The sequence below is a fragment of the Cannabis sativa genome, chromosome 6, assembly GCF_029168945.1.
Source record: "Cannabis sativa cultivar Pink pepper isolate KNU-18-1 chromosome 6, ASM2916894v1, whole genome shotgun sequence".
Lineage (NCBI taxonomy): Eukaryota > Viridiplantae > Streptophyta > Magnoliopsida > Rosales > Cannabaceae > Cannabis > Cannabis sativa.
This window is the reverse complement of record NC_083606.1, coordinates 70,376,971-70,444,414: the sequence shown is the minus strand read 5'-3', so window position 1 is coordinate 70,444,414 and position 67,444 is coordinate 70,376,971. Positions and strand designations below refer to the sequence as shown.

The 67,444-nt window shown below is 33.5% G+C and overlaps 4 protein-coding genes, 1 long non-coding RNA gene and 1 other non-coding gene across 6 annotated transcripts; 4 read left to right on the top strand and 2 right to left on the bottom strand.

Annotated features, from left to right (window-relative positions):
- Nucleotides 1–248: 248 nt before the first annotated feature.
- On the top strand, nt 249–3,938 carry LOC133039388 (uncharacterized). The gene is made up of 8 exons (XM_061118275.1): nt 249–1,962; nt 2,054–2,173; nt 2,285–2,495; nt 2,624–2,725; nt 2,837–2,926; nt 3,023–3,113; nt 3,189–3,572; nt 3,657–3,938. Exons 1-8 carry the CDS (start codon nt 249–251, stop codon nt 3,936–3,938), a joined length of 2,994 nt encoding a protein of 997 aa, XP_060974258.1.
- Nucleotides 3,939–7,278: 3,340 nt separating this feature from the next.
- On the top strand, nt 7,279–9,464 carry LOC115694750 (uncharacterized). Its single transcript, XR_009688659.1, has 2 exons — nt 7,279–8,356; nt 8,460–9,464. It is a non-coding gene; the product is annotated as an uncharacterized LOC115694750 (long non-coding RNA).
- Nucleotides 9,465–18,478: 9,014 nt separating this feature from the next.
- Nucleotides 18,479–20,287, top strand: LOC133039387 (uncharacterized). Its single transcript, XM_061118274.1, has one exon. It carries the CDS (start codon nt 18,479–18,481, stop codon nt 20,285–20,287), a length of 1,809 nt encoding a protein of 602 aa, XP_060974257.1.
- Nucleotides 20,288–23,984: 3,697 nt separating this feature from the next.
- LOC133038909 (probable jasmonic acid carboxyl methyltransferase 1) lies at nt 23,985–25,225 on the bottom strand. Its single transcript, XM_061117556.1, has 2 exons — nt 24,755–25,225; nt 23,985–24,344 (listed from the first exon to the last, which is right to left on the bottom strand). The coding sequence occupies exons 1-2, from the start codon at nt 24,827–24,829 to the stop codon at nt 23,985–23,987; spliced, it is 435 nt and encodes a 144-aa protein (XP_060973539.1). The 5' UTR covers nt 24,830–25,225.
- Nucleotides 25,226–28,418: 3,193 nt separating this feature from the next.
- Nucleotides 28,419–32,080, top strand: LOC115695490 (uncharacterized). The gene is made up of 6 exons (XM_061118273.1): nt 28,419–28,760; nt 28,982–29,306; nt 29,421–30,108; nt 30,327–30,483; nt 30,545–30,817; nt 31,094–32,080. Exons 1-6 carry the CDS (start codon nt 28,419–28,421, stop codon nt 32,078–32,080), a joined length of 2,772 nt encoding a protein of 923 aa, XP_060974256.1.
- A 6,035-nt stretch (nt 32,081–38,115) lies between these two features.
- On the bottom strand, nt 38,116–38,222 carry LOC115696026 (small nucleolar RNA R71). The gene has a single exon (XR_004007627.2). It is a non-coding gene; the product is annotated as a small nucleolar RNA R71 (small nucleolar RNA).
- Between the last annotated feature and the right edge of the window lie 29,222 nt (nt 38,223–67,444).

The window sequence follows — 67,444 nt, the reverse complement described above, 5'->3', positions numbered from 1 at the left end:
ATTTTTTATTTAAATGTGTCTAATTCATAAAATATTATTAATGTTGAAAAGAATATCTCAATGCTTTGGTATACTTATAAATATATACCATAGCTTTGTTATATTTCATAACACTTAACAAATCATGCAAATTTGTAATACTTTATTTGTCGCCTAAATTGTAGATGGCGACAATCGATAAGTCTTGGACCAAAATCAAAAATCGTGGTTGCCATGAATTTTGGAATGGTCTACAAGCCTTTTTAGCAATGGCATCAGAACATAAGGATTGTGATGGAAGAATTCGATGTCCTTGTGTGAGATGTATAAATAGTAGGTTTGAAAAAATAGATAGGGTTAGAGCACACGTATTTGATCGAGGTTTCATGGAAGGATATGAGAAGTGGATTTATCACGGCGAGCCTGAGGATGTTGTCGATGATGTAGCAGTTGTCGATGTTGAATTAGAGGATGAAATGATTCATATTCTAGAAGACTTCTTTCCCCCAACAACAGAGGATGTACAAGGAGAAGATGAACAACCAACCACAAACCCTCATTTTGATGACTTATTTGAGGAAATTGAAGCTGAATTGTATCCCGGTTGTGATTGGATTTCGTCTCTCAACTTTTTAGCAAAGCTATTGCATTTAAAAGTTAGAGGAAAAATTCCTAATAACATCTTTGAAGAATTGTTGAAGCTTTTAAAGTTTGCATTTCCGAAGGAAAATAATATTCCAGCAACTTACTACGAGGCAAAAAAGAGATTGAAGAAATTAGGCTTGGGTTATGACTCTATCCATGTCTATTTGTATAATTGTTGCCTATTTTATAAGGAGAATGCATCCAAGGAGGCTTGTCCAGTTTGCGGAACTAGTCGTTGGGTTACTTCCGAGAACGGCAAAGCAAAAAAAGTTCCTTGCAAAGTCATGCGATACTTTCCGTTGACACATCGACTTAAAAGATTATATAGTTCGAGGATTACAGCGAAGAGCATGATATGGCATCATACTGGAAAATCAAAAGATGATGTGGTGTTGCGACACCCGGTCGATGGTTTAGCTTGGAAAGACTTTGATGTAAAACATCCCGAGTTTGCAAGGGACCCAAGAAATGTTCGACTTGGGTTAGCTGCTGATGGATTTAATCCATTTGGCAACATGAGTCTTCCATACAGCATGTGGCCAGTGGTGTTGGCTAACTATAATCTACCACCTTGGTTATGTATCAAAGATAACTATTTTTTGCTATCTACACTAATTCCTGGTGCAAAATCTCCTGGCAAAGACATGGATATATTTTTAAGACCTTTGGTGGATGAATTAAAGGAGTTGTGGAATAATGGGGTACCAACGAGAGATAGTTCGACCAACTCGATGTTCACCATGTGTGCTGCACTTTTGTGGACAGTGAATGATTTTCCTGCTCGTAGTAGCTTGTCTAGGTGGAGTGGTCAAGGTTATAAAGCTTGCCCTACTTGTAATGAAGACACGACGTCCATTCGAGTGATCGGGAAGACATCATATGTTGGTCATAGAAGGTTCTTTCCAAGTAACCATGCAATGAGAAGGGATACTCGATTTGATGGTAAAGTTGAAAGAAGACCTCCTCCAAGACGATTTACTTGTGAAGAGATATTATCACAAGTTAATAATCTCGAACCCCAAATTCTCGGACATCATGAAAATTTTGGGGGTGTGAAACGTAGAAGATTTGCAGAAACTTGTAATTGGAGGAAAAAAAGTATTTTCTACGAGTTGGAGTATTGGAGCACGAATATTTTAAAACACAACATTGATGTCATGCATGTTGAGAAGAATGTGTGTGATAGTCTCCTAGGAACCATCTTGGATAATGATAAATCAAAGGACACAACCAATGCGCGACATGATTTAAAGAAGATGGGTATTAGGGAATCGTTGTGGATTTATGAAGATGGGAATGGCAGGCTAATGAAACCGCAGGCTCCTTATGTTTTGACTCGTGAGAAAAGACAACTTTTTTGTCAGTTTGTTAAAGGAATAAAGTTTCCCAATGGCTTCTGTTCAAATTTAAAGAGCAAATTTTTCTCCAGATGAGTCTAACATTATTGGGTTAAAATCCCACGATTGTCATGTCATTATGCAGCGAGTACTAGCGGTTGGTGTCCGTAAATTTCTACCTCGTGACACTGCAACAACTATTACTCAGCTGTGTAATTTTTTTCGACAGTTATGCTCTAGAACTCTAAATGTAAAAGATATGGAGGATGCTCAAAATAATTTAATTCTGTTATTGTGCAAGATGGAATTGATTTTTCCTCCAGCTTTTTTTGACATAATGATACATTTGGTATTGCATTTGCCTAAAGAAGCGATATTGGGTGGCCCGGTCTTTATGAGATGGATGTATCCTTTTGAAAGGTACATGAAAAAATTGAAGAATTATGTGGGAAACAAGGCACGTCCTGAAGGGTCAATTGCAGAAGGTTATGTTGCTGATGAGGCAGTAACCTTTTGTTCAATATACTTTAAAGGGTGTGAAACAAGATTTAATCGGCTTGATCGGCTTTTTTTGACATAATGATACATTTGGTATTGCATTTGCCTGAAGAAGCGATATTGGGTGGCCCGGTCTTTATGAGATGGATGTATCCTTTTGAAAGGTACATGAAAAAATTGAAGAATTATGTGGGAAACAAGGCACGTCCTGAAGGGTCAATTGCAGAAGGTTATGTTGCTGATGAGGCAGTAACCTTTTGTTCAATGTACTTTAAAGGGTGTGAAACAAGATTTAATCGGCTTGATCGAAATGAAGATGTGCCTTCTGTGTGTCGCTATCTCTCAATTTTTAATTCTCAATCTCGTCCTTAAACTAGCGGAATTATCAAGCCTCTTGATCATATCGGTCGTGAAAAAGCTGAGTGGTACATTCTTCAAAATTCTCCTGAAATCCAAGCTTACTTAGAGTAAGTTTGTTATATTTTTATAAATTATTTTATTAAATTTTTAGTTTTTATTCTCTATCTCCCTCTATCGTACCTTGACATTATCATACTTCACAGTGAACATTTGGCCAAGATCAGGCATGAATATCCTAATGGTAATCACGATGTCTTGCATAGGCAAACTTTCCGTCCGTGGTTTCATAAGAAGGTATAATGACAAAATTGTAAAGTTTTAATTCAACCATTTATATTCCTCTCATATTAATACATTTTATGTATTTAGATATATGAGTTGCAGAAGCTTGGAACTTTACAAAATGGTGATGAGTTACTTGCTCTAGCTTCTGGGTCCGATTACTTAGCAACATTTTACGAAGGTTGTGTAGTGAATGGTGTTCGGTTTATTGCGTCGAAGCGAGACCAAAAGCGGAAGACACAAAATAGTGGTGTATTCTTATTCTTTGGGCCCGAAGGGTTTAATTACTACGGCACACTTGAAGATGTAATCACTATATCTTATACTGGTGCATATACAGTGACATTGTTTGAATGTAAATGGTATAACACTAATCCATTAAGAAAGAAGACAATCACTGAAAATAATATAACCAGTATAAATACTCGTGGATATTGGTATCAAGATGAACCGTACATCCTTGCTAACCAGGTGAAGCAAGTTTTCTATCTTGAAGATCCACTCAGAGGTCGCGATTGGAAGGTTGTTGAAGATATTAGCCATCGACAAATTTAGGACATTAATGACAATGAAGATGAGACTGATGTTGATGTTGTTAGTGATTCTAACTCTTCCAATTTTGTGTTGACAGTTGATCTTGGAGAGTTGATTATGCAATCGAATGAACCTCCAGTAATTGTTGAATCGTCCGATCAGTTAGTGGATTCTGAGATAGAGAATAATGAACTTGATGAAAATTATGTGGCTGAAGAAGTAGATGATTTACTAGTTGAACATGTGGAGGATGAAAATGTAAACTTGGTGAATGATGGAAATGATAGTGATTCGTCAGTGTAACTTTTATTTTGTAAACATTTGTTACTAAAACTTTTTACAATTAAATGAATTTTTAATTTCTTTCGCATTAACATTTGTGTAAACTTTCAATTATGTGTTTCACATTTTGTGAATTCTTACATTTTTTTCCGTCTTCAAAGTAAAGTAAAATGTCAGCTACGTTAGCGACATACCATGGTGGAGATGGTGATGGCAGGGATCCCCCTGATCCTTCTAGGGTACCGTCGTCCTGCGAATCAAGTTTTCATATTTTTTCAGATCTAACATTGTTCTGAATACAAATAGTGAATGTATGATTTACTAATAATAATAATTTTCTCTCGAATAAATATAGTTCCACCTCCGGTCAGAAAGGGTCAAGGGTTGCAGCAAACGCTAACCTCGAAAAAAAAGGAGAGAAGCTGGTAAGCCCTTACCGGTGGAGGTAGATCTTGAAACTGGCAAAGTTGTTGGCACTGAAGCAAGCAATTATGTTCGATTTCTTGGCCAACAAGTAAGCATGTTGTACCCGGGTGGTCATCTAAATTTTTCTGATGTACCCCAACAATATAAGGATCAAGTGCTCAATCGAATAAGAGTGAGTGATTTTTAATTATTAATGGTTGTAATAATTTTATGTCCTCATTGGTAAATTAATATAATTTTAAATTATTTTATTACACAGTACTATTTTGATATCGATGGGAATCCCCACCGAGACCTACTTATGGGGACTTTATATTCGGTGATGGCGGAGCGGTATAGTGAGCGAAAGACACTCAGACACAAGCATTTTAAACAACATTACAAAAAACCAGAAGATTGGGAGACAATTCTCAAATTCCCCCCTGACTACTTGAATACCGAGACTTGGAAACCGGTTTGCGAATTGTTCGTTAGCGAGGCATTTTTGAATCGTTCAACTAAAAATAAATCAAATCGGCAACTAATGAAATATCCAACAACGCAAGGCACAAAATCGTTGGCTTCCATACGCCACTGAATGGTATGTATTAATTCTTTAATTGTTAATAATGTTTTTCTCTTATAATAAACTAATTTAATTATTTATGTTCGTATAGGGGGGGTCCTCCTGGAGAGCATGTAGTTGAAGCATTGAAGGAGATCCATGTGAAAAAGCCGTCTGGCACTTTCGTTAATGAATTAGCTGCAAAAGATTATGTAAGTGAATAAAATGATTTATTATTAAAATTTATATTTTATATTAATTATATATTCTAATAATTTTGATTTAAATAGGAGGAACTGATCAAGGAGCTTGATAGGAAAAGACTTGAACGGCAATCCCAGAGCGATACTGGTACTGAATCTGAATCTGATACTGGTTATCAGTTTGACGTTTTGGAAACAGTTCTAGGCCAAAGATCTGACAATCAAAGAGGCGTGGGTAAAAGGCTCAAGGGCAAAGGAAAGAAACCAATCCCTCAAACTCAATCGACGGTGCCTCCCGCACCAACTACTGAAATGATGAGCACTGTGGCAGAAATATTCTCAGCTATGCGTGCCACTTGGGGGGATAATTTGACGCCCGAACAACGTGCTCATATATTTAACCCACACTTTGACAATTTCATTCAAACGTATAGTCAGTCGCAGTCGCCTGGTGGTTCGTCTTCTCAGAGTTATGCCGCTCCTCCGGAACAGCAACAACAACCTCCTCAACCACAACAGCCGTCTTCGCAACAACAATTCCAAAGTTTGTCACAGCAACAATTTGAAAATTTTTTCCAGCAGCAACCCCAATCTTTTCCTCAGCAGTTTCCTCAGCAGCAACAAAAGTCTGCTCCCCCATTGGGAAATCAGTTCTTATACCGAACACCATCAGAGTCTCCTCCGCTCGGCTCAAACTTTGCTGATTTTGGATTATTTGGAAGTTCATCGCAGGAGAACCAATTTTATTCAACTCCCATTTTCAACCAAGGTGAGCACGGTAATTTAACGCTGGGTTTATCATCAGACCAAGCATATGTGCCTTCTCCGCCACGGGCTTCGGGGACTCGTAACGAAAACAATCCGGATCAAGACTTTATAATTAGAGACCTGAATGAAGATGTTAAAGAATAATTTATTTATGTTTTGTAATAATTTAGTTTAATTTTGAGACAATATTTTATTAGGATTAATATGTTAAAGTTAATTACCTTCGAGACAATTTTAAATTATCAATAAATTTTATTAAATTGTTATAATTATATTAATTAGATTTTATTTATTAAATATTTATATAAATAATTATTTATTTATATATAGGATTAATATATAAATAAATTTTTATAAATATTTATTAATTTTTTTTTTATTCTGACGGGTATTAGCGGCGGAGCAGTAGCGGCGGGACCCCGCCGCTAATGCCCTTTGTCAGTCTCGAAACACGAAACCGGGGTCCCGCCGCTATTGCTCCGCCGCTATTAATAGTATTAGCGGCGGACCCCTTTTTTGGCCGCTAATACTATTAATAGCGGCCAAGCAATAGCGGCGGACCAATAGCGGCCGAGGTCCGCTGCTAATGCCCTTTAGCGGCCAGAATGGACAGCAATAGCGGCGGAGAGGTCCGCCGCTAATGGTGTTGATCATCCCTCTCCCCTTTTTAATTTAGTTTTTCTATTTTCATTTGTTTCATTCATGTGGATTTGGAATCATGCATGGTCTATTTTGGGCTACAAGTGCATAAAACTTTTGACTTATTTTTTTAGGATTAATTACATGAAGTACTATTTTTTGTAAATTTTTTACATTTTTATGTTTAAAGATTATTTTTTACATTTTTACGATTTTTTATTGAGACTCAAAAATAACAAGAAAACTACATGAAAGTAATAGGAAAATTGCATCCAAACAACATCATAACAACAATAAAAAATAACATACAGATAACAAAAAATTAACAACTAATTAACAAGAGTATAACATATAAAAACCGTAAATAAAATCATGTAAATCGTAAAAATATTTAAAATTTCGTACAACTGTATTGTAATAATTTTTTTTGTTATTATTATGTATTTGTAAAATAATCCTTATTTTTATAGTAAAATTATCTTATATACCACTTTTCATTTTTTTTTTTATTTTTATGATTTTTTTTTCATTTTTATGTTTTGGATTGCTCCGTTAGTTGCAATATGGATTGTTGTGTGGGTTGCGATGTGGATTGTGGTTTGAATTGGGTTGCAATTTAAGTTGCTCTGTTGGTTGCTCCGTGGTTTGCACCATATATTCCGTAAAAATACAAAAAAAAAATATATATATACTTTAAAGTGTATAAAAAATAATTTTTTTTTTATATTTACTATTTTATTATTTTATTTTTAAAAAATAAAGTATCTATGTATCATACCCTTCTAACCCATTATAGATATATTGACAATGATAGCTAGTAGTTTTGCATTTTAATTAATAATTGTGATTATGAAATTATGCTTATAATCGTTAGTGTACTTTAGATGAACTGTTCATCAATCGCTAGAAAATGAAGAATTTTATCAAGTATAGAATAAAGAGATAACTCTAGAAGAAAAAGTCATCTCTGCCTTGAAGTCAAAGGATCTGGAAGTGAAGTTTACAGGGTTTTTGTTTATTTTTCTAGGTCTTTATTTTATTTTCTGTTTGTGTTAATTTTTGATATTTTTTTACTCTGTTTTCATAAATTTCTAAAAATAATGTACAATGTATAATTTATAACTTTCCGTATAATTAAAGATATTTACAAAATATTAGATTTTTTTGTGATATATTTTAAAATATCTTTCTTAATATATGGAAGTATTATACGTACGTAGTAGACCAATTTCTCATAATATATATTCTAATTTTTTGAACGATTTCGTATAAATATCTCTTTTCCTAATAATCCTATATAACCTAATTATAAATAACAGTAATTAACAGTAATGGCTGGAAAAAAAGAATAACAAATTTTTGTGTGACGAAGTTTCAATATTTCATATCCCTTTTCAACATTGATGAGATGAGAAAAGGGTTAGGAAATTTTGAAACTTGGTAACAAAAATTAATTGGAGACCTCTACAACCGGACTTCGGAAAAGGCGAACTCGTACTCAAGCTCAAAGCAACAAGGTACGTACTCTGTTTATTTGATGACAAGGTCAGGCCTGGTTTGAAAGCTCAATCTTAAAGTTCTCGATTTGGATGGCAAACAAGGCCATCGGGAGTACTGGCTGGTAATTAATAATAAAATCATGCACCAAAATATTCAATTCAATTGTTTATTTTATGTGATTCAAAATTGCTTATATATATATATATATATATATAGATGTTTTGTTTTTATTTTCTTGGGCAATTAAAGCACCCTCATCTTGTAAACTTGATCGGTTATTGTTGCGAAGATGAACATATATAGGCTTATTGTCTATGAATTCATGCCTCGGAGAAGCTTAGAGAACCATATTTTCAAAGGTGAAATATCTTTTCCCTTTTTCTCTTTCGTATTTTTATTTACCTTTTTTTTTATATATAATTTTCTAACACATATATACGTACCTATTATTTATATTTATAGGTTATTCTGGAACCTTACCGTGGTTAACGAGAATAAAAATTGCAATTGGCTCATCAGTGTTTGAGCCACAACCCCAAATCTCGACCCACAATGAGTAGTGTGGTCAAATCGTTGGAGCCACTTTTGGGCTTGACTCGTGACATTTCAGTACCTTTTGTTTATGTTGTTCGTTCCCACTGAATTAGGAAGAGAGGAAAAAGTTGATCATGATGATGAAGATGTGGTACTTATGAGTAGTAGAAGTAATAATAATAATGGAGATAATAATACATAGTTACCAAAGAGAGGAAAAGAGCAGAGTCGACGTCGTTATTGTTACAAGTGTTCTGTTTTTATCTTTCCCAAAGTCTGTTATTGGTTACTTATCAGATATTTTCTGTTTCTTGTTTTGTTAGTTTTCTCCTGGTTTTTAGGTTGTAAAACTTTGTTATATAAATATCAGAACACTTGATCAGTTTTAATTGATCAACCATTTCATTTCATTACAGTCCTGTTAGTGTTTCCTAAACTAACTGTTCAAGAACATTTTCAAAGCTGATGACTATTGCCCAAGCTTGAAACTGGAAGAGAGTGATTTTGTGATGCCAAGAAGAATTTCCTATTATGGAGATTAATTGCCAATGACCCACTTCTCATCAAGGCCAAAATTCATGAATGGAGTGATGGTGAGGAATTTCAGAAGGTTCTCCTCAAACTTATTAACACTATTTCTACTGGTGATCATGAGATCGAGTCTGTTTTCACTGCACCTCCCTCTAACTCAAAATATTAGACCAGTACCATTTGGATTAGTGTTATAATTAGAATATTTATACCATGATTATTGAATTGATCATCCCTCTTCCCTTTTCAATTTAGTTTTTCTATTCATATGTATTTGGAGTCATGCATGGTTTATTTTGGTCTACAACTGCATAAAACTTTTGACTTATTTTTTTAGGATTAATTATAAAGCACTATTTTTTGTAAACTTTTTACATTTTTATATTTAAAGATTATTTTTTACATATTTACGAAATTTTATTGAGACACAAAAATAACAAGAAAATTACATATAAGTAATAGGAAAATTGCATCCAAACAACATCATAACAACAATAAAAAATCACATACAGACAACAAAAATTAACAACTAATTAATGAGAGTATAACATATAAAAACCGTAAATAAAATCATATAAATCGTAAAAATATTTAAAATTTCGTACAACCGTATTTTAATAATTTTTTTGTTATTTTTATGTATTTGTGAAATAATCCTTATTTTTATAGTAAAATTATCTTATATACCACTTTTCATTTTTTTTTTTATTTTTATGATTTTTTTTTAATTTTTTTTTCATTTTTATGTTTTGAATTGCTCCGTTGGTTGCAATATGGATTGTTGTGTGGGTTGCGATCATGTGGATTGTGGTTTGAATTGGGTTGCAATTTAAGTTGCTCTGTTGGTTGCTCCGTGGTTTGCACTATATATTTCGTAAAAATACAAAAAAAAAAATATATACTTTAAAGTGTATAAATAAAAAAAAAAAACTTTTTTATATTTACTATTTTGCACATGGCCATTAACCGTGCAAGAGCGAGACATGCATTCTCAAGTGAGCATTAGCAAGGGTGTGTGTGTTATCACCGATTTGTATTAAAGGAATAGTGGTTCAATGCTACGGCAACCAAAATATCATCAAACTTTGTGGTAATTACACTAAGATAAAATTCAAGTCGAAAGACATTTTATCTAATGCACCTAAGCAAGACTTCTTAAAAGTGTGTATTTAGTCAATCAAAGTGGGGGAATGTTATATTTTGATATAATATTTTGATTGATTAAATAAATGTTACAAGTGTGTCACACATTTTAATCTAGTGGGGGATTGTTATATTATTTTTAATATAATAATATGTAGATTAAAATGTGGTAATATATAATATTATGTGAATAATTTATAGTAAGTGTATGGTCAGGGCCGGCCCTGAAACAAAGTGGGCCATAGGAGAAAAAAAAAATTTGGGCCCTTATGTTAGAAAAAATGTGGTATTTTTCAAAATCGGTAAAAAAAATGTATAATTTTAAAAGAAGAAAAAAAAAATTTGGGCCCCTGGGCTGGGTGGGCCCTAGGCACAGGCCTAGCCCGCCTATGCCCAGGGCCGGGCCTGTGTATGGTAAATAAATGTGTAACCTATAATTTAACTTACATTTTTGTAACCTACATAGTAACTTGGAGAGGAGTTACAATTTGTTGTCATTTGTAACTCTTGTGTTGATCACGCATTATTAGTGTAATAAAAGGGTTGTTACACAATTTGGTTTAAGGATTTCAAAATTATGATGATATAGTTGTTACAAAATGTAATACTCATTTATGGGAGAGAAATGAGGTGGTATTTTGAATCCTAAGAGTGATCATCTAAACACTATATAAAGGAGTCTAATGTGCTCATTGAGATGAAGTTTTCTATCAAAAAAAATATATATACTTTAAAGTGTATAAATAAATAATTTTTTTTATATTTACTATTTTATTATTTTATTTTTAAAAAATAAAGTATCTATGTATCATACCCTTCTAACCCATTATAGATATATTGACAATTATAGCTAGTAGTTTTGCATTTTAATTAATAATTGTGATTATGAAATTATGATTATAATCGTTGGTGTACTTTAGATGAACTGTTCATCAGTCGCTAGAAAATGAAGAATTTTATCAAGTATAGAATAAAGAGATAACTCTAGAAGAAGAAGTCATCTCTGCCTTGAAGTCAAAGAATCTGGAAGTGAAGTCATCTCTATTTATAATTAAGTTTACAGGGTTTTTGTTTATTTTTCTAGGTCTTTATTTTATTTTCTGTTTGTGTTAATTTTTGATATTTTTTTACTCTATTTTCATAAATTTCTAAAAATAATGTACAATGTATAATTTATAACTTTCCGTATAATTAAAGATATTTACAAAATATTAGATTTTTTTGTGATATATTTTAAAATATCTTTTTTAATATATGGAAGTATTATACGTAGTAGACCAATTTCTCATAATATATATTCTAATTTTTTGAATGATTTCGTATAAATATCTCTTTTCCTAATAATCCTATATAACCTAATTATAAATAACAGTAATTAACAGTAATGGCTGGAATAACACATTTTTGTGTGACGAAGTTTCAATATTTCATATCCTTTTTCAACATTGATGAGATGAGAAAAGGGATATGAAATATTGAAACTTGGTAACAAAAATGAATTGGAGACCTCTACAACCGGACTTCGGAAAAGGCGAACTCGTACTCAAGCTCAAAGCAACAAGGTACGTACTCTGTTTATTTGATGACAAGGTCAGGCCTGGTTTGAAAGCTCAATCTTAAAGTTCTCGATTTGGATGGCAAACAAGGCCATCGGGAGTGGCTGGTAATTAATAATAAAATCATGCACCAAAATATTCAATTCAATTGTTTATTTTATGTGATTCAAAATTGCTTATATATATATATATATATATATAGATGTTTTGTTTTTATTTTCTTGGGCAATTAAAGCACCCTCATCTTGTAAACTTGATCGGTTATTGTTGCGAAGATGAACATATATAGGCTTATTGTCTATGAATTCATGCCTCGGAGAAGCTTAGAGAACCATATTTTCAAAGGTGAAATATCTTTTCCCTTTTTCTCTTTCGTATTTTTATTTACCTTTTTTTTTATATATAATTTTCTAACACATATATACGTACCTATTATTTATATTTATAGGTTATTCTGGAACCTTACCGTGGTTAACGAGAATAAAAATTGCAATTGGCTCATCAGTGTTTGAGCCACAACCCCAAATCTCGACCCACAATGAGTAGTGTGGTCAAATCGTTGGAGCCACTTTCGGGATTGACTCGTGACCTTTCAGTACCTTTTGTTTATGTTGTTCCCACTGAATTAGGAAGAGAGGAAAAAGTTGATCATGATGATGAAGATGTGGTACTTATGAGTAGTAGAAGTAATAATAATAATGGAGATAATAATACATAGTTACCAAAGAGAGGAAAAGAGCAGAGTCGACGTCGTTATTGTTACAAGTGTTCTGTTTTTATCTTTCCCAAAGTCTGTTATTGGTTCTAATGCTTCATCTCAAGGTGTTGTTGATCAGTACTGTGTCTTAACTTTTACACTCCTTTTATTATTGCTCCTTTTATGTTGGTGATGAAGCTGATGACTATTGCCCAAGCTTGAAGCTGGAAGAGAGTGATTTTGTGATGCCAAGAAAGAATTTCCCATTATGGAGATTAATTGCCAATGACCCATTTCTCATCAAGGCCAAAATTCATGAATGGAGTGATGGTGAGGAATTTCAGAAGGTTCTGCTCAAACTTATTAACACTATTACTAGTGGTGATGAGATCGAATCTGTTTTCACTGCAACTGGCTTTAAGTCAATATACCAAGCAATATGATTAAATTTATGTTTAGGCGGAAGACTATGTGATAATATTAGCTAGACCAATACCATGCAGGTGTATTAGCTCGTGTTATAATTAGAATATCTATAAGATTATTATTGAATTGACCATGGGAACTAATAATAATTAATGTCATTTCCCACAGGCCAAACACTATGCCACATTGATCACCAAATATTAGACCAGTACAACTTGGATTAGTGTTATAATTAGAATATTTATACCATGATTATTGGATTTGGAGTCATGCATGGTCTATTTTGGGCTACAAGTGCATAAAACTTTTGACTTATTTTTTTAAGATTAATTACATAAAGTATTATTTTTTGTAAATTTTTTACATTTTTATGTTTAAAGATTATTTTTTACATTTTTACGATTTTTTATTGAGACTCAAAAATAACAAGAAAACTACATGAAAGTAATAGGAAAATTGCATCCAAACAACATCATAACAACAATAAAAAATAACATACAGATAACAAAAAATTAACAACTAATTAACAAGAGTACCATATAAAAACCGTAAATAAAATCATATAAATCGTAAAAATATTTAAAATTTCGTACAACCGTATTTTAATAATTTTTTTTGTTATTATTATGTATTTGTGAAATAATCCTTATTTTTATAGTAAAATTATCTTATAAATCACTTTTCATTTTTTTTTATTTTTATGATTTCTTTTTTCATTTTTAGGTTTTGGATTGCTCCGTTAGTTGCAATATGGTTTGTTGTGTGGGTTGCGATGTGGATTGTGGTTTGAATTGGGTTGCAATTTAAGTTACTCTGGTTGTTGCTCCGTGGTTTGCACCATATATTCCGTAAAAATACAAAAAAAAAATATATATATACTTTAAAGTCTATAAATAAATAAATTTTTTTCTTTTTTTATATTTACTATTTTATTATTTTATTTTTAAAAAATAAAGTATCTATGTATCATACCCTTCTAACCCATTATAGATATATTGACAATCATAGCTAGTAGTTTTGCACTTTAATTAATAATTGTGATTATGAAATTATGTTTATAATTGTTAGTGTACTTTAGATGAACTGTTCATCAGTCACTAGAAAATGAAGAATTTTATCAAGTATGGAATAAAGAGATAACTCTAAAAGAAGAAGTCATCTCTGCCTTGAAGTCAAAGGATCTGGAAGTAAAGTCATCTCTAGAAGATAGCTAGCTGTTTTTACAACTTCTCCCCAAAAAAGTCTCTCAATTGTGAAGCATGCTTCTGATCATCTCTATGAGTGTCCTATTCATCCTCTCTGCCAATACATTAATTTGTTGTGAATTCTTGAAAACTATCTTATACCTATTTATGCCTCCTTTCCTACAAAACTCACTCAAATAATTAGAACAAAACTCAAGACCATTATTAGTCTTGAGTTTATTCATAGTTTTACTAGTTTGATTCTCAACTAGTTTTCTCCAAGTAACAAAAGTATTAAAAGCATGATGAGATGAGATGAGAACTTATATAAAACTAATATTTACGTGGCTCGCCACGTAACTCTCATCTAGTATATATATATATATATATATATAAACCCTTTTCAACATTGATGAGATGAGAAGTGTTACGAAATTCTGAAACTTGGTGACCAAAATTGGAGACCTCTACAACCCAACTTCCGAAAAGGCCAACTCGTACTCAAGCTCAAAGTCAAGTCCGAACTCCACAACAACAAGGTACGTACTTTTGATTTGAATATAGAAGCCATACTCTGTGTTTTGTTACTAGATCTGTTTCAATATTAATGGTTTAAATGGGAATAATTAATTAATTGATCTCATCTAATTTATTATGCTTTCTTTTCTAGTGGTTGGTTGGGAATTATCACTTCAAAGAATCATGTTGAGGTTGCAATAATATACAGAGATGGAGTCGATCTGTCTGTCATGCATTCACTGGAAGAAATTATATATCCAGCCACTTGTCAAATTATTACTGCTACTATTTTCTTTATTCTTAGCTTGTTTAATTCTACGCCCTTCACTTCCTTATTCCTTCTAATCTTTCCACCACACATACTTATCTGATATGATATATATTCCTTTTACAGTCCTGATCTCAATCTCTTTTAGGTTCTAATGCTTCATCTCAAGGTGTTGTTGATCAGTACTGTGTCTTAACTTTTACACTCCTTTTATTATTGCTCCTTTCATGTTGGTGATGAAGCTGATGACTATTGCCCAAGCTTGAAGCTGGAAGAGAGTGATTTTGTGATGCCAAGAAAGAATTTCCTATTATGGAGATTAATTGCCAATGACCCACTTCTCATCAAGGCCAAAATTCATGAATGGAGTGATGGTGAGGAATTTCAGAAGGTTCTCCTCAAACTTATTAACACTATTTCTACTGGTGATCATGAGATCGAGTCTGTTTTCACTGCACCTCCCTCTAACTCAAAATATTAGACCAGTACCATTTGGATTAGTGTTATAATTAGAATATTTATACCATGATTATTGAATTGATCATCCCTCTTCCCTTTTCAATTTAGTTTTTCTATTCATATGTATTTGGAGTCATGCATGGTTTATTTTGGTCTACAACTGCATAAAACTTTTGACTTATTTTTTTAGGATTAATTATAAAGCACTATTTTTTGTAAACTTTTTACATTTTTATATTTAAAGATTATTTTTTACATATTTACGAAATTTTATTGAGACACAAAAATAACAAGAAAATTACATATAAGTAATAGGAAAATTGCATCCAAACAACATCATAACAACAATAAAAAATCACATACAGACAACAAAAATTAACAACTAATTAATGAGAGTATAACATATAAAAACCGTAAATAAAATCATATAAATCGTAAAAATATTTAAAATTTCGTACAACCGTATTTTAATAATTTTTTTGTTATTTTTATGTATTTGTGAAATAATCCTTATTTTTATAGTAAAATTATCTTATATACCACTTTTCATTTTTTTTTTATTTTTATGATTTTTTTTAATTTTTTTTTTCATTTTTATGTTTTGAATTGCTCCGTTGGTTGCAATATGGATTGTTGTGTGGGTTGCGATCATGTGGATTGTGGTTTGAATTGGGTTGCAATTTAAGTTGCTCTGTTGGTTGCTCCGTGGTTTGCACTATATATTTCGTAAAAATACAAAAAAAAAATATATACTTTAAAGTGTATAAATAAAAAAAAAAACTTTTTTATATTTACTATTTTGCACATGGCCATTAACCGTGCAAGAGCGAGACATGCATTCTCAAGTGAGCATTAGCAAGTGTGTGTGTTATCACCGATTTGTATTAAAGGAATAGTGGTTCAATGCTACGGCAACCAAAATATCATCAAACTTTGTGGTAATTACACTAAGATAAAATTCAAGTCGAAAGACATTTTATCTAATGCACCTAAGCAAGACTTCTTAAAAGTGTGTATTTAGTCAATCAAAGTGGGGGAATGTTATATTTTGATATAATATTTTGATTGATTAAATAAATGTTACAAGTGTGTCACACATTTTAATCTAGTGGGGGATTGTTATATTATTTTTAATATAATAATATGTAGATTAAAATGTGGTAATATATAATATTATGTGAATAATTTATAGTAAGTGTATGGTAAATAAATGTGTAACCTATAATTTAACTTACATTTTTGTAACCTACATAGTAACTTGGAGAGGAGTTACAATTTGTTGTCATTTGTAACTCTTGTGTTGATCACGCATTATTAGTGTAATAAAAGGGTTGTTACACAATTTGGTTTAAGGATTTCAAAATTATGATGATATAGTTGTTACAAAATGTAATACTTATTTATGGGAGAGAAATGAGGTGGTATTTTGAATCCTAAGAGTGATCATCTAAACACTATATAAAGGAGTCTAATGTGCTCATTGAGATGAAGTTTTCTATCAAAAAAGCACATTGCTAGAAAACCCTAAGGCTTGATAATTCCTAAAGCTATTTCCTAGAGAGTTCCCTTAGTACAAATAGGACCCTGAATTGATTTTTTGTCAAAATAAAGTTTAATTATAATCCAATCTAAAAGTGCTATGACAAAACTGTTTACATTTTTTGTATCTGTTCGTATTAAGCATTGTCTTCAAGTTGGTTGTATTAAAAAAAAAAGTTGTCAAAAATTAAGCTCAGGGTCCTATTTTTACTATTTTAGAAAATACAGGGTCCATTTTGTCATTTAACAAAACACAGGGTCTAATTGATAACTTTTGCAAAACAGAGGGTCCAAAATGGTATTTACCCTTATATATATAATAAATGTTATTTTTGTTTATATATGTATAGATTTAATATATATAATTTTGGTGAGTGTATATACTAATTAAATATATTTTGTAAAGTTTATATACATATTTTATTGTGGTATTTTTTTTATTTTTAATTTATTTTGTGGAATTGAAAGTATTTATTTTTGTTATTTTGTTGTTATATTATAATTTTTATTTGATTTAATTAATTTTATCGGGTATGTTAAATATGTAATATTATCATAATAAAATGAGGATAGTTAAAAATTATTTGGTTTAATTTTAGGTGTTTAGTTTTGTAATTCTTTATTTTTTAAATAAAGAAAAATGAAAAATAATTGAAAAAATTAAAAACGTATAATATAACATAAAAATTTGAATATTTAAAATTAAAAAGTTAAATAAAAAGATTTTTTTTAATTTTAATAAAAATTGTAATTAAATTATTAAACTTTTATGTAAGTTTTTAAGAAAAAACATCTTAATGGAATTTTATGTTTTTATAATTTTATTATTATAAAAAATTGAGAATAATAATAGAATTAAAAAATTATAATTTAATATAAATTTATTTTATAAAGATAAACTTTTAATTTTATAAACTAAATAAAAAAATTAGTTTAAATTTTAATAAATTATATTAATTTTAAATAATATATTTTGTTTGAAATAAAAATTCATAATGAAGAATTTATTTATTTTGTAATTTAAATATAATTGGCAATTAAATGAATAATTTTTTTTAAAGTTTATTACAATTAAATTGTTAATATTATTCTTTTACTTAAAGTTGAAATAACATGTGTGTAATTTAAAAAACTTTCATAGTATTATAAATTATTAAACTTTTAATATTACATTTGTGGTTTATATTGTAGATGGGAAAAATAGATAAGTATATTAACTTTTAATAAGTTGTTTAAAAAGATAAATATTTAAATCTAGAAACTAAGTTTAAGAATTTTTTTTATATAAATTAATAAATAACATAAAAATTAAAATGTTATTAAAGAGTAATTTGTTCATTTTTTAAATTTAAGTTTCAATTATAATTCAATAAATAAATTTTTTATTTAAATGTGTCTAATTCATAAAATATTATTAATGTTGAAAAGAATATCTCAATGCTTTGGTATACTTATAAATATATACCATAGCTTTGTTATATTTCATAACACTTAACAAATCATGCAAATTTGTAATACTTTATTTGTCGCCTAAATTGTAGATGGCGACAATCGATAAGTCTTGGACCAAAATCAAAAATCGTGGTTGCCATGAATTTTGGAATGGTCTACAAGCCTTTTTAGCAATGGCATCAGAACATAAGGATTGTGATGGAAGAATTCGATGTCCTTGTGTGAGATGTATAAATAGTAGGTTTGAAAAAATAGATAGGGTTAGAGCACACGTATTTGATCGAGGTTTCATGGAAGGATATGAGAAGTGGATTTATCACGGCGAGCCTGAGGATGTTGTCGATGATGTAGCAGTTGTCGATGTTGAATTAGAGGATGAAATGATTCCTATTCTAGAAGACTTCTTTCCCCCAACAACAGAGGATGTACAAGGAGAAGATGAACAACCAACCACAAACCCTCATTTTGATGACTTATTTGAGGAAATTGAAGCTGAATTGTATCCCGGTTGTGATTGGATTTCGTCTCTCAACTTTTTAGCAAAGCTATTGCATTTAAAAGTTAGAGGAAAAATTCCTAATAACATCTTTGAAGAATTGTTGAAGCTTTTAAAGTTTGCATTTCCGAAGGAAAATAATATTCCAGCAACTTACTACGAGGCAAAAAAGAGATTGAAGAAATTAGGCTTGGGTTATGACTCTATCCATGTCTATTTGTATAATTGTTGCCTATTTTATAAGGAGAATGCATCCAAGGAGGCTTGTCCAGTTTGCGGAACTAGTCGTTGGGTTACTTCCGAGAACGGCAAAGCAAAAAAAGTTCCTTGCAAAGTCATGCGATACTTTCCGTTGACACATCGACTTAAAAGATTATATAGTTCGAGGATTACAGCGAAGAGCATGATATGGCATCATACTGGAAAATCAAAAGATGATGTGGTGTTGCGACACCCGGTCGATGGTTTAGCTTGGAAAGACTTTGATGTAAAACATCCCGAGTTTGCAAGGGACCCAAGAAATGTTCGACTTGGGTTAGCTGCTGATGGATTTAATCCATTTGGCAACATGAGTCTTCCATACAGCATGTGGCCAGTGGTGTTGGCTAACTATAATCTACCACCTTGGTTATGTATCAAAGATAACTATTTTTTGCTATCTACACTAATTCCTGGTGCAAAATCTCCTGGCAAAGACATGGATATATTTTTAAGACCTTTGGTGGATGAATTAAAGGAGTTGTGGAATAATGGGGTACCAACGAGAGATAGTTCGACCAACTCGATGTTCACCATGCGTGCTGCACTTTTGTGGACAGTGAATGATTTTCCTGCTCGTAGTAGCTTGTCTAGGTGGAGTGGTCAAGGTTATAAAGCTTGCCCTACTTGTAATGAAGACACGACGTCCATTCGAGTGATCGGGAAGACATCATATGTTGGTCATAGAAGGTTCTTGCCAAGTAACCATGCAATGAGAAGGGATACTCGATTTGATGGTAAAGTTGAAAGAAGACCTCCTCCAAGACGATTTACTTGTGAAGAGATATTATCACAAGTTAATAATCTCGAACCCCAAATTCTCGGACATCATGAAAATTTTGGGGGAGTGAAACGTAGAAGAGTTGCAGAAACTTGTAATTGGAGGAAAAAAAGTATTTTCTACGAGTTGGAGTATTGGAGCACGAATATTTTAAAACACAACATTGATGTCATGCATGTTGAGAAGAATGTGTGTGATAGTCTCCTAGGAACCATCTTGGATAATGATAAATCAAAGGACACAACCAATGTGCGACATGATTTAAAGAAGATGGGTATTAGGGAATCGTTGTGGATTTATGAAGATGGGAATGGCAGGCTAATGAAACCGCATGCTCCTTATGTTTTGACTCGTGAGAAAAGACAACTTTTTTGTCAGTTTGTTAAAGGAATAAAGTTTCCCGATGGCTTCTGTTCAAATTTAAAGAGCAAATTTTTCTCCAGATGAGTCTAACATTATTGGGTTAAAATCCCACGATTGTCATGTCATTATGCAGCGAGTACTAGCGGTTGGTGTCCGTAAATTTCTACCTCGTGACACTGCAACAACTATTACTCAGCTGTGTAATTTTTTTCGACAGTTATGCTCTAGAACTCTAAATGTAAAAGATATGGAGGATGCTCAAAATAATTTAATTCTGTTATTGTGCAAGATGGAATTGATTTTTCCTCCAGCTTTTTTTGACATAATGATACATTTGGTATTGCATTTGCCTGAAGAAGCGATATTGGGTGGCCCGTTCTTTATGAGATGGATGTATCCTTTTGAAAGGTACATGAAAAAATTGAAGAATTATGTGGGAAACAAGGCACGTCCTGAAGGGTCAATTGCAGAAGGTTATGTTGCTGATGAGGCAGTAACCTTTTGTTCAATGTACTTTAAAGGGTGTGAAACAAGATTTAATCGGCTTGATCGAAATGAAGATGTGCCTTCTGTGTGTCGCTATCTCTCAGTTTTTAATTCTCAATCTCGTCCTTTAACTAGCGGAATTATCAAGCCTCTTGATCATATCGGTCGTGAAAAAGCTGAGTGGTACATTCTTCAAAATTCTCCTGAAATCCAAGCTTACTTAGAGTAAGTTTGTTACATTTTTATAAATTATTTTATTAAATTTTTAGTTTTTATTCTCTATCTCCCTCTATCGTACCTTGACATTATCATACTTCACAGTGAACATTTGGCCAAGATCAGGCATGAATATCCTAATGGTAATCACGATGTCTTGCATAGGCAAACTTTCCGTCTGTGGTTTCATAAGAAGGTATAATGACAAAATTGTAAAGTTTTAATTCAACCATTTATATTCCTCTCATTTTAATACATTTTATGTATTTAGATATATGAGTTGCAGAAGCTTGGAACTTTACAAAATGGTGATGAGTTACTCGCTCTAGCTTCTGGGTCCGGATCAAGACTTTATAATTAGAGACCTGAATGAAGATGTTAAAGAATAATTTATTTATGTTTTGTAATAATTTAGTTTAATTTTGAGACAATATTTTATTAGGATTAATATGTTAAAGTTAATTACCTTCGAGACAATTTTAAATTATCAATAAATTTTATTAAATTGTTATAATTATATTAATTAGATTTTATTTATTAAATATTTATATAAATAATTATTTATTTATATATAGGATTAATATATAAATAAATTTTTATAAATATTTATTAATTTTGTTTTTATTCTGACGGGTATTAGCGGCGGAGCAGTAGCGGCGGGACCCCGCCGCTAATGCCCTTTGTCAGTCTCGAAACACGAAACCGGGGTCCCGCCGCTATTGCTACGCCGCTATTAATAGTATTAGCGGCGGACCCCTTTTTTGGCCGCTAATACTATTAATAGCGGCCAAGCAATAGCGGCGGACCAATAGCGGCCGAGGTCCGCTGCTAATGCCCTTTAGCGGCCAGAATGGACAGCAATAGCGGCAGAGGGGTCCGCCGCTAATGGTGTTGATCATCCCTCTCCCCTTTTTAATTTAGTTTTTCTATTTTCATTTGTTTCATTCATGTGGATTTGGAATCATGCATGGTCTATTTTGGGCTACAAGTGCATAAAACTTTTGACTTATTTTTTTAGGATTAATTACATGAAGTAGTATTTTTTTGTAAATTTTTTACATTTTTATGTTTAAAGATTATTTTTTACATTTTTACGATTTTTTATTGAGACTCAAAAATAACAAGAAAACTACATGAAAGTAATAGGAAAATTGCATCCAAACAACATCATAACAACAATAAAAAATAACATACAGATAACAAAAAATTAACAACTAATTAACAAGAGTATAACATATAAAAACCGTAAATAAAATCATGTAAATCGTAAAAATATTTAAAATTTCGTACAACTGTATTGTAATAATTTTTTTTGTTATTATTATGTATTTGTAAAATAATCCTTATTTTTATAGTAAAATTATCTTATATACCACTTTTCATTTTTTTTTTATTTTTATGATTTTTTTTTCATTTTTATGTTTTGGATTGCTCCGTTAGTTGCAATATGGATTGTTGTGTGGGTTGCGATGTGGATTGTGGTTTGAATTGGGTTGCAATTTAAGTTGCTCTGTTGGTTGCTCCGTGGTTTGCACCATATATTCCGTAAAAATACAAAAAAAAATATATATATACTTTAAAGTGTATAAATAAATAATTTTTTTTTTATATTTACTATTTTATTATTTTATTTTTAAAAAATAAAGTATCTATGTATCATACCCTTCTAACCCATTATAGATATATTGACAATTATAGCTAGTAGTTTTGCATTTTAATTAATAATATTGATTATGAAATTATGCTTATAATCGTTGGTGTACTTTAGATGAACTGTTCATCAATCGCTAGAAAATGAAGAATTTTATCAAGTATAGAATAAAGAGATAACTCTAGAAGAAAAAGTCATCTCTGCCTTGAAGTCAAAGGATCTCGAAGTGAAGTTTACAGGGTTTTTGTTTATTTTTCTAGGTCTTTATTTTATTTTCTGTTTGTGTTAATTTTTGATATTTTTTTACTCTATTTTCATAAATTTCTAAAAATAATGTACAATGTATAATTTATAACTTTCCGTATAATTAAAGATATTTACAAAATATTAGATTTTTTTGTGATATATTTTAAAATATCTTTTTTAATATATGGAAGTATTATACGTAGTAGACCAATTCCTCTGAATATATATTCTAATTTTTTGAAAAATGGTTATGATTTCGTATATAAATATCTCTTTTCCTAATATTGCGACCCCTTACATATAACCTATTTCTAATTATTATTGAGGAGAGGTTAGTAATAAGCCTTTTCAACATTTAAAAACGTACGGATCTAGGATCTAGTAAAGCATTGTTATTTTTGTGACGAAGTTTTAGAATTTCATAACCCTTTTCATCATTGATGAGATGAGAAAAGGGTTACGAAATTCTGAAACTTGGTGACAAAAATTAATTGGAGACCTCTACAACCCGACTTCCGAAAAGGCCAACTCGTACTCAAGCTCAAAGTCAAGTCCGAACTCCACAACAACAAGGTACGTACTTTTGATTTGAATATAGAAGCCATACTCTGTGTTTTGTTACTAGATCTGTTTCAATATTAATGGTTTAAATGGGAATAATTAATTAATTGATCTCATCTAATTTATTATGCTTTCTTTTCTAGTGGTTGGTTGGGAATTATCACTTCAAAGAATCATGTTGAGGTTGCAATAATATACAGAGATGGAGTCGATCTGTCTGTCATGCATTCACTGGAAGAAATTATATATCCAGCCACTTGTCAAATTATTACTGCTACTATTTTCTTTATTCTTAGCTTGTTTAATTCTACGCCCTTCACTTCCTTATTCCTTCACATACTTATCTTCCTTTTCCAGACACCACAATATATATTATGTTAAAAATCCAACAACAACAACACCCATTTGGATGTCATTGCACCTGCCTCTAACTCAAAATACCAAATACTACCATTAATGTCATTTCCCACAGGCCAAACACTAGGCGACATTGATCACCAAATATTAGACCAGTACCACTTGGATTAGTGTTATAATTAGAATATTTATACCATGATTACTGAATTGATCATCCCTCTTCCCTTTTTAATTTAGTTTTTCTATTTTCATAATTTGTTTCTTTCATGTTGGAGTCATGCATGGTCTATTTTGGGCTACAAGTGTAGCTGTGATGAAGCACGGTCCAAACTTGTCACCTTTTTCTTTCTTAAGCTTTTCATAAAAGCTCGATAAAGATTGGAAGACTGCATTGAAATCATTCCCAGGAAGATCGTTAAGGAAAACTTGAAAAGTTTGTGAGTTGATGTTAAAGGATTGGGAAGAGGCTTCAATGATGTCAAAAATGTTGGAGACCGCAGTGAGTGTGTTGGGGCCTGAGGAACAACCCAAGTCTGCTATTCGCAAACACTTTGGCAACATTTTATTACAATAAATTGTAATACTTTCATCTAGTATTGGCCTTGTAATTGATATCACCGCTCTCTATTGTTATATAAAAAAAATAGTTATTTTAGTTTAAAAAAAAAACAACACAATAAGAAATAAAAAACAAAAAGAAAAGAAAAAAAAACAGTAATACTCAAAATGTTAGCTTAATCGAGCAAATATGTTAATAATTTGTAGGGTCTAAATAAAAAAAATACTTTAAAAAAATATATTTATTTTAATAATTTTTAAAAATATCATTTATCTTTATAGTAAGGACTCAAAAATTTTTTATTTTTGCTTATGGTCCATTAAATTCAACTCAAAGTTGTGGTTTTTTAAACCCTATAATTTGTACCCATAGCTTTAGCAAAAAGTACATAGTAATTATTTTTCTGTTATATATACATACAGATATCATATATATAAATATATGAAAAACAATGCACATGATATAATAACATTACTTGAAGAAAGGAGTTTTTTGCATAGCTACTTTTGCCGACACCACCATTCATGTGGAGGACTTGTTCTACTTCCATTTTTACTAATGTTATTATAGATTTTGCTCAATATATTGATTATTGAGAATCTTAAATTAAAATGATTATATACCATATAAGTGTTGGAGAGCTCACATTTATATAGTGCAACTTCACAGGGGTATATTTGACTTTTTCATTTGTATCTCTACTTTTTTTTTTTTTTATAGAAGTCTAAATAAATAAAATATACATATGGATTCCTTACATATATTTGTTATAAAATCGATCGTGTGTGAAGTGAAGAAGGTCAAAGTTTTGGGCTGATAATAAATAATAATTAATAAATTATTATTTATTTTATGTCAATTTAAACATATTTTCCTGATATTTCTTTTGTTTTTTTTTTTGCTTTCAGTACTTAGGTAATGGTAATATTAATTTACAAGCTCTATGTATATAAGAGCATACGTCATTACGTGATCTCAATTATTCAATAATATATACTATATAATATATATTGAAAAATAGAGATGTGTACTTACTAACTATAGATAGTATCATACAATCACTTTTAATTATTTTTGGAATCTGATTACCTATTAAGAATTGGCTCAAAACTAAACAAATGTTTTTTTTTTTTATTTTTATTTTTCATGTGTTATATGCTAATATATATATATATATATATACACGAATGTGAACAGTGTTTTTAATAATTGTAATGGTGATTCATATATATGACTTAAAAAAAATCAATATACGGAATTGTGGTAGCTAGTCCACTCAACAACAATTAAGAAAAATCAATTGAGACGTTTAAGGAAAACATGTCTACATTCGGCTGGGGTTTATACTGAAAAATATATGGGCATGTAAGCCGGTAGAGAGAGAGAGAAAACATGTGGTTTTTTGACGCAAATCCGAGAGGTACGATACGACGTAACACGTAAAAATATGTGCATAAGCCTAGCATAGTACAAAAAAATATAAATTTAGGCACGATACGAAAAATATGTATTTAAGTATGACATGACACATGATAAGCTCGAAGACAGACACAAAAACTACACCAATATAAAAAACACGAATTAAATATAATTTTTTGTATTTAAATTAATTATTTATTTAGTCAAAAAAATATAAATCTATTTTTTTAAGGATAACTAAATTATTTTTTAATATATATTGTGTGGTCATTTAATATAATTTTTTTAAAGAAAAAATAATACTAATGTACTAATTAAGATTAACATACTAAATTATTTATATCCTATTTAAATTTAAACATCTATTGCAAAAGAGAAAAATACACTTGTATAAAAAATTACTCGTATTTCATCCTGTATTCAGACCCTCACAACACCTAATAGTTTGTTCTACCTAATTTGATTGTTCAACTTTTCTCTCTTGAGTTATCCTCACAATTTAAATAAAGTATTAATTTATAATAGAGTGTTGATTTAATCCAATCCAATCAATATTTTTTTACTACTAAAAAAATAGTGTATATTTTCAACTTTTTACAATAAAAAAATTAAAATTCGAAGACAAAAGTAGGAGAAAAAGAAAGAAAATAATTGTGAATCTATGTCTTTCGTTTTCGAAATAACTAAAGACATAAGCCCTAGAGACATAAATTACCGAAAATAAAGGTCTTCAATACTCTAACCCCATATCAAAAATTGAAAATCAGAAAACATAGGTCCATAAATCCTTATAATCTCATATCTGAAACCGTCAACATATTTGGATTGGTGACATGGAACTTGTGAGCATTGTCTGCCCTTAAAATTTGCTCTGTGGCAGTTGTTTCCGTTATTTTCTTTTTAACTGTTTCTCTTCTAATTTCTTCCCAGGTTTTGAATTATAACCTCTTCCCATGTATCTCAACCACTCCCGCTCTTCTTTTTTCAAATTATAACCTCTTCTTCTTCTTCAAGGTTCTTCTTCTGCATCAGTTACAGGCGTCTCATTCCACTGCAAATATGGATACTTTTAATCCTGATATTTCACGAGCTCTCTCTAATCGGGAAAGAGAAGTTGTCAATTTGTCCAATCTTCCTAGGCCGCCCACTCGCCCTGTCTCTCATCGCATTATCTGTCGAATTTTCTCTCATAGAGGCTTTAACCCAAAGCCATTTACCAACTTCCTTACTACTCAATGGAAAGGGAGATTTGAAGTCACTATCTCTACCTATGAAGAGAATTCTTTTATGATCACCTTTGGCTATGAAGGTGATTTAATGAGAGTTTTGTCCAAGGAACCTTGGCATTTCCACAACCAACATATGATCCTCTGCACTCCAACTGTTCTGTCAAATGCTCCATTGGGTTCTTATACTATAACTCCTTTTTTGGGTTCAAGTGTTCCGATGCCCTTTTTGAGTAAGTCCGAATATCAAGCTAAGGTTATTGGAAACTTACTTGGTACTTACATCGATGTTCATGAAGACTCGCTCAATGAAGGATGGGGTCCGTTTCTCCGTATCCGAATTGGTATTGATGTTTCTCAACCCATTCTCCGTGGCCAAACAGTCACTTTCCCTTGGATGTCTGATGAACTTTGGCTTGATTATCGTTACGAACGACTTCCAGATTTTTGCTATGAATGTGGTATTATAGGCCACGTTTTTGATAAGTGCCCATCTTTCCTGGAAAAATTGGATGAAGGCAAGGAACCTGACCTTCCTTATGGTCCATGGCTTGAAGGATCTCCTCTTCCAAAGTCCAACTATGATCGCTATAGACAAGATTTTTCTAAAGCAGGGCCATGGCCATTTATCACTAGACTGGCTCGTAATACTATTTCCCCTATTATCAACCACCCTAAACCATTCCCTTCTCTTCCACCACTGGCCACTTCGCGAGAAAAAGGGAAACAAGTGATCCAGGACAACAGCAGCCACTCTGCATCAACAAAGCCAACTTATTTTCAGTCCTTTTTGGCAGAAAGTAGTTCCAAGGCTGGTACTTCTTCGATTGTTAATTTGGACAAGCATTGTGATGATAAGCCGATCATTTGTTCAACTACCCCTGCATCTCTTTCTCCTTCAACTACAGTTAAAGCAGTCAAAAATATTCATCAAGGCAACATCAATAAGTCAGCTTCTGTCTCTGTAACAACATCAATTATGCTTCAGTTGCAACTCCTCCAGCATATGTTCATGTTCCTCCTCAGAGTAGCAGTCGCCCCTTTTCTCAAGACTCCACTCCAGTAACAACAAATTCCACTTTGGTTACATCCATTCCTTTGGATTTCTCAATTGCTACCATTTCGACTCCTAGTACTACTTCACCAACTTTCACCCACACTGAGAATAGAATGCCATCTATTTTCACTAAAAGGCAGCATGTTTCCACTAGTGGTAATGTGCGTACTGTGCTGAAGAGATGTCGAACAAGAATGACTCCTTTAGAAGATTCCACCAACCTTTCAACACATCAATATCCTGAAGCTTCTTATGAAAATACTGATGTTTCACTGCAGGCCGATGGTGATGGTGCTCTCTTGGTGAAGGCTGATGTTCAGCCTCGCCAATCGTCATGAATATCATCTCTTGGAATGCTCGGGGCTTGAGCGATCCGAGAGCATTCCGTCAATTGCGTCTGCTCATATCTAAAAAAAAAACCTGATGTAATTTTTATTATGGAGACTAAGCTTAGTGTAGGTTCTATTTCTAAATTTCGCAATGCCTTTAAATTTCCTAATGGTACAGAGGTCCCTAGAATAGGTCTTAGTGGTGGTTTGCTTTTTCTTTGGAATTCTAATGTAAATGTAACTATTATAAATTATGGAAGGCACTTTGTTGATTGTTACATAGCTCTTCTTGATGGGCCTACTTGTCACTTCTCTGGTTTTTACGGATCTCCTGTTGTTGCACAAAGGAAATTCACTTGGGGACTTTTAAAGAAGCTTAAAGACTCGGCCCCTTTACTGCCTTGGCTTATCATGGGAGATTTTAATGAGATTATTTCCCACACAGATAAGGTAGGAGGCCCCATAAAAATGATTCCCAAATTGATGATTTCCGAAACACCATTGATGCAAGTGGATTACAAGAATTGATCTTTGAGGGTGAGAGATTTACTTGACACAACAACAATACTTGTGGTTCCAATGTGAAGGAACGATTGGATTATGAATTCATTAACTCTTCTTGGATACATGACTTTAAGGTTCCAATTGTTTCCCATCTTGACTTTTTTCAGTCAGATCACAGGGCCCTCATGGTTACTACTCAACCTCTTTCGTCTATTACTGCACAAAAATTCAAATCTAGATTTAGATTTGAAAGGCTATGGCTCCATGAAGATGATTATTCTACCATTATTGCAAATAACTGGCATAATTCTTTGGCAAACCTGACTTCACAATTGCTGCAAAATCTTGCAGATTTTGCCACCAACTTGCAATCTTGGCATAGAGTTAAATTTGGAGACTTACCAAAAAAGATCAAGATCTCTCAAGACAAAATTGCTGCTCTTCACAACTCATATGACACTAGTAGATCTCATTTTGAAGAACTAAAATCAAGTGAACACATCCTAGACGAATTGCTCTCTCAAGAAGAAGAATATTGGCAACAATGATCAAGGACTTCATGGCTTAAATCGGGTGATTCCAACACTAAATTCTTTCACCAAAAAGCTAATACAAGGAATAACACCAACACAATCAAAGAACTTCTCGATGACCAAGGCGTTTTACATACTACACAGCAGGGAATTGGTTCGATTGTTGAGAATTATTTTCAAAATATATTCTCTACTGCTGGTTTTGATGCTGAAGCAGTACAACATGTTTTACACACAGTGTCGTGCACCATATCAGCTGATATTAACAGATCGTTACTGGCGCCATACACTCGTGAGGATGTTTTTAATGCTTTATCTTCTATGAGCGATGATAGCAGCCCTGGGCTTGACGGAATGTCGGTCATGTTCTACACTAATTATTGGCATATTGTGGGTGATTTGGTGTCCCAAACTGTCCTTGAAGTGCTGAATAATGGTGCGGATCCTTCTTGCTTCAATCAAACTCTAATTACTTTGATCCCTAAAGTCAAGAAGCTGAATTCAATGTCCAAGCTACGACCCATCAGCCTCTGTAATGTGTTGTACAAATTAGTTTCTAAAGCAATTGTGATTCGAATAAAACCTTATCTGTCAATGGTTATATCCGAATCTGAAAGTACTTTCCTCCAATCAAGGCTCATTACGGATAACGTTTTGGTTGCTTTTGAACTCCTCCACTCCTTAAAACACTTAAACAGAGGCAAGGAAGGATATGCAGCCATTAAGCTTGACATGAGCAAAGCTTTCGATGTATCAGCACGGTCTCATACTCCTTTTCGGTCAATGGTTCTACCCGTGGTCACCTAATTCCAACCCGAGGTATACGACAAGGTGATCCTTTGTCCCCTTTCTTATTCATCATATGCGCGGAAGGACTCTCAAGACTTTTTCAATTTGAAGAGCAAGGAGGCAATTTCCATGGCCTTAGTATTGCAAGAGGTGCTCCGAGTGTATCTCATTTATTTTTTGTCGATGACAGCCTTGTTCTCTGCCGTGCTAATCAAAAATCTGCCATGGCTATCAAGCGATCACTTGCTTATTATTGCAGAGCATCAGGACAAAGTCTCAATGTTGAAAAGTCGGTTCTCTCTTTTTCTCTGAATACTCTTCTTGCGATCCAGCAGCATGTACAGCAGGTTCTTCAAATGGAAATTAAACCATGTCATGAGCGTTACCTAGGCTTACCTTCTTATTCAGGCAGAGACAAAAAAATGCTTTTTTGGTGAAATTAAGGATAAGCTTTGGAATTTATTATCAGCTTGGCAAGAGAAGCTCTTCTCCATTGGCGGCAAAGAAGTTTTACTCAAAGCGGTGGCGCAATCCATCGCAACTTACGCTATGAGCTGTTTTAAACTCTCCAAATCTCTTATTGGTCAGATTGAAACCATGTGCAACAAATTTTGGTGGGGTTCTAACTCCTCCTCATCGGGTATAAATTGGAAAACATGGAAGGCTCTAACACAATCAAAGGTTCAAGGAGGTATGGGTTTTAAGAGTTTTGTTCATTTTAATCAAGCTTTATTGGCAAAGCAAGCTTGGTTAATTTTTTCAAATCCCAATTCTCTACTATCCCGTATACTCAAACCTCGATATTTTAAGCATAATTCCTTTCTTGATGCTACTTTGGGTTCTTACCCATCTTTAACTTGGAGAGGAATTATTTGGGGTAAAGAACTTCTCCAAAAAGGGCTTCGATGGTAGGTTGGTAATGGTGAAAACATTTTTTGTGCATCAAGTCCTTGGCAGCCTGGAATCACTTCATTTAGGCCGCTGGTTTTCAATGGGACAAATATCAATATGAAGGTTGCTGATCTTATAAATAATGATAGACAATGGGACCATTACAAGCTTTCCTTGCTCTTTCTTGAATCGGATGTCACCAAAATAATAAGCTTGCCATTAACACTCACTTCTCAGCAAGATCAACTCATATGGCATCATGATTCTCATGGGTTCTATACGGTTAAATCGGGGTACAAGCTTGCTACAGATTTGGAAGAACAACAACCGAATGGCAGCAGTATTCAAGCTCAGCAATGGTGGCAAAAGTTTTGGAAAATGAAAGTGCCATCAAAGATTAGAATTTTCTTATCGCGTGCTATTCATGATTGTCTCCCAGTTGCGGACATCCTTCACTATCGACACATTTCGGATACCGATCGCTGCTCTTTGTGTAACAGAACTAAAGAAACCATCTCTCTTGCTCTCTTTTTCTGCAAAAGGGCCAAGAAAGTTTGGCAAACTTCAGCCTTCAATATCGTTGATCTGTTTCCACCAGAAATGAAATTGATGGAATTTTTTCTTCATATTTCATCCTGCTGGTCTTCTCTGCTGCTTGAACAATTTGCTACTATTTTATGGAGCATTTGGACAGAAAGGATTAAAGAGAAACATGGTACGAAACCAAAACCATATGATGTTCTCCTTTATTTTGCACTCTCTTACTTGGAGGATTATCACTCTGCTACACAACCATCAGCACCTACGACATCAACAACTTCTACTGCACTTTCTTCAACAGGCGATTCGGCAGTCTCTTGGATCAATCCTCCTTCGGGTCGCCTGAAACTGAACACAGACGCTGCTATCAACGCAAGGAATCAAATGTCTGGGTTTGGTGCTGTTCTTATGAATAGCTCTGGTGATATTATTGCAGCAATGTCTTGCCCCTTCAAAGGTTGTTTTAAGCCTGACATTATGGAAGCCTTAGCTCTAATGCATTGTCTACAGTGAATCAAGGACCTTCAACTACCAGTGCACTTCATTGAAACGAATTCTTTGGCAGTAGTTAAAGGTTTACTATCTTCGCAGGAGCTAGTTTCTGATTTCCATAGTTTGCTTAGCGACATTTCTCTTTTAGTTTCCAATTTCCCTGGAGCTCAGGTCTCTCATATTTATAGATTTGCTAATAATGCCGCTCACTTGCTGGCTAGATATGCTCTTTCGGCGGAAACTAAATGTTTATGGTTGGAGGAAGTTCCTCCGCCAATTATGGCTATTGTATTTTACCTCTTTGTTTAATATAATAGCATTTTATCTCAAAAAAAAAAAAACCCCTCATTTTTTGGTTTTTCTTTTTTTCCTCATAGGGGTGTGCAGAAAGTCATCCAATCCAATTCCAACCGACCGATCCAATCCCAACCGATCCAACAGAATCGGATATCCAATCATAATTGGATCGGATCGGATGCAAATTTTAAAAATCCAATTGGATCGGATCGGATGTTGGATGAGACATCCGATCCAATGGATAACCGATCCAATCCAATCCAATACCATCCAATGTCCATCCAATCATATTTAATATTTATAATTTTATGTATTTAATTATTTTATTTAATATTTTATATATTATTTCATTATTTTTGTTAGATTATTAGGTTTTAAATTATGTTTTTTAATATATATATATATATATATTTTAATGAAATTAGCCTAAATAGTGGTTAAAATGGATTGGATTCATCCATGGGATCCATTGGATGGATCCAATCCAATCTGATAAAAAACCAGTTAAAGCATCCAATGGATGGAACCGATCCAATCCAATACATCCATTGGATCGGATCGGATCGGATGACTCAATTCAATTGGATTGGATCGGATGGAAAAATCCAATATCCAATAAATAATTGGATTGGATTGGATGGGTCCAAATCCATTGGATGTGATCCAATGAACACCCCTATTTCCTCATATCTCAACGAAAAAATACAGCTGTCACCGCTCCTAAATCTCCATTTTCTCCACATATACACTATTATTTTTCCTCATTTTTATTTTAAATATTCTACTACTTTTCTCACCCAAAAACACATATATACATTATAAAATTAATTTATTTTAAGATTTGAGGGACATTAATTTGCCAACGTTATTTATTCTTATTAGTTTTCTGAAAAGGCCCAACGTTATTCATATGATACTTAAAAAAAAATAAGTTTAATTTGTCAGCGTAGACGTGAAACATGCATGGTGTGGTTATATAATTTGAATTAATTTTGGTAGTCTGTGTAGTGAATTATTATTATTATTCTTGAATAAATGATCACACTACTACAATATAGATTTTAACTTCCTTTTTTTCAACCCATTTTATAAAAAAGAAACTAAATTTAACGTTTAGAGGCGATTTTTTTTTTTTTTTTAAAAACCGTATGTATAGAATTGGATTATACCATTTAGAGTCAGTTGGAAATTAAACGATAGATCATTTTGTGGGAGAGGCCTATATCGTCGGTTCTTATATAATATAATAACCGACGGATAGGATACATTTGAAATTTGACACGTGTACCCTATGCCGTCGGTTATTATATAAGAAATGACGGCATAGGGTTATATAAAATAACCCTATCGTCGTCTTCTTCCTTCTTCCTCACGAACCAAACCCAGACCACATCCACCCACCAGAAAACCCTCCCCTTCGCCAACCACCACCTCTGCCAGCCAAGTTCTCCCCCATTTCTCCACCATTTGAGCCCATTCTTTTTTAAAATCTTCTATTTTCGATACTTAATTACATACACTGAAAAAGTTTTAATTTTTTTCCCTATTTAAGTGTCATCCGAACCCATTAGAAAATAGTGGGTATAAATCCGGTTACCGTTATTTGTTGAGAAAACGTTGAATCTCAACATCCATTAAGGTATAAATATAGTTTCTATTCATTTTTATAATGTACATTCTTTTATTTTTGATTTTTGTAAATTATTTGTTGGATTTTTTGCAGAATTGCTCGTCGGATTGCGCTTATATATAAGGTAAAAATTTAAACCTCAATATAGTGTATATATATATATGTATTTTTGTATTTTAGAATATGTGTATATATTATTTATGTAAATACAATTTGTAATTGTATTGTATATATTCTTAGTAATATATGTATATATTTATTGTGAATGAGAATGAGATAGGAGGGATTTAATTAGTTTAGAAATAAAATTCTTAAAATTGTGTTAGTGTGGGATATAATTGATTATATATGTATATATAATTTAGTAACTAGTAACTTGTTACTATTTTTTTATAATTAGTAAGTAATAAAATAATTAATCTTGCAAATTTTGTTGTATTTCTTTATATTATAGGTTTGACATAATTTTGTGTTGATCGCATTTGAGCTTGCTATAGGTATATACATTCATTAACTTTTTCTTATTATTTAATTAATTATCAATGCATGTTAGTTGAGTTTGAATATCTTAAATATTCATCCGTAGTGAAGTAGGTTCTGCGAATACATGTACTGCGGTCAGATGGGTGGATAAATTTTGTATTGTTTATGTTATTTTGTTTGTTTGGTATTGTTATATTTGTTTTGTTTGTTATTTTAGACACTTTAAAAAATTTTAGGAACGTGTAATTACAGTTGTTATACTGTCGAAATTTCAGTAGAATTAAGATAAATTTTACTAAAAAAACATAAATATTGACATAACACAAATATCTAGTTGATTACAACACAGTTATAAGAAATTAGGTGACATAACACAAATAATTATATACACATTTATATAAACTTTTCAATTATAAATGACAAACCAAACAAATAAATGGATTCACTTTAGGAAAAGTCATTTCAATTCTACCAACATTCTAATTAACTAAACACTATCCTAGTTAGTTAATTACAACTTTTACAACTTAGACAAGTTAATAACATGAACCAAACTAAAACAAGAATTTTAGTAATATATAAATTAATATGAATTAATTGTGAGAAACCTAGTTAGTTATATTGTGTAATTAGTAACTAGCTATAATTGGTTAATAAATACTGAATTTTTTTTGTTAGGATATTTGTTATGGATAAATCATGGATGCGTGAAGAGAGAGACACACTGCGATTTCAAGTAGGGTTCGATGCATTTTTAGAGTTTGCCTTAAAGAATTTCAAAGACCAGAGGGCCCTTGATCAGCAAGTATATCTCTGCTCTTATAATATCGACAACATTGTGGCCCGAGCGTATTCGTACGAGCATGAGGATAAAATCACTTTTCACTGCACGGTCTTCCCCATCGTTTCGACGAACGAGGTGTGCCCAACTTGCCTGAGGAGAGATCAACTCTGCAAGGGAGGGGCTCAATTTCTTCAGGAAGGGTCGGGGATGGCGATGTTGGGAGGATGAGAGTCGACGACTCACCAGAAACTTGTTCAAGTCTTTCTTGAGGACCGTTAAGTTGGGACATGAGTTACGGGCCTTAAAAGAAGGGCAAAAGGCCAAACCATCCAAGGCTTTGCGTTTTCGCCGCCCATGAAGATGCTCCTCAACTCTAAAGTCTTCAATGTCTAAAACCGGGTTGAACAAAGTTGGTTCTCTAAAGAATTTATCCACAGTGAGGGAGCCCATGAGAAGCTCGCGGGCTTGAGGCTCAGTCCAACATTGAGTTGAGGGCCAATCCATCAAATGGGCCTGGGTGCCAAGAATGTAACAGGAGTAAGGAATGGAGTTATCCTTTGGGTCTACACTTGGCTCAGAACTTGGCCCACAGATAACCTTGGACTTAGAAGTACAAAGCAGAGGGTCCCCCCAGTTGTCTGTTTCCCACCCAATTTATCGTTTTGCAGGGGTACAATCCCAAGTACCTTATTTGCCTCTCCAAAAGAGGCATTTCCATCAGTGGTCTCTATCCCAAAATGGCTATCCTTGATGCTATCAAAGCCCTCAGCAGCACGGCTAACACGGCTAACAGTTGGCTGTGGCATTTGTTAGGCTATTTTTAGCCTAAGTTTTGGGTCACATTTTATAGTTGTTTCGCTTCTTTATTATTATTTTTGGAATAGAATTACGCTTTTTTTCTTTGATTTCAGGTTTCTACACTTGGGATGTATAAATTGGACAAATTTCGGAAAACAGTGATCTATAAAATAGAGAAAATTTTGAAAGAGAATAAAGCTGAAACTTTAAGCTTGAATTCGACTATGTTCTGATCAGATTTTGGATAAAGTCAAAACATAAAAGTTTTAGATCTATTTTTTATCTTTCCAACGCATCTTGAATCAGCTCATTTGGAGTTTGGATGAGAAAGTTATGCTCATTTTACTAAAACAGATCGAAGCAGAAAATTCCATCTTGCCGCGGCGAGATTTCCATGGCCACGGCTAGAAAGTCTGGACAGAAACGTGGTTTTTTGATGCACTTTTGGCCGCGGCGAGCGTCCGTACGGTCAGGGATATTTTTGTCCGACGAACCCTAAAAATTAGATATAAATAGAAAATTGCGATTGGAAGTTAGGGGAAGCGATTTGGAACCCTAAAACACAGCACAAAGCGACAGGAAGAGCAGAAGAAATCAAAGTGAAGATCCAGAATCAGTCCACCAACAGTTTCTTTCTCTATTCCTCTTTAATTTCTTTATGTTGAATATTGTTATAGGAATGGTTATGGATTTATTTCTGAACTAAATTTCCCATTTAGGGAGGATGATGATTGTTGTTTAATGTTTTGCCTAGTTAATGTTTACTTGTCATTCCTTCATTCTTGTTTGTGAAATTATCTTAATTTGTATTTAATTTCATGTTTAAGATTGATCACCTTGTGCATGCTTTATGATCTCAATTCGAAATCTGAAAAAGTGAGAATTGAGAATGCTAAAATTTGGATAATCGATGTTATATGTGAAACGAGAGTATTCACATGACTTATGTGACAAGTAGATTATTACCTAATGCTGATTTCATGTTAGTTTAATTAAGGAATTAATTAGATAACATGTGATTTAGAACCTAGAAGATGTGAAAAGAGCTAGGTTACTTTATAATCTGTCATTCACTTCAAGAATAGGATAACAATTGGGCATTAACGATTTGGGTAAACAACAACAGGATTCTCCTCCCTATCATCTCATATTGCTTAAACTCTAACTGTGTTATAAGTTTTTTGAATTACTTTAATTCTTTTAAATCATAATTATTTTCGATTTGCCAAATAGAATTATAGGTATAGTTTAGTAGTAGTTAATCCAATTCCCTCTGGTTCGACCTCACCTGTGTGAGTTTACTACTTGATTGCGTATACTTGCGTAGTGTAAAAAAATTTTCAGCAACAAGTTTTTGGCGCTGTTGCCGAGGAATTGTATAAAGATTGATATTACACAAAATTATACTAACTTCTACTTTGGTTTATTTCTCTTGCTGAATTTCTAACCTGTCTCTTGCAAAGCTGCTTTTATCTATTTCAGGTATCTTGAGTGCATGGGCCGCCAAGGGCAAGCAGTTGTATTACCCGTCGACCCTGAAATCGAGAAAACTTGTAGGAGAAACAGGAGGAACAAAAGGCAAGAGAGAGTTTAAGCACCTGCTGAAACACCAGAAATCATGGCTGACAATGCTAATGCTGCGAATAATGGAGGCAACAACGGTAATAATGGAGGTTCCGTTGAAGATCAAGCTAATGGCCGCAGCTTGAGAGATTATATCCTCCCAACTCTTACGGGGGTTCAGTCATGCATTAGGCCACCGACAGTGGATGCTAACAACTTCAAAATCAAGCCTGCCATACTACAAATGGTGCAGTCTTCAGTCCAGTTTGGTGGACTCCCATCTGAAGACCCCAATCTGCTTCTATCGAACTTCATGGAGTTATGTCAGACTTTCAAAGTCAACGGGTTAGTGATGACGCCATCCGTTTGAGACTGTTTCCATTCTCACTGAGAGAGAGAGCCAAGAGTTGGTTGATCTCCTTGCCACCAAATTCTATAGCAACATGGACAGACTTAGCAACAAAATTTCTGTCTAAATTCTTCCCTCCAGCAAAGTCTGCAAAGCTGCGAGGGGAAATCAACAACTTCTGTCAACAAGATAATGAATCTCTCCATGAGTCTTGGGAGAGGTTTAAAGATCTAATCAGAAAATGCCCTCATCATGGCATAGAGAAGTGGATGCTGGTTCACAATTTCTACAACGGGTTGGTTGGTAACACTAGAACTCTGATAGATGCAGCAGCTGGTGGAGCTTTAATGAGAAAGAGTGCTAATGAGGCTTACGATCTATTGGAGGAGATGGCTCTAAACAATCAGCAGTGGCCAACTGAAAGGAGTCAAACTAAGAAAGTAGCTGGTGTGCTAGAGGTTGATGCCATCAAAAAGTTGACAGCTCAGGTTGAGGCCTTGACAAAGCTGATTGTAGGGCAAGCTAAACAAGCCTAAGTCGTTTGTGAGATATGTGGAGGCAACCATCACTTTTCAGAGTGTAAAGTAGATGTGGATAATTTGCCAATGGATCAAGCAAAAGCCATTGGGAACTACTCCCAAAATAATAATTATGGGCATAACCAACAGGGGTTCTACCAGCAGAGAAATCAGCCCCAACAAAACCAACAACAAAGTTCTAGTGGAGGCTCCAATATCCAAGATGATTTATTGCTCCAATTCATGATGGAGACTAGAGCCTCTATTAAAACTCTAGAAACTTAGATGGAACAATTGGCTACTCAAGTGGCAAAACAAGCTCAAGAAAATTCACCTAGCACTAGTGAGGCAAAAGGAAAAGAGTAATGTAAAGTAATTTCCTTGAGGAGTGGAAAGAGTTATGAAGGACCTAGTGGCAAGCAACCAGTTGAAGATGGGGTTCAGGATCAACAAGCACAGACACAGGCACCAAAGGAAAAGAAGGCTACTGATAGCCCTGCACCACCACAACAGTCTCCACCAATCAGTATTGATCATCATGTGAAGATACCTTATCCTCAGAGACTCCGAAAGACCAATCTAGACAAGCAGTTTACAAAATTTCTAGAGGTCTTCAAAAGACTACTCATAAACATTCCTTTTGCTGAAGCCTTGTAACAAATGCCCCGTTATGTGAAGTTCATGAAGGAGATATTGTCTAAGAAGAGAAAAATGGAGGACTATGAAACAGTGGCATTAACTGAGGAATGTAGCACCATTTTGCAAAAGAAACTACCGCCCAAGCTTAAACATCTGGGTAGTTTCAATATTCCATGCTCTATAGGGGGTTTAGTGGAAACTAAAGCTCTATGTGATCTGGGAGCAAGTATTAATCTAATGCCATTGTCTGTCTTCAAAAGGCTAGGATTGGGAAAAGCAAAGCCTACAACAGTGACTCTACAACTGGCAGATCGTTCTTTGACTCATCCTCGTGGGATAATTGAAGATGTACTGGTGAAGGTTGGTAAGTTTATCTTCCCTGCTGATTTCCTAATTCTTGATATGGAGGAAGATTCAACTATTCCCATTATTTTGGGAAGACCATTCTTAGCCACGGGTCGAGCATTAATATATGTTCAAAAGGGGGAGTTAAAGTTGCGAGTGCAAGATGAAGAGGTCAGTTTTAATGTTTTTGCCCCAACCGACATTCCTACCTGTTGCAAGATTGAGATGGTGAAGGGTTCTTTTGTTAAAGCTGATAAGAAGAAAGCAAAGCCTAAAGAGCGACTTCGAACGATTCAGCGTCGTTGGAAAAGATTGATGTGTGGTAGTTCTGAAGGTGAGCTTACTCTTGTGCAAAACTCTGAAATCAACACTATTGGTGGTAAATTTTCTTCATTTAGTACGAGGGCTCTTTTGGATGAAAAGGGTCCACCAAACTCCTTCTAATGGGGCTCAGGTGAGTTTCTCTCAACACAGTTTTATTTTCACACATTAGGGACAATGTGCATCTTTAGTTTGGGGGGAGAGACTTAATTTTTTTCTTTCAGTTTATTTTAGTTTTTTTTTCAGTTTTTTTTTTTTCGTTTAGTTAGTTTTTTTTTAGTGTCGTGTGTTGATATCTGAGCTGGAATATTGATTGAACCACTGTTATTCACTTGTGCAATGGATTAAAATCTTAATTGTGTGCTTGACTCATAACTTTTTGATTTAAATTGGATGTGTATTAGAAGGTTGTTCATGTAGATATAAAACATTTATTTTTGACACATATCACTTGTGTTCTATTTGGATTGTGGAATGATTGGCTTGACATGGAATAGAATTTGTTTGACATACTCTTTTGAAGCGAAATCCTTGATGATTTTTGTTTGGAAAATGATTTAGGCAAGTTTTCTTTGGATCGATTGAGCCTTTCGAGCCTACCCGAAAATTTTATACTAGTATACCCAAAGTTGAGCCTTAACCTATTCTAAAAATTTCTCACCACTTAACTAAGCTAAACTCGTTATCCTTAACTCTCTTCACCCTCAACATACCTTATTATGCCATAAGCTTTTAAGCAAGTTTGGGGGGGATAAATTGTTGTAAGTGGGGGAATAATTTTTGCAGTAAGAGATTAAAAAAAAAATTAAATAGTTGTTATGTGTTGTGCCTCTATTGTAAAAAGAAAGAAGAAAAGGAAAAAAAAACAAAAGAAAAATAAATGTGATAGTTTCTTCTTGCGAATCAAATGTGGACAATGAGGTAGGCACATAGGGGAAAAAATATGCAATCTCTTACTATCTTCTTTGGGATATATGAAAAAGAAAAAATGGATAAGTGTGGGTGCTTGTTTGGTATAATTTTACTTATGGTATAATGTAGCCTAAATGACTTCTCATCTACCTGTATTACCTAAGCCATGATAGTATAATCGAAAAAGACCTATTGATTCTGAGCAAAAATTGTCAACATTAGTGGAGAGAGGTATGTCATCCAAACTTATTGATCATGGCTCAGCAGAATGTCAGAAAGTGTAGAATGGTTGTGATATGAATGTCAAAAGCGATGTTTTGTGTCTGTATGAATTGCTTACTTCTGAATTGTGCATCCAAGTTAGTTCTTAGAGTTATCGAGTTGAAATTCTAGTTATTGATTGCTTAAAGTTGTGCAGGTGGTAGTGGTAGTTCAATCATTTGAAAGTTTAATTATCTATTGCATTATTTTTTTTAGTTTAGTTGAGTTTTAGCTTTACTCGAGGGCTAGTAAAGATTCAGTTTGGGGGAATTTGTTAGGCTATTTTTAGCCTAAGTTTTGGGCCACATTTTATAGTTGTTTTGCTTCTTTATTATTATTTTTGGAATAGAATTACGCTTGTTTTCTTTGATTTCAGGTTTCTACACTTGGGATGTATAAATTGGACAAATTTCGGAAAACAGTGATCTATAAAATAGAGAAAATTTTGAAAGAGAATAAAGCTGAAACTTTAAGCCTGAATTCGACTATGTTCTGATCAGATTTTGGACAAAGTTAAAACATAAAAGTTTTATATCTTTTTTTTATCTTTCCAACGCATCTTGAATAAGCTCATTTGGAGTTCAGATGAGAAAGTTATGCTCATTTTAGTAAAATAGATCGAAGCAGAAAATTCCATCTCGCCGCGGCGAGATTTCCATGGCCGCGGCTAGAAAGTCTGGGCAGAAACGTGGTTTTTTGATGCACTTTTGGCCGCGGCGAGCGTCTGTACGGTCAGGGATATTTTTGTCCGACGAACCCTAAAAATTAGATATAAATAGAAAACTGCGATTGGAAGTCAGGGGAAGCGATTTGGAACCCCAAAACACAGCACAAAGCGGCAGGAAGAGCAGAAGAAATCAAAGTGAAGATCCAGAATCAATCCACCAACAGTTTCTTTCTCTATTCCTCTTTAATTTCTTTATGTTGAATATTGTTATAGGAATGGTTATGGATTTATTTCTGAACTAAATTTCCCATTGAGGGAGGATGATGATTGTTGTTTAATGTTTTGCCTAGTTAATGTTTAATTGTCATTCCTTCATTCTTGTTTGTGAAATTATCTTAATTTGTGTTTAATTTCATGTTTAAGATTGATCACCTTGTGCATGCTTTATGATCTCAATTCGAAATCTGAAAAGTGAGAATTGAGAATGCTAAAATTTGGATAATCTATGTTCTATGTGAAACGAGAGTATTCACATGACTTATGTGACAAGTAGATTATTACCTAATGCTGATTTCATGTTAGTTTAATTAAGGAATTAATTAGATAAAATGTGATTTAGAACCTAGAAGATCTGAAAAGAGCTAGGTTACTTTATAATCTGTCATTCACTTCAAGAATAGCATAACAATTGGGCATTAACGATTTGGGTAAACAACAACAGGATTCTCCTCCCTATCATCTCATATTGCTTAAACTCTAACTGTGTTATAAGTTTTCTGAATTACTTTAATTCTTTTAAATCATAATTATTTTCGATTTGTCAAATAGAATTATAGGTATAGTCTAGTAGTAGTTAATCCAATTCCCTGTGGTTCGACCTCACCTGTGTGAGTTTACTACTTGATTGCGTATACTTGCGTAGTGTTAATAAATTTTCAGCAACAGCATTCCATTGGTGGTAGAAGGTGAACCCCCAGGAGCCACATCCTTCAGGTCTTGGATGACCACCACTTTTGAATTATTACCAAAAGGAGCAATCTCCCCAATGCCCGGCAGTCTCACGAGAGGAATTTGGGTAATGACCGCCTCCGGTTGATCTAACCTAGAATTGGACTCGTCGTCCTCAGAGGCAATTCGTTTTTTGGCTGACAGTTGCAGTCTGCATTCGCGTAGTTCGTCGGAATCTCCATGGAGAATGGCCTTCTGAATCTTGAACTAGTTACGAAGTACCGGGTCATGGTCAAGAGGCTTTTGGAGGGCCCAATCCTGGAACCATTTGGCCAGAGGAGAGGTGAAGGTGGATCGTTCTTTGGATTCATGTTTCAGCCAGGTCCCAAACATTGGGTAGAAGGTGCCTTTATCGTCTTTAATCACCGTGGGGGCTTTAAAACAAACACTTTGATCATGGGTTAGAATTCCACATTTGAAGCAAAGTTTTGGAAGTTGCTCGTACCTATTTTGAATCCAAAGGTCTTTAAGCTTCTGCCTACGAAGGAAGAATCCTGAGAAAATTGGCTTATTGAGGTCGATCGTTGCCCGAAACCTCAGAGTGCTAAGACCCACATCGTCCTTAATACCTAGAGGCAGCTCATGAACAGGGGAGAATTTGGACGCCAATTCTTTCAGGTTTGACAGGTTCCAGTAGAAGGGGGGAATACTTTCGATATTCACCCACAGAGGTGTTTTGTCAAACCTAACTTCGGACGGGGTAAGCCAAGCAGGCCAAGGCATTATAGAATATACCCACACACAAACCAGGGCTGACAAGAAAGTACGTTCAGCGCATCGTTCCTGTTAGCAAACGTGAATTGGATGATACCTCCTTATATTTCCTTCCATTTCCAGCCTCTAATGGCATTCCAGGAAAGCTTAAGAGACCCTTGTATTGCTGCCTTCCCCAGTTTGTAGCGACTTAGGATTTTCCCCAACAGTATTTGGTTTGCTTCTTCAGGTTCATCTACCTCCCCCGGGTTTAGAGTGAGGGTGATATCCTCATGAGAGATTTGAATTGAGTCTTTGAATAAATCACTAACAGTTTATGGATCCATAGCAGTGAGCTTGCAAGCTAGTGCAATAGAGAAATTGCGTATAATTCTCTGATTACTTCTGAAAAGTGAGCTCCTTCAGAGCACAGTCATTAGTAATTTTTAATTTTACTGAACACAGTCCTTTTTGAAACTTTAACACAATATTTTTAAAAACTTGATAAACTAAAAATGTAAAAAAAAAATAAATATGACAGTAAAGCTGTAAAAATAGCAAAAAAAAAAGGTATTTTTGTAACACCCCCTTTATAATTTATGTTTGCTCGTGTTTTTAGTTTGATTTTTTTAATTTTACCACCTTGAGGAGTGTTGTGATAAATTCAACACCCAAGTATACATATTATTTTAGCTTTGATATTTAATAAATGTAAGTTACTGATAAGTGATCGCATATATTGACGAATAAATGAAATATGAGTTGATTATTAAAGTTTTGTTTGGTACAAAAAATGTGAATCGTGCTAAATTACAACAAACACAAAAAAATTCTTAAGATGCGCACAGGAAGGTCCGCCCAATGTAAAAAAAAGTCAAATAGACAAAACAAAAGAAAAGTTAAATCGCAAGTGACTGAGAGTCATAAGTCTGCTCAATGACTTGAGGGGCTTAATGGCTTAAAGTCAGGGCTTAATGGCTTCCCGGCTAGACAGCACGAAAGTAAGCAAGTAAAAGTAAGCTCAAGCAAATAGTTAAGGAAAGAAATCATGATTAAAGTCAGGGCTTAATGGCTTCCCGGCCAACCATTTGTCTTAAAAGTAATTCAAGGATAAAAGCCTCTTGGCTAGCATATGTCTAAAAACAAAGGTCCGTGAGCCGCACAAAAGAAGATAGATTAAAAGTCCATTGGAGTAGCTGGGTTGAGTGTATCAGAGACGTTGTCTTAAAGAATGAACATTCATAAGGCAAGCCTAGATTTTTGCAGAAAAAAGAAAAAGAAAAATGCATAACCTCAAATGCAAGAAAAAAGATGTAAATGTATTCAAATTCAAGGCACTTACTCACTGGGGATAGGGCCTTGAAGTTCTCTGGGTCGAATGCTTGAAAATCGCCAACATGTTCTTGTAATTCAAAGAAGTGGAATAGAGCTATCTAATTCTTTGAAGGATGAAAAATGATGAATGAAGTTCTTATTTCACTTTTATATATAAAACCTTCCAGGGGTACAATGGTAATTTGGGCACTCAAACCAACCTTTCATTTCCCACAAAAAGTTGGTAATAAGTGCTCTATAGAAGCATTATTGCCAGCGCAATTACCTAGGGCACGAAACCCTTGTTGTAGCATTAAATACCCTACATAATTGAAGGTTTAAAACGACAACCTAGGATTTCATGATTGCCTATCTCACCACGTATCGCCTTACTCACCTAGATCGTGGGCCGAGCAAGTCCCCGCGCCAACCAGGAGGTTCCTACGCAGAGTTGGGGGCAAATGTTATCCCAAATATTAGTCAGATGACGTGGCAGGTTCCTTTGGGTGACACGTATCTCTACCACAAGACGTGGGTGGATAAAAGAGCTTCATGAATCAACCGCCCAAGATGTATTCAAATTGACAAAAATATCAGATAGGTTAAATGTGATTTTCCACATAGCTTCAACACGTGCAGATGTGGTCAGAGGAAAGTAGTACGAATCTCGTACAGGCCGGCCAGAGAAAAAATGCACGTCATAAATAAAATTAATAACAGTCATTGTTTAAATATGTAATTAATCACTACTACAAAAACCCCCTTTAGAGGCATTTTTTAGCCCTTTCAGTGTCAATTTTTGCAAAATTCGCTACCGACGTTGATTAGGGCGACGCTAAAGGGTTATAAACTATCGCCGCCATACGTACCCTATGGCGTCGGTTATTAGCTAGGAACTGACGCCATAGGGTACATATGGCGTCGGTTCAGTTCCTAGCTAATAACCGACGCCATATATGAGCGTTTTTCAATTTTTTTAATTTATATAATTTATTTAAATTATATATTTATTAATTTACATATTATTTTAGTTAATTTAAATTTAAATTATATATTTATTTTTTAAAAGGTAAATTAAATATTCTTTAAATTAATTCTATAATCGGCTAAAATACATAATTTCATTTCACAAAAGTAATTAAATATTACACAAACATTGTAAAATTAGTCCAAGTATTAATAAGTTAATAAATCTAACTACAAGTTAATCTAAAAAAATAACATAGGGAAGAAAAATTCTTGGGCCTTTCAGCCTCAATCGTCATCGTGAATCACCGCCATCAACTGTTCTATCCACTGTTGCTGTAATGGTAACAATTCAGTTTTTGGATCGTATTGCCGCTTACCCACAAACTGTTAAAAAAATTTAAAATTTATATTAGTTTATATATATGTATATTATATATTTGTTATTATAATAAATACTATAATCAATAATTAAAACTTACAACTTTTTGATCTTGTATGTAACGGTTGGGGTTTGCACGTACCACGATGTCAGTCATGTATTTCAAAACATAAAAACCACATTCTTGGTTTTTAGGTTGTCTTGGACAATTTGCTAGTGAAATTCCTTGCCACAAGCCAAGATACTCATGTGTGTCCCCTATATATCTGAATGCACTGTTTGAAAAATTATATTAGCATTTCAATTCATTAGGTTAATTTAAATTTGTTACATAATAAGTCATTAAATTATTACCTTCTGGTCATTTGAGTAATTTCTTCGAGAATTGGGCGGCCACGTACAGGGTCTTAATAGATAATTTTCTTTGGCGTAACGACCTCTAGCATCCAATGCGCACTAGAAAATTATATTAGAATATAAGTAAGATAGTGTAAAAATAATTTAAAGTCATAATATAGAAATGAACAATTAGCACTAAAGAATTAAATAGAGTTTACCCGATATTCTAAGGAATAAAGAACATTTGGTGATTGTTATTCATCAATGATAACCAAGCCGCCAATCATCTTGTCGCATTGTCAAAAGACTGACTCTTCTCTTCATCGGTTATCCCATTCACTCGGAGAAGCTCTAGGTCGTAAAACTTGAAAAATTTTCTCATACCGTTGATGCTCTCCCAGATGTGCCTGCCAAAAAAATTGTTAAGTATTAGTGTCTTATAATAATTTGACTAGAATTTGATATATAAGGTTAATTAGATTAAAGAAGAGCATACATCATTCCAAACAACATTCCCTGGTTATCGATGAAGTCACACATTGCAACCTGCTGCAAATCCTCTCTAGATAACGTGATCTGGGTACGTGGTGCTATGAATCCTCAGGGTACAGGAATTATATCACATTTATATTTGAGGTTCAGGAATTCAACAACCATCCATTTTAGAGATTTAGGGATCTTGTCCATCTTCTTTTTCGAGAATCATTCATCTTCCCGCGCACCACCGCCTTGAGTGAGTGGTACCCTAAACAAAACATAACATAATATATCAAATTTGATCCAACTTCTACCGAAATTTTGGCAGCATAACAGCTGTAATTGAATGCCCCCAAAAATTTTAAACATGCCTGTATAACGACAAATAACACAGATATAACAGTAGTTTGTTTATCCATCCCACCGCAGCACATATATTCACAGAATCTACTTCACTATGGTTGAATATTGAAGATATTCAAACTCCACTAATCATTAATAATTAATTTATAAGAGAAGTTATCTCGGATGTTACAATTAAGTGTTTAGGCCAAGGAAAGAACATGTTTACTACGTCCCTAAATATCTGCACCCTTCAATTGACATTGGGATTTCAGCATCCTCTTGCAGCATTTTCAAAATTTGAATCCAGACATGTGAATCATGGTAGTCCGTGCAGTGAACAGTGATTTTACCAACATGCTCGTACAAATATGCTCGGGCCACAATGTTGTCGATGTTGTCAGAGTAGAGATATACTTGTTGATCAAGGGCCGCATGGTCATCGAAATTGTACAGGAGAGCTGGCTCGTTGAGGGAAACAAACTCCTCAGCATAAGTTTGTGGTTGACCCTCATCCTCATGAGCGTATAGTTGTGGAACATACGCCTCACCAACCACCTCTCCTTCTTCCTCTTGTTCGGTAGTGTTTCTCTTCTGTTTAAGGGATTCGACTTCGGCTTTTAATTTTTCAATCTCCTTCTGTTGTCGAGCCACAACATTAGACACTTCACTTTTCTTCCTGCAGAACAGTTTAGATGCCCTGGTTAGGAACCTGCAAATCATAAAATGCAAATTAGCTACGATTTTATTAGTGTAACTAAATACATAACATTTCAAGTACTAGCATACCTAGCAGCCCTGACACGTCCAAGATGCTCTGGTGTCCCGAGCGCCTGCGTCAGGATATCGTTTTGGCCCTGGACCTGAATTTGTCCCTATGTAAGCTTCTCCTCTAATTGAGCCTAATGCATGTATATATTCAAGCAATTAGTATGTGAATTATATATACTAACTCATTAGTAGAACTTAATTGAGGATTAATATATACTTACTATCTTTTCTGCAATTTCCTTGTCGTAATCAGTGACAAGTTTTCGACTCTTGGTGCGAGATTTGATCCAAACACGGTGGCCTGGGGGGGAGGGAGGGGATCTTGAACGTCGACATCCTTTTTCTACATTATTTTATAACAATTAAATGAATACAAATTAAATTTTATAGCACATTATTAGAATTTAAGCATTACTTACCACAGCTTGCCGTACGTTCACCATTCCACTCCGACCACTTCGATGTCTGGATTGGATTTTTGAGGAAAACGTTCACATTGCACCTTACTCAATTCATACAATGCCAAAAAAATACATTAGATACATGTACTTGTATTTAAGAGTTTATCTTAGTACAAATATAATGAGCGTACCTGAAATTCAGGAGTTAGTCGACTTGCAACAAAAGTGCACCAATAAGCATGGTCGATTTTGGGATGCTCTTCAGGGACTTGTGCCAGTCGTCCCACATCCTTCTCTTCCACAGCAGGCATTATAATGTCTTTTGTCCTCCTATTCTTGAAGTCTTTCATTAACTTCCCAGCAAGGATGAGACAATCATGTTTGAAGGAATCCGGCACAATGAAACCTGTCTAGTTTGAAGGAAAACAAACCAGGTTAGAGTGAACATTTGAATTAATAAAAAACAAATCAAAATTCTAACAAATAACTGCTTACTTGTAAATCTTTCCAAACTTTATTTTTCAGAGTACGGTTAACTTCTTTCCATTTTTTATACGACAACCCTATCGTCTGACGGCATCTGACTCCTAAAGTTTATACGAGCTTGTCATAGCTTTTGTCGCAGTATTGTCCTTTATCATTGACCTCGAGGGCCAATCTTTTGCCTTGATCCATGAGCTTGGATATTTCATTTATTTGCATAGGCCCTCGTGTAGGTATTACTGTTGGACACTCTGCCTCTAGGTCTGAATCAGATCCTGAACCCGAGTTGGCCATATCTACACCATTAACAAACAAAATTTAAAGTTAGCTATATATATATAACAAGTAATCTATACGAAATATTAAATGCATAAACAAATTGTTAAGTATTCAGCATAAACAAACACAATATAAAGTAAGCTATATATCAAGTTACCAATTAGACACGTTTTCTTTTCTTTTTTTGTTTATGTTTGCCTGAATCACAATTGACCCATATTCCCTCATTGATATCGTTTCTAATGTATTCAGTGTCGTCTTCCTAAAGGTTACAACAATTCCCATAACTTGCTCATGAATTGGTTGTCCAACAATGAAGTCATCATAACATAAGTCAGCATTCTCCTCACCCTCTTCAGTCTCTAAGAACCTCCTCCCTGGTGTCGATAAAACTTAAACTGCTTGGCTAGCCATGATGAATGGATCATTGTTGCTTCCTCTCTTACTTAAATCAGCCAAAGTAAAACCAAGCTCGTCAGTTTTCACTCCAAAATTGTTGTCAACCCAAGAACATTTGAAAAGTGGAATTCAGAACGCAAAATAATTGGGCTCCCATGTTTCTTCAATGATCCCATAATACGTCATAGTACCTAAAACAGGGTTTCTATCTTTTGCACTTGCAAAGTGCATAGTTTCTGCGACGATACGTATGCCACTATTTTGAATCTCTCGAGCATCATTTCTTGACTTTGTATGGAAACGTTTACCCTTTACAATGTACGCTTCATGCTTTGCTACCACAAAAGTTGGTCCGAGGGCAATACGACTCAACACATCAGATACTCCATGATTCGGTTCGTTCAACTTTGCTATAAGGGTATTCCTTAACCACCCAATCAAAGTTTGACGATGTTGGTCTGCAACCCATTTTTGTTTATTTTTATGATTTCTTGGAACCATTGATTGTAACAGCTCCATATGGTCACTGTAAAACAAGTAAAGAAAATCAAGTTATTGTTCATCGTGACTTAAGTAATGTTAATCAAAGAAAATCTACTTACATTATATATAGTTGAACCTCTGCATTATTGTTCATCACGACTAATTGAGCTTGATCTAATTCAAGCTTGGACACTGTCAACATTGTCCCTTTCCCCCTTAATCCTCTATCAACCTCATCTAGGTCAGTTCTTGGTTTGCTAATTCCTATTGCCTCAACTCCAGCCATGTACTCTGAACAAAATTCCACAGCCTCTTCAGATATGTAGCACTCAACCATACTTACTTCTGGCCGATAGTGGTTACGCACATAACTTTTAAGTACCTTCATATTTCTTTCAAATGGATACATCCATCTCGCCCATACCGAGCCACACAACCTTGCTTCTCTCACTAGATGAACCATTAAATGTATCATGATGTCGAAAAAAGATGGCGGAAAAAACTTTTCCAGGTTGCACAATGTTTTTGACTACATGTTCATGTAATGCATCTAACTTATCTAATTCTAATTCCTTCCCGCACAACTTATTAAAGAAAATGCAAACATGTGTCAAACACTCTCGAACATTTTTTGGCAAGACTGATCTAATGGCAATTGGAAGCAGATGTTGCATTAACGCATGACAATCATGTGATTTAAGACCCATTAGTTTTAATTCAGTCTCATTTACCAAGTTTTTGATGTTAGACGAGTAACCAATTGTTACTTTCATATTTGCAAATGATTTGCCAACTATTTGTTTTTCTTTTTTGGACAAAGTGAAACAAGCAGGAGGCAAATATAATCGTTCACCTTTCTTTTCAGGTGCCAGAGATTGTCGTATACCCATTTCAACGAGATTTAAACGACTATTTAGATCGTCCTTAGTTTTTCCAGGAATATCAAGTAAGGTACCAATAATACTCTCACACACATTTTTTTCAATATGCATGACATCCAAACAATGTGGAACAAGTAAACTTTTCCAATATGGAAGACGAAAGAAGATTGACTTTCTTTGAAAACAATCATTTGTTATTTTATTTTTCTGCGTCTTTCCATACTTAAAATCTAGAAGTTCAACTTGTTGGAGAATTTGTTCCCCTGAAAGTGGCAAAGGAGCCATATCTCCCTCTTCAGTACCATCGAATGCTTTCTTCTTCCGTCTATCAGGATGATTTGCAGGCAAGTACCGTCTGTGACCCATATAACACATCTTGTGTCCATTTGCCAAGCGATGAGCCGATGTGTTAGTGCAACAAATTGGACAACCTTCGTAACCTTTTGTGCTTAAGCTTGATAAATTACTATAAGCAGGGAAATCACTGACAGTCCACAATAACACATCTTTCCGATTAAAGAATTCTTTTTTAAAACCATCATAGGCCTGAACACCATTCTCATACAATTCTATTAAATCGTCAATCAATGGTTCCAAATATACATCGATATTATGTCCGGGTTGTTGCGTGCCTGATATCATTAAAGAAAGCATGTTAAATTTCCTCTTCATCACTAACCAGGGAGGAAGATTGTACATAACTAGGAAGACAGGTCGTGAACTATGACGACTACTTAGAGATCTATGTGGATTTACTCCATCCGCAGACAGACCGAGATGAATGTGTCTTGGTTCAGATTTGAATTCAGGATTTATGTAGTTTACTTTTTTCCAAGCTTGGAAATCTGCAGGATGTCTGAGTTTTCCATCTTCCACTCTCTTGGTCTCATGCCAAATCAGATTTTTAGAATGTTTTGCGCTACGATATAATCCTTTCAGTCGCGGAATCAAAGGCATGTACCACATCACTTTTTGGGGGATAAGTACCTATTCTCCTTACTCTTTTTACGTTATGGCGGGATAAACTGCAAGTCGGGCAATAATTCATGTCTGCATATTCCTTACGATATAAAATGCCATCGTTCGGACATGCATGAATTTTTTAATTCTTCCATCCAATAGATTTTAACTTTTTTTTCACTTCATAAGTAAATTCCGAGAAGCAGTTGGAAAATGGTAAGATATATCTTTAAAGGCAGCTAAAATTTGAGTAAAACATTTATCGCTCACTCCATTTTCAGCTTTTATGTTGTAAAACATTATCATTGTTGGTAATCTTAGTGTTTTACAACTATCAAACAGAGGTTTATCAGCATCACTTAGAAATTTTTTGAATTTCTCAGGATCATTAAGAAATTCCTCCTGTGCTTCGTTAAGCAAGTCTAGTGGATGATCATTGAAATCATTATCCTCGATATCATCTACCCCCCGCTTTCCTAATGGATATGGATTATCAGGTAAATATTCGCCATGCCAATACCAAGTAGTATAACTTCTATTGAAACCTCGTAAATACACATGGTCCTTAATCATTGTAATATTCCCTTTAAATACATTACAACAATCTACACACGGACAATGAATACGATCATGATTTTTAGAATTTTTTAAGGAAAACTCTAAAAATGCATCGAACGCTACTTGAAATCGCAGTGTGTCTCTCTCCTCACGCATCCATGATTTATCCATAACAAAAATCCTATCCAAAAAAATTCAGTATTTAGTAACTAATTATAGCTAGTTATTACTAATTACATAATGTAACTAACTAGGTTTCTCACAATTAACTCATATTAATTTATAAATTACTCAAATTCTTGTTTTAGTTTAGTTCATGTTATTAAGTTGTTTAAGTTGTAAAAAATTTAATTAACTAACTAGGATAGTGTTTAGTTGATTGGAATGTTGGTAGAATTAAAAAGTTTATATAAATGTGTATATAATTATTTGTGTTATGTCACCTAACTTCTAATAACTATGTTGTAATTAACTAGTTATTTGTGTTATGTAAATATTAATATTTATTTAGTAAGATTTATCCTAATTCTACTGAAATTTTGGCAGCATAACGGCTGTAATTGGACGTTCCCAAAAATTTTAATAGTGCCTAAAATAACAAACAAAATAGATATAACAATACAGAACAAATAAAATAACATAAACAATACAAAATTTATCCACCCATTCGACCGCAGTACATGTATTTTCAGAACCTACTTCACTAAGGATGAATATTTAAGATATTCAAACTCAACTAACATGCATTGATAATTAATTATATAATAAGAAAAAGTTAGTTAAAGCATATACCTATATATGCAAGCTCTAAAATACAATCAACACAAAATTATGCCGAACCTACAATATAAGGAAATACAATAAAATTGCAAAATTAATTATAGTAACAAGCTACTTAGTTACTAAATTATACATACATATATATAATCAATTATATCACACACTAATTCAATTTTAAAATTTTTATTTCTAAACTAATTAAATCCCTCCAATGTCATTCTCATTCACAATATATATATATATATTACTTAGAATATATACAATATAATTACAAATTGTATTTACATAAAAAATATACACATAATATATACACACATATTCAATAAAATATAAAAATACATATATATACTATACATTGAGGTTTAAATTTTTACCTTATAACCGCAATCCGACAAGCAATTCCGTAAAAAATCTGGGCACTATGCACATACAACACAACAATATTACTAAAATGAAAAAACCCAAAAAATAATTTACAAAAACCAAAAATAAAACAATGTACATTACAATGTTTTCTCAACAAATAATGGTGGTCAGAGTTATACCCACAACTTTTGTATGGGTTCGGATGACACCTAAAGAGGGTAAAAACAAAAACTTTTTGGGTGTATGGCATTAAGTATCAAAAATGAAAGATTTAAAAAAAAATGGGCTCAAATGGTTGAGAAATGGGGGAGAAAGGGGGTGGCGGAGGTGGTGGTTGGCGAGGGTTTTGGGTTCTCTTTGGCTGCTGGTGGCTCTGGTTTGGTCGTGAGGAAAAAGATGAAGACGACATAGCTAGGGATTGTTTATATAACACTATGCCGTCGGTTATTCTATAACAACCGACGGCATAGGGTTGCATAAACAAACCCTATGTCGTTTGATTCCACACTGACGGTAAATGGTATAATCCAATTTTATGCCTACAGTTTTTATCAAAAAAACTGCCTCTAAAGGTAAATTTTCAATAAGCGGGTATTTTTAGACCCTTTAGCTTCCCTTTTTATAAAATGGATTGAAAAAAAGGGAAGCTAAAAACCCATTTTGTAGTAATGAATACACAGTCAAAGGGAATCCTAATTATATTTCCTTTATTTTAGAAAGATGAGTTGATTCTCTAAATTAGTGGGATGACAGCTTGAGGAGTTTGAATCCTATTTTGAACATCCTCTACAAATAATGAATCAGTTCTACTAAAAAAGGATCTGAAATTATCACTACTACAATTTAACCTTTTAGTGACACTATATAGTGACTCTCACTTTTGTGCGCGTTACTAAATAGTTAAGAATAATTTTTAGTGATGCGCATAAGTAGACTCTAAATTTTCGGTGTTAGTCTCTCATATTGCGTGTCACTAAAAATATGAAGTGTCACCAAAAAGTATTATTTATAATTTTCTAATATTTTTTATTTATTAAAAAAACTGACTTATAGAGTCACATCAAGAGTGACTAGGAAAATGTATCCCCACATGCATTGCACGTCACTATAGGTATTTTTAATAAAAAAAATATAAAAAAATTAAAAATTAAAAAGGCACGTTGGAAATTGTTTCTCTATCTTTCTAGATAGATCTTTTTAATATTTTATTCTTTTTATATTTTTTTTAATTGAAAAACTATTTAGGTTAATAATTTCAAAACCCTAAGAGGCTGTTTGGAATGAGTTAATGTGAGAAGAGGAAAGATAATCTCAATGATTACCCTGTTTGTTATGAGGTTATAAATTTTATGAGTCATGTAATGCTTTTACCGTGGTATTCTAACTACCCTAAAAAGGGGTAATGTTGATCCTTTAAAAAAAGTGGGATTCAAACATTATATCAGTAATTTGAACGTATAATTAAATTTTTTATTAATAAAAAATCAAATAATAATTTTAAAAAAATTAAATACTACACGATTGCTTTAAGAAAAGATGTTTACAATATATATAGTACTCCTTAATCTCTTATTAATATTATCCTCACCATCTTCTTTTATTTACTCCTTCAAACAATACAAAATTATCACAACTTAATCTGCCATTTTTATTATTCTCACCATCTTCTTCTATTTACTCCTTCAAACAATACAAAATAATCACAACTTTTTCGTTAAAATTCAACAACGAATCGCTCTCTTGTCGCTGCAACTTTGGTTGCTGGCTCATCAGTTGGACAAATACATTGCAATTAAATTTATTTATTAATAAATATATTTGTTATTACAAATAATAATTTTTTTTATTTATAATTATGTTGAAAGAGATATACTAATTATTATTTTATTTTATTTCACTATTCTAAAATAGTATATAAGATTCCTGTGCTCAACTAAACACCATAATTTAATTAACAATAATCTTATTAATATTACCATGAATAACCAAACACAGTAATAAGTTTACAGATAATCATATTGTCTTTCATAATATAATGAGATTATTTTGAATCCCTTATACCAAACATCTCTCTCTCTCCTTTCTCAACCCCCTCTTTCAGATTATTTTTTATTTTCTTTTTTCTCATCTCTCTCCAAAACCAGCCATCTCTAACCCTCCTCCTTTCATTTCTCTAACACTACAACCTTACACAGCTCAACAACTCTCAAGATTCGCCCATTAAACCATCTCAACTATCTCTCTTCTTCTTCTTCTACTCATTGCAGATTAGCTTCTATGGTGGAACAAGGCTCCTCATCTCCTTCGTCCGATGATTCTGTCATGGAAGACGACAACCACCAAAGGCCCAGGCGAGCTTCAACTGCCATGGAACCTCTCGTCTCCCTCTACTCCATTGACGGATTCTTTGCCTCCAAATGCCCATGGTCTCCTCTCGTCTCCCTCAATATATATTTTTTTGGGTTAAAATCTCTCCTCATATCTCTGATTTTTTCAGGTGTATTTTGTTTGAAGGTCTTTCTGCATCTAGTTGTTCGAACTTCGTCTGGGCTCTATGGTGGTTGGGTTTGTTGTTTTCGTCGTTCAAAGGCTCTGGTTCCTAGTTTACGGTGGTAGGTTTCATGGGTCTGGACGTTTGAATGTCGACGACACTGGGCTCGTGGTCTATGGTGGCCACGTTTGTAATTTTTTTTTTTGGTTCAGATTTTTAATTTATTTTTCTAGATGTGTTAGATTTATACTTAACTGATTTGGAATTTTTGTGCATGTATAAGTTGAACATTTTTATAAAAGGTTGTATTTTAGATTTTTCAGTATTGAACTTTGTTAAATCTTTAACCGGGTTTCAATTTTTTTTAAGATACAGTTTCTAACCTTTTTGGTAAATAGGAATATAATAGAAAAAATTATATAATTTTAATATATATATATTTTTAATTAGAATTGATTTAATCTATCAAAATTATATAAAAAGAAAATATATATATATATATAAAAGAAAAAATAAATAAATGAAACTTTTAATGTCACTATATGTAAAATAAATTAAATATTATTTATAATTTATAAAATTTGAATTAAATCAAATTAAATATTATTTTTTTTAGAAAAATAATTAATATAGTGGTACTTTTGGTGTGTCACTATATCTCCAAAAATATTAATAATAATAAAAAAAAGAGATATAGTGCCACTTCATGTGTGTGGTTGAATTACCTTTTCAGTCTGACAAAACCTGACTCAATATGCTTGCAGTGACACGCAGAAAATGAATCAAAAGGTTTTAGTGAGACGTGTGAAGTGTCACTAAAAATTGTCTTTCCAGTCACCCTCATTAGTTACGCGCGTTGAAGTGTCACTATACACTTTTAGAGTTACTTAATGTGTGTCACTAAAACCTAAGAGCATGTTTGGTATTGTTTTCTGTTTTTTGTTTTTAAAAAATTGTTTTTAGAAATGAGAACAAAAAATAGTTTTTGAAGTTTTTAAAAACAAGTCATGTTTGGTTAGTTTTTTTTAAAAACAATATTGACCAAAATTGAATTGGTTTTTAAAACAGAAAATAACATTTTGTTGTTTTCAAAATTCTTGTTTTTTGTAACTTTTTTCAAAAAACAAGGCCAAACAAGCCAAATTATTTTCAAAAAATAATTTTCTGTTTTTAAAACAAAAAATAGTTTTTTAATTATGATGCCAAACATGAACTAATTTTCTAGTAGTGTATTCTTTTGAGTGAGCCTAGACGCAGCTCAATTTCTGTAAAACTTTCGAGAGAGAACAATACTTTTTGCGTCTCCTCTCACAAGTTAAATACTATAATAAGGGGAGTAGGCCATTACTAGAATAATGGGGTTGAACCTGTTGGAAATTATTTTACTAATTCAAAAAATCATAACTAATTCAAATTAAATCAAAATTGAGTTCTGTAAAAAAGTAAATTGCTTAACTTTTTCCATACTATCCAATAAAAATAATTCAAAAACAGATATTCAATTATTTTTCACGAAAATTCACAAACATCAATCAATCATCAAACAACACTCAAAACAACATGATACCATCCAAAACACAAACAAATCGTTTTAAGTCCAAATTTCTTGCAAGCAAATCAATTACCATGGCTCTGATACCAGTTTTTGGAAATTATTTTACCAGGATCTTAGATCTGCTCACAAGTATGTTGATTAACACCCTAAATATGAACTTCTAAAACGATTATGAAATAAACACATATAAAGTATGAGAAACCTTACATTGGGTGCAACGGAATAATATGACTCCTTCCGTTCAGATCTCTAACCCTTGTATCCTTTTTGTCGCAGAGTATTATCAAGATCTGAACCTGGATCTCTTTCTCTCCTTCTTTAGTGTTGAAACTCCTTCTAGTTGAATGTCTTTCTTCACGATCTTCCTCACTATGATTGAGGTATCACTTGTTGTGTGTGGGCACTACTCTAATCACTAAGTGGTTCGAAATCTCAAGGAAGAAGAGAGAGAGAGAGAAGTGGCCGCTAGGGTTTAGAAAGAGAAGGCTCAGGTTTTTCTCTCAATGAAAAGTGTGAAAGTTAAGTGTAAATTTCCTGAAGCCTTCACTATTTATTTATAGCATTCCACTAGGGTTAGGTTTGAATTATTTGGCATTAAAATAATGAAAATATCAGAAGATAAATCCTATAAAAGTGGTCGGCCATGGCTGTATGGATTTGGGCTTGACTTTTTGCAATTTTGCAGTTTTATCATTTCTACATCTCATTTTCTCAAAAACGCCAATTTTCAAATTCAACCATTTAAATGCCAATTCTAACTATTTAATAACTATAAATAATTATTAAATAATATTGTCATTTATTATATTTATTAATTGAACCATACAAACTATCATAATTAATAAATATGCCCATAAAACTCTTTCTTTACAATTTCGCCCTTACTTAGTGAAAAATTCACAAATAGACATAGTCTAATTTGAGAATTATAATTGATTAATCAAAACCAATTATATGAGTCTTACAAGCAATATTATCTCAACTAGTGGGGGGACCATGGGTCTATATAACCGAGCTTCCAATAAGCAGATCAATAATTTATAACCTAAATTCACTAACTTATTAATTCTTCGTTGAATCCACGCATAGAACTTAGAATTGGACTCGCAGTATATAGAATGCTCTATATGTTCCACCATATAGACACATCATTAGTTATCCATTGTTATAATCCTAATTTGATCAATGATCCTCTATATGAATGATCTACACTGTAAAGGGATTAGACTACCGTTACACCCTACAATGTATTTTATCCTTAAAACACTTAATCTCTTATAAATGATATTTCAGCTTATGTGAAATGAGTACTCCACCATTTATTTTCGTTTGGTCAAGCTCGAAGGAGATCATCCTTTACTTACTATTCGCTAGATAGAAGCTATAGATTCCATGTTTATGTTAGCGCTCCCACTCAATTGCACTACCGTGTTCCTAAAATGTACGTATCACCCTGATCTAAAAGTAGGCTTAACTAACAAATCAAAGAACACGAATAGCCTCTTGAGATTGAGCCTAATCATAACAGGATTAAGATCATTTGACACTACAAGAAAGCCTAGTTTTACCGGCGCAGTTGACCAATTGCGCCGGCAAAAGTTGTCAGCATAAATGAGATGCTGAATTTGGGATTGGATTCAGCTATAACTTTTACCGGCGCAATGAAATGCACCGGTAAAAGATGAACAATGAACCGCCAAATGGCGCGAACACATGTCCACTTCTGTAAGGCTTTTACCGGCGCAAAATTGCGCCGGTAAAAGTTTCCCAAATTTTGGTGGGAATCTTGACCGCCCTCGTGAAAATTTGGGGGGAAATAATCTGCGTGGAAATTGGTGGTAGGTGGGATTACTTTTACCGGCGCATTAAAAGTGGTAAGCGAAATGGTGCGTTTGGGTTTAGGGTTATATGACCACTTTTACCGGCGCAATTGAATGCGCCGGTAAAAGTGTTCATATATCCCCTTCGACGAGCAGACCCCATTTCTGGTTTTTTTTTCTGAATTTTTTTTTCTCTCAGAAAATCCCTCCTTCATCCCTCTCTTTCAATCTCACTCATTCTCACTCAATCTCACTAATCTCTATCAATCTCACTCAAAATCTCAATCATTTCTCTCAAAAATTTTGTTTTTTTTTTGGAAAAAAATTCCCCACCACCAGCAGCCACTCACCACAGTCCGTCGGGCACCACCACCGGCTGCCAGTAGCCTCCACCGCACACCACCCGAAGCCCCACCTCCTGTTATTTGTGGAAGGTATTTTTTAATTTTTTTTTTAAAAGTTTATATATAGGTATGGATTAGTATAAATGTGTATGTGTATGTGTTTATTAGTGTATATATGTGTATATATATGTATTTCTGTATGTGTATGATTGTATGTGTATGTATATGTGGATGTGGATGTATATATGTGTATGTATGTATGTGTATATGGGTGTATGTATATATATGTATATGTGTATGTGGGTGTATATATGTATATATGTATATATATATATATATGTGTATGTGTATGTGGGTGTATGTATATATATGTATATGTGTATATATGTTTATGTGAGAGTATATTTAAATATGTGAGAGAGTGTATGTGTTTATGTGTGTATATGTATGTGTATGTGTTTATGTGTGTGTGTGTATGTATGTGTATGTGTATATATATATGTAAGTTTAAGTATAAGTGTATGTATATATATTTATGTGTGTATTATTGGGTTTTATTTTATGAAATTAGGTCCCGTTTACCGGCCCAAAGCACCGCTTCCTGCTTGTTGTTGTCATTTTTGGACTGCTTCAGGTTTGTTTTTTTTTTCTTTATATTAGTAATAAATTTAATAGTTTTGTTATAAGTTAGTATGCCTATACATGTTAGTGAAGTAGGTTCTGTGATAAAATACTTCAGTCTGATCGGTGGTGTGATTTATTGTTTTTCATATGTTGTTATCGAAAGTTTGTTTGTGCTATATTCATAGGTTTTAAAAATTTTGGGTTTACGCTTTTTAAGCCGTTATGCTGCCCAAATTTTGGTAGATAGTTATGTAAGGTAATTTTTAATTTAAATAAATTAAATAAAAATTTGTTAAATAATGTATATCATAAAATGTCAAAAGTATGCAAAAAAATATATTTGAAATTTTTATACTTTATAATATTTAATTTAAATAAATAAAATAGAAAAATATAAGTTAGTATATATTAAAAAAATATAATAAGTAATCAAAATATTTGTTTTAGTAATCTTTAATTTAAATTAATATATATTATAAAATATAATAGGTAATCAAAATTTCTTTTTTATTTTAAAAAATTTGTAATCTTTAATTTAAATAAATAATATTAAAAAATTAGTATATATTATAAAATATAATAGGTAATCAATTTTTTTTTTATTTTTTAAAATTTGTAATCTTTAATTTAATTGAATAAATGTGAAAATTATAAATTACTAATTATTGTTTAATTTTAAAAAGTAAGTAAGTGATATTATGAACTTTAAAAAAGTTGTAATTTTTAAGTTTAATAAATAAAATAGAAAATTATAAATGAATATTTATTACAAAATTGAAAATGTAAGCAAATGATATTTTGAAGATTAAAAAGTTTGTAATTTGTAATTTAAATAAATAAAATAAAAAATTATAAGTTAATAATTAATAATTATTATAAAATTTAAAATGTAATGAAGTGATATTATAAATTTTAAATATTTATACTTATAATTTAAAAATAAAATAAAATAAAATTTTAAAGTAATTATAGTAAGAATTTAATCTAATTATCATAAAGTAAGTGTAATTATAAAGTAAGTACAAATGAGCATAAGATATTAAAATAGCATAAAATTAAATTTTTATTATCTTTTCTTGATCTCTTTGGTTATACACCAAAGATAGGATAGTAAAATTGTATTTGTATTTGTATTATCACATAGTGATAATTTAATTTTTCTTTAATTTTACACATGCACGAAATACCTTAGACCCGTTTGGAGAGGCTGAGTCAGTAAGGACTCTTAAATATGCTTCTCCAAATTATCCAGGATTGTTTGTCCGCATGGATAGTTTGGGCTTGTTTTATACTTATAGTATGATCTATTGCTTATTTGATTATTTCATTAGTAGATATTTTGGTACGTCTTCTTACACGTTCTTGTAAGTCGGCAAACTTAATTATTACAAGTTTGCTAACTTATAAGAACTGTGGGGAGGTGCCGCCGAAATTTTTACAAAAATGAAATAATCTTAAGAGCGTAGATTGTACTATATGTATATTACAAACCTGAATGGGATAGGTTCTTTACCCTTTTAGTAATGGAGTGAAAAGGTGGATTAGGACACTTGCACATTTTCTTGTTTTTTTTTTAAATTGTTTTTGTTAATTACTTCATAGTGGAAGATGCCTACCAACCGAAGTTGGATGAAGGCGCACCGGCGCTTTGCAGAGTTTCGAAGTGGCGTTGACGACTCAATAGATGTGTGCAAGTATAATTGTGCTATTTTCTGGAAGGAGAATGAGAAGAAGGAGTTTTGCCCTGTATGTGGCGAATCACGATGGGTGAAAAGAAAGGGTAAGGGGAAAAAAGTTCCTCACAAAGTTATGCGTTACTTTCCACTCACACCTAGACTAAAACGATTATATTGCTCAAGACATACTGGAAAGGATATGCGTTGGCATTACTCACAGTTGGATGATGTTGACGATGTTCGCCATGATGTCGACCCAACTGAAGTTGCAAACATCCATCGTGTGAATTCACAGCCTCAACAATTAGATGATTTCATTGTGGATGATGACAACGAGGGTCTAAATACCGAAGAAGACAACTCCTTAGAATTAGAGAGTGACAGTGATGATAATGCTGTATATGTAACTGATGATGAGGATGATGAATTGTAATTGAAATAGTGTTTTAAATAAAATAAAATTACAACCCTTCTTCTTTAATATGTTTGCAATATGTTAGTTTATTTTATTTAAAAAAATATGTGTTGTTTATGTAGTATGTCTACACCAGGTGGCAGCAGTTCGAAAAAGAAAAGGGGTCAAAGGTAAATACAAGGGCAAGAATGTTGAGGAGGAGCTCTCCAAAACACAATCTGCCAAGTTACAGATTGAGGTGCACGCAGAGACTGGCACCCCCGTCGGCAAAAACGGAAAAAAATTCAACAATATGGCGAAATGGATGACTCGGATGTCTATCCCCATTAATAAATTCAAATGGGAAGATGTCAGTAGAGCTGACATCAATGCACTCTGGGATAGACTTGAGGTATGTCTTAATAATTTTTTTAATTTCTAAATTACTATACTCTTACTAAATTGTAATTAATGTATTAATTTGTAACTTTTTGCAGACCAAGTTTGTCCTCCCACGAGATAACCCTACATTCGTAGACTACGGTGAGTACGAGATGTCAAAGGGTTTACGTGACTGGAGGGCAGACTGCAAGAAAAAGTGGATACAAAACATTGAGGAGCTTGGACAAGAGAGGGCTGACATGTCACCTCCTGAGGGAGTAACTCAAGAGGTGTGGAGTGACTGCATCGCTTATTGGAGCACAGACAAACAAAATGTACATTTCTTAAAATTTCTAATTTTAGTAATGTTTAATTTATATAGTCAATAATAAATAATTAATTGTTAGAAAAATTATTAATTTCAGGCGAGAGCAGCGAAAAATAAAGAAAGTCGGGATAAGATGAAATTTCTAGGGGGCTGGGGCTCCAAGCCTATTGTTTCACATGTTGTCGAGGGGGTAAGTTTATATTTAACTATCATTCATTTAAATTTTTCTAGTAAAATAACAATACTAATATATTTTCTCTTGAAAATAGGCTAACCCCGACACAGGAGAACTGCCAACTGCGGTGGAAACTTTTCAAAAGTTTCACCATAAAGGCAACAATGGGCGCAACGAGTTCGCGCAACAAGCTTACGTAAGTTTACGTTTTAATTCAATTTTTTATTTATTTCTTTCAATTTATTTTGTATTAAAATTAACCATTTAACTTATTTGTTTGTTTTAGGAGCAAATGGTTGAAATAGCGGCAACTCAACCAGCGCCCACTGAAGATGAGCCCGAAGAGCCTGCAGTCGATCCTACACAGTACCCCCGAGACTTACCTGTTATGACGCAAGTACTCGGGGGAACGATCTCGGCATCTTAGAGGCTTTGGCCATCTCCCCAGACTGAAGGGAGTTGGGGCCAAAAGAGCACCTGCCACACATCCTTCAGCCCCACCGACTGTTACAATGGAACAGTACGAGGCTTTACAGAAAAAAGTGGAGGAAGCGGAGCAGACAACTCAACATACAAGGCAGCAGTATGAGACACAACATCTCTACCTCAGACGATTCCAAGATCAGTTTGAGTATCTTTCTCGAGCTGTGCCGGGTTTCAACTTGCCTCCCATGGATCTTCCACCATTACCCACTCCTGGTTTTGGATCGTCGGCTACTCCTGGTGCTGGATCGTCATCGCAGCCTCCCGAGACTGAGAGAAACATTGATGACGATATTACCCGCCTATAGAACTGTACTTTTTTTATTATCCGGTTCGAACATTTAACATTTTGTTTATAACTGATTTTAGTAGAACATAATATAATTAATGTTGGTTTATCTTTTAATGTAAATTATGTTGGTTTTTTTTGTTAATATAATATTATAATTATTTAAAAAAATTTAATTAATTACATTAAATTAATTAATATTATAATTAATTAAATATAATTAATTAAATTTTTTTAAAAATAAAAATTAATACTTTTGCCGGCGCAATAGTGCTGTAAAAAGTGGCTAAAACTATTGGCGCCAATCTGACGGTTGGCGCCAATAGTTTTACCGGCGCCCTATTGCGCAGGCAAAAGCTTATCAAAGCAGGTTCAAAGCGGATAAGGGCATTTTTTAACACCGACGCTTATTTTTTACTGGCGTGATTTCACGCCGGTTAAAGGAAGTTTTACCGGCACAGTTAGTCTACGCGCCGGTAAAAAGTCCTTTACCGACCAAGATTCCTAGATAAGTTGCGCCGGCAAAAGCGGGTTTTCTTGTAGTGTGATCTAGGATCAACTAGGCGATATTGACTTGAATAGATATTACGGTAAGTTTAATAAATCTAAGTCAAAGTTCAATATCGGTCCCTTCCGATGCATACTCCATGCATCCAACCTGAGCTTTACTTTAACCAATGCTCTTGAAAGAACATAGCATTTCTCCAAATGCAAGTAAACTCTGTTGTAGATTATCATATCAGTAAAACCCTGTGTCTGATAAATCTAGGAAACTTTATTCACATAGTCATGTTTACTTTCCAATGTGTTGACAACACAATAAACAGGATCAAGTATGTGAAAAGGGTTTCAGATGAATTTATAAATCAAATAGACAAGCAATTGATAACATGAACCAAAACATACACAAATGAATGAAAAATACTTCTGTTTCTTTATTAATGTTGAATAAAATGGATTACATTGAAATGGAGTTTTATTTAGGGCATAAAACCCAACAAACTCCCACTTGCACTAATATAAAACTAATCAGTACATATCAATTCATCCTAAATTCTGACGGTGCTTTTCAAATGCAGTTGCGGCCAAGACTTTGGTGAATGGATCAGCTAGGTTGTCTTCTGTGTCCACTTTCTCTACTCGTACATCTCCTCTTGCCACATATTCTCTGATGATGTGATACTTCCTTTCTATGTGTTTGCTTCTCTTGTGGCTTCGAGGTTCCTTACTGTTGGCTATTGCTCCATTATTACCACAATGTAGGACCAGAGGCTTTTCCATTCCAGGCATAACACCGATACTGGTGAAAAAATTTCTTAGCCAGACAAGTTCTTTAGCAGCTTCTGCTGCAGCTATGTATTCAGCTTCCATCGTCGAGTCCGATATCGCGGTTTGTTTTGCACTTCTCCAAACCACTGCTCCACCCCAAAGAGTAAACACCATCCCAGATGTAGATTTCCTATCTTCAAGACTTGCCTAGAAATCTGAATCAGTATAGCCTATGGGATTTAAAGCACCACCCTTATAGACTAACACAAGATTCCTTGTACTCTTTAAGTATTTCAGAATATACTTAACTGCATTCCAATGTTGTTGTACTGGATTTGACTGATACCTGCTCACGATTCCAACTGCATAGCAGATGTCAGGTCTAGTGCATAACATTGCATACATTAGACTTCCAACTGCAGAAGCATAGGGAACTTTCGCCATGTCCTCTATCTCTTGAGGATCAGTAGGAGACTGTTCCTTAGATAGACAGATATCATATCTAGAAGGCATGTTTGCCCCATTGGTGTTGTTCATGGATAATCTCTCTAAAACTTTGTCAATGTAGGCTGTTTGAGAGAGAGCAAGAGATCTGTTCTTCCAGTTTCTGATAATCTGAATACCAAGAACATAGGCTGCTTCACCCAAATCTTTCATATTGAATTGAGTGTTAAGCCATTCCTTGATGTGAGTCTTTCTTGATATTTTTTCCAATAATCAAAATGTCATCAACATAAAGGACCAGGAATACTACTACTTGGTCTTCCTTGAGTTGGTAAACACAAGGTTCATCTTCATTCTGAAGAAAGCCGTAGGTCTTGATAATTTCATCAAACCTTTTGTTCCATGAGCGAGAAGCTTGCTTAAGTCCATAGATAGACCTATTTAGTTTGCAAACTTTCTTTTCCTGCCCTGGAAGAACATAGCCGTCTGGTTGCTCCATATAGATGGTTTCTTCAAGTACCCCATTAAGGAAGGCAGTCTTGACATCCATTTGCCAGATTTCATAATCGAAAGCAGCAGCTATGGAGAGAAGAATTCAGATGGATTTGAGCATGGCAACAGGACTAAAATTTTCCTCATAGTCCACGCCTTCTCTTTGAGTATAACCCTTGGCTACAAGTTTAGCTTTAAAATTTTCGACTTCGTCTCCAGCTCCTCTTTTCTTCTTGTAAACCCACTTGCATCCTATCGGATGATAGTCATCAGGTGCGTTTACATATTCAAAGACTTTGTTCTTTTTCATTGAATCCATTTCTGAATCCATGTCGGTTGACCGTCGTTTCCGTTGCAGACTAGCCATTGCCTGTTTATAGGTTAATGGGTCGTCTTCAATACCGTCACCAACGACCATATTGATTTCACCATCCAAGCCATAACGAGCTGGTTTTGTTGAAACCCTCCCACTACGACGAGGAGCGGTGATCTTCTGAACAGGAACTTTGGTAGTAGTTTTCTCAGTTGGTTCGATTGAGGGAGTGGGATTGTCCTCTTCTTGAGTGGAAGAGGACGGAACATTGGAAGGAGTTATATCTGAAAGCATTTCCTCTAAAACAACTTTACTTTTCGGTTTGTTGTCTTTAATATAGTTCTCTTCAAGAAAAGTAGCATTTGTAGAAACAAACACTTTGTTATCCTTGTGACTATAAAATAGTCCACCCCTAGTCTCTTTAGAATTTCCGAGAAACATGCACACTTCAGTTCGTGATTCAACTTTGCCTTCTTTCTTTCTCAAGACATGAGCAGGGCACCCCCAAATTCTGTAGTGGCGTAAACTAGGTGTACGACCATTCTAAAGTTCGACGGGTGTCTTAGGGACTGCTTTAGATGGAACAACATTTAAAATGTCATTAGCCATCTGTATAGCATATCCCCAGAAGGACGTAGACAGAGTTGAGTAACTCAGCATAGACCTAACCATTTCCAAAAGAGTGCAATTTCTTCTTTCTGCAACTCCATTTTGTTGTAGAGTGCCTGGGGCAGTGTATTGGGATTCAATTCCAAGTTCAATTAAATGATCTTTGAATTGCATATCCATATATTCTCCACCCCTATCAGTTCGCAAGATCTTTAATGTTATACCTAATTGGTTTTGAGCCAAAGCATG

What these genes read in the sequence shown, in the direction of transcription:
- LOC133039388 (XM_061118275.1), top strand. Translation starts at nt 249, where the DNA reads ATGGCATCAGAACATAAGGATTGTGATGGAAGAATTCGATGTCCTTGT. An exon ending in GGCTCCTTATGTTTTGACTC is followed by an intron (nt 1,963 to 2,053) that starts GTGAGAAAAGAC and finishes ATTTTTCTCCAG; the next exon opens with ATGAGTCTAACATTATTGGG. An exon ending in TGTTCAATATACTTTAAAGG is followed by an intron (nt 2,496 to 2,623) that starts GTGTGAAACAAG and finishes TCCTTTTGAAAG; the next exon opens with GTACATGAAAAAATTGAAGA.
- LOC133039387 (XM_061118274.1), top strand. Translation starts at nt 18,479, where the DNA reads ATGGCATCAGAACATAAGGATTGTGATGGAAGAATTCGATGTCCTTGT.
- LOC133038909 (XM_061117556.1), bottom strand. Translation starts at nt 24,829, where the DNA reads ATGGAAGTAGAACAAGTCCTCCACATGAATGGTGGTGTCGGCAAAAGT. An exon ending in CAAAAAACTCCTTTCTTCAA is followed by an intron (nt 24,345 to 24,754) that starts GTAATGTTATTA and finishes ATATAACAATAG; the next exon opens with AGAGCGGTGATATCAATTAC.
- LOC115695490 (XM_061118273.1), top strand. Translation starts at nt 28,419, where the DNA reads ATGGAGACTAAGCTTAGTGTAGGTTCTATTTCTAAATTTCGCAATGCC. An exon ending in TTATTTCCCACACAGATAAG is followed by an intron (nt 28,761 to 28,981) that starts GTAGGAGGCCCC and finishes GACTTTTTTCAG; the next exon opens with TCAGATCACAGGGCCCTCAT. An exon ending in AGGCTCTAACACAATCAAAG is followed by an intron (nt 30,818 to 31,093) that starts GTTCAAGGAGGT and finishes AGTCCTTGGCAG; the next exon opens with CCTGGAATCACTTCATTTAG.